This window comes from Musca vetustissima, unplaced genomic scaffold, assembly GCF_032173495.1.
Source record: "Musca vetustissima isolate MV318-11 ecotype Yass unplaced genomic scaffold, APGP_CSIRO_Mvet_v1 utg34185, whole genome shotgun sequence".
NCBI lineage: Eukaryota > Metazoa > Arthropoda > Insecta > Diptera > Muscidae > Musca > Musca vetustissima.
In genome coordinates this window covers 44776-111029 of record NW_026884228.1, presented here as the reverse complement: position 1 = coordinate 111029, position 66254 = coordinate 44776, and the positions used below count along the sequence as shown (strand labels likewise).

Genomic DNA, 66254 nt, shown 5'->3' with positions numbered 1-66254 from the left:
GCCTAATTGGATTTTTTGCTCCCTGGTGTGTTTGTTGTTATTGCCTAGGAATACCTTTTTGTTTGTTTGCTCATCTGCATTTTAGTTGTGCGCGAATATTTTACTGACCGGTAGTGTTTTTCTATGCGTGGAGGTTTACAAGAAATAAATTAGACAATTTGAATACTTTATTGCAAAAATATCATAAAGTGTATTGTTTATATTCATAATAATAGTTGTGAATCGTCGAAACGAGACTAATGAAAACTAGGTAGATTATTTGACATTTTAAGTGTCCAAAGAATATTCCTCTGAACGATCTACAAATTATTCCTGTGTCGTTTGTTTTGAGTTTGCGTGCATCGTCGTTTTTTTGCTACGAAGTATGGTGTTATGGAGAGGTTTTTTTCGAGAATGTTCGCATTTTTAAATGAAATAACAATGGTAAGTGCATTTCTTGGTATGGTTTTTATGTACAGTTTAGAATAGAATTCAACAGTCGTTAATATGTTAGGATTTAAACCAAATTACCAAAACACATAAATATTAAAACTTAACGTGAATATGCATCATCTAATTGGTATTTGGAAGCTTTTGTGCTCGTGTTGTAACTTACTCGCTGTAATTTTATATTTTACATTCTTATCTGCATTGGTCCATTTTTTTAGGGTAGTTCCATGTAGATATTGGTGTCCTCAATATTCAACAACTTTAAAGCTTTTAGGCACGATTTTCAACATTATCGGCTGAAATTTTATATTTGGGGTTATAACCATAGGTGGTCATGGGTAAATACCCATAACTGGGTATTTACTATATCGAATCGCAAATACAACATGTGACAACCCATTTCCCGGTTTCTGTTATCAAATCGTTTTAGAAATGGATAGTTTTATAATACTTTAAACACGTGGGTAAATACCCGAGTATTAACCCACATATTGGGTATAATTTATATAACTGACAAACAACTTGAACAGACTGCCAAAATTTTCGGTTCACATTCTTTTTATATCAAAACAAATACTGGTATGGAAAATGAGGTCCATGTTTTGATATAGCCCCCGATTTTAGGTAACTTTTGTCTATTAGCCAAATTGTACAAATTGGCTGTAATTTGGTACAGAGATTTCTAAATGGGTATCAAATATTTATTGACGTAGTGACCATGTTTTGATATAGATGTCATATAATCCACCTCCCGAGTTAAGGTAATTTTTGTCTATTAGCCATATTATACACATTTTTCGAGCGATTTAGCTTTTTTCTCTATTAGCCACATTATGCACATTTTTCGAGCGATTTAGCTTTTTAGGTTATCATAGGGTATCAAATATTCCTACAGATAATTATCAATAAAAATTTAAGTTTTGAGGTAGCTGCCATATAGCCGACACAGTTTATGTACTTTAAAGCCTTTCGCCGCATTTTCTCAGCTAAGCGGGTGCATTTTGGTATGAAGGTTTTTTGAAGGCTGAATGAAATGATCAATATAATTCCATGCTAGATGAAAATGATGAATATAGTTCCATATTTTCATATACATACATAGCTTCAACATAAGGATAGCCCACCCATTGTCAGTATTTTGAATGTTTTCTCTGCATTTTCTCATTGTAGTGACAGTAAATTTGCATATCGGGACAATGGAGGGTAAAACATATTTTTTCCGGAAATTTGTCTGTATGCCGAATTTTTGATATAACAGACAAAAAAGTCCGCTCTATTGTCTGTATTATTCGGGTTTTAAACAAACATGTGTCGAAGAATTTTGCTACCTCGTGTTTTGTTTTTGTCTCTGAGGGAGAAGAAATAAAAGACCACAACTCATACTCGAATTATAAACTCGATCCCACCTACATACATAAAATAATATAAGGGAATATTATCTAATGCGGTAATGTCTCCAACAGAGGGAGAATGAGTTGTTATGATTTCCGCCATAAATCTGCAACAGCTAATTATTAGGCAATGTTATTAGATCTCTTGCTCTCATATTGAGACAATTAGCTGTTGTTGTCGCTGCGATATACTGAAGAAACGTCAAGAATGCACCATATAAAAATAGCAAAATATTTTTTTACTGCCAAATGTCACCCTTCCAACGAGAATAAATCTGCAATTGTTTGATCGATACTTTACGAGAAAATAATGGATTTCTGTTTCCCCAAAGATAGTCCGCGCCATCTATTGATGGAAATGATTCGACACATTGTTTTTTAAGCCCAGCATACAAAGCGTATAACATATTTTCCTCCTCTGCGAAACTGGTGTCATATGAAAGCGTAAAATGTTCACTTATAATAACTGTATATATACTTTTGAATGTGTAATGATACAGAAATATTTCAAATGTATATTGATAGCCTCCATTATCCACTATCTTACAGTATATAAGAATGTTTGCCATGTTGCCATGTTTTCAGAAATTTACTGTTATCTGCGATTCTTCATAACGTTTGAATGCGATACAAATCAATCGTGTATTTTCAACATATGTTCTTTGTAATACCAGAGTTGCTACTAGGGATACATAGTCGAGCGCAAGAGTCGACTTTTAGACTTTTCGATTTTTGCCTTCGACTAAAAAGTCAACTTTTCGATCTCTCGATTCTGTCCAACTGGTTCAAAATCGATTTTCGAATTTTACCAACTAATGCAAAGTAGACTAAAAATTTGATTTTTATACCCTTCACCACAATGTGGTATAGGATATTATGTCTTCGTGCATATGTTTGTAACAGGCAAATAGAAACGAGATAGACACATGGTTCCTTTTAAGAATATGCATAGAATCACTTTCTGAGTGAGCTGTCCGTACATGTATTTTTGTGAACAAAGTACAGGTAGCATTTATGATCCGATTTCGATGAAATTTGGCACATGTCACTTGAAATTGGACGAAATCGTTTTAGATTTAGATATAGCTAATATATATAAATAGTGCACCAAACTCCCAATATTGGTCCGATTGAAGCAAAATTTTGCACAGAGTACTGAATTAGGTCCGAACTGATTATGCGAAATTTTGTTGGAATCGGTTCAGATTTAGATATAGCTCTTATATATAGTTTCGACCGATTTGAAGTAAATGGTATGCAAAATTCCCTATATATCTTCCGCTTTGCACGAAATTTGGCACGGTGTACTCAATTGAGTCTAGAATGATGTGTGAAAAATTTCTGGAAAATCGGTTCAAATTTAGATATAGCTCCCATATATAGTTTCGCTTAATTTTAGGTAAATGGTGCACCAAAGGCCCTGAAAATAATTCGATTTGCAAGAATTTTGGCATAGCGTACTGAATTGAGTCTAAAATGAATTGTGTAAAAGTTCTTGAAAATCGGTTCAGATTTGTATATAGATCTCATATATATTTTCGACCGATATAATGTAAATGGTATACCAAAGTCCCTATATATCTTTCGATTTGCACGAAATTTGGCATAGCATACTGGATTGAGTGTAGAATGTGTGTAAAATTTCTGGAAAATTGGTTCAGATTTTAATTAGGATCCAAAATATGGCCATTAGGAACAAAATCTGCTAAAATTAGTATAACCTAACCTGTGATAAGTTTCGTTGAAATCGGTTCATATTTGGATGTTTGTAATATTGACATGAAATTTTGCACAACGTACAAAATTGAACATTTTGAAATTTTTGATATTTGCTTTAAATCAATGATATGTTTATGGATTGATCTAAGTCGGTTCACATTTAGATAAAGGTCACATATTTAAGTTCATCGAATTTCATGTTAATGGCCCTTCTGTTAGGATGCATTCGTTTAATATACCCATAGTGTGAAAGGTATCATATAGTCGGCTCCGTCCGACTTTACTACTTTCCTTACTGGTTTTTATATGAGTTGGTGTCAACACGTATCAGAACATGCTTCAGTTTTTCAAAACGCCGCCGTCAGCGCCATGTATTGATGGGCATGGTTAAAATCGTGCATATTAGGTTTCCAAGCCCAAATTTTAAATCGTATAACTTCCCTATAAAACCGGTGTTGTATGAAAGCGTAAAGAGATCATTATAAAACATATGTAAACGAGGAAAATTAAGAAATACTTCAATACTAATTTTTATATTCAATAATTATAAAATGCAAGTTATTGGTAATTTCAAAAGAAAGTATACGATTATGCCATTCATATGACACCACCTTGCATATCGTAAAATCTTTACCGTCCTTAGATAATGTCCGAATATTATGTGTACTCCTTTTGGTACCTACCCAAAGCAGCACCCCTCCCGCCATTATTCCCCTTTAAGCTCCTAATCGAACCTCTATGAGTAAATAATTCTAAACCGTATATATTTTTCAGTTTGGATTTTTATATAGCTCTCATATATGGATATGACAATTGGACAATGCCCAGTACTTACCCAGTCTATACCGAATACAAATAAAACACAAAACAACAATTTGTTTTTAATACATAGAATTATTTTCTCCGTTATCTTTTTATTTCACATCATATTTCCGTTTGATAATATTATTTATTTATTTTTTATTTTGTTTTAAATTTTTAGTATGTATTTTATTTTATTATTACAATACATTTTTTTTATTTAAAATCATTTTTCCTCTCATGGTATTATGGCTAAGACTACGGAAATTCTTCAAATAGCATTTATATGAGACGATATTCGGAAAAATTCCATTTATCCATTATCATTCCAAAAATGTTAAATGCTTACATGTTTAAAATATTATGTGAATATTTTTTAGAGTTTATTATTACTATTTGGTATTTTTTATTTGGTTTTGTGTTTAAAGTAAATGACTATTATTTTAATATTGACTAGATTTTCTTCTGATGTGTGTTATTTTTTTTAATTTTTGTTATAAACGTAATTATGTTGTTGTTTATTTTAAAATTCGTTTTTTTGTTTTATATACAAATTAAAATATTAAAATTAGTGTTTGGGGTTTTTTGTTTCATTCTGTCATCCATTTCTTTTTCTTTGGCTACATTTAAATGACATTGAGTTTTTATTTATTGTTTTTTTAATTTTTTTTTTCTGGTATATATATTTTTACTATTTTTTGCCGTACATTAAATTTATTTAACAAAAATTATTAATTGCACATTCATTACAAAATCGGACAAAAATATTGCATTATTGCTATTTACAATTTAATTACAGAAATCGTATTGAGATTACAGGGAAAACTTATATGGGTCATATAATTGATTTTACAAATAGGCGCCCTCGGATGGGACAATGAGGACCCGATTAAAGATGTTTTTGTTATTATTTTCAGGAGGGAAGTCAGACACAAAGGGCCTACCAAAGCATTTAAAACCTTTTTCAAATAGTGTAATATAATTTACAGGGAAATACAGAGAGTGCCATATCAATACATAGACCCATAGCTTAGGGTGCTTTTCACCCTACTCTGTTAAAAGCAGATACTTTCAATTCTCAAATCGTTTTAAGGGGTTTAGTTCCTTTCCCCTTATATTTATTTGCAACTGTTTCCAATACCCTTCAGTTTTTTATACCCTCCACCATAGTATGGAGGGTATATTAATTTTGTCATTCCGTTTGTAACTCATCGAAATATGCATTTCCGACCCTATAAAGTATATATATTCTTGATTAGGGTAAAATTCTAAGACGATCTAGCCATGTCCGCCCGTCTGTTGTAATCACGCTATCTTCTGAAGGAATTGAGATAGGGTGCTGCAGGCAGGTCAAGTTCGAAGATGGGATATATCGGTCCACGTCTAGGCATATCTCCCATATAAGGGTACCCGCCAAATTTCGGTATTTTGGGGTTCTTGAGCGCGTTTTTCAGCCGAATTCAATACATTGGGTTCTTATTGGATACTAAATGTCTCCACAAAAAATTATAAGTATAGGTCCATATTTTCTGGTAGCCCCCATATAACGATACTTCCTAATTTTCATTATTTTGGGGGTTTTGGTCGTATTTTGCCGCCGAATTAGCTATAATTTAGTATTTTGAGCTCTTAATAGGTACCAAATCTCTCCAAAAAAATTATGAATATATGTCCATTTTTTCCGAACGCACCCATATATGGATACCACCAGTTTTCAGTATTTTGGGGTTCTTGAGCGCAGTTTTGAACCGAATTTGCTGCAATTTGGTATTTTGTAGTCGTATATGGTAACAAATCTCTCTACCAAAAATTATTAATATTCGCCCCCTTTTTGGGGTAGTCCCCATATAACCCCCTTTTTAAACCCTTCACCACACTGTGGTACAGGGTATTATGTCATTGTGCATATGTTTGTAACAGGCAAAACGAAACGCGATAGACACATGGTTCCTTTTGAGAATATGCATAGAATCACTTTTTAAGTCGATTTATGCATGTCCGTCCGTCTGTCTGTCTGTGCATGTTAAATTGTAAACAAAGTACAGGTCGCATTTATGATCCGAATTGGATGAAATTTTGTATATTTCACTTATTCGGCCCAAGGACGAACCCTATTGAAATTGGGAAAAATCAGTTCAGATTTGGATATAGCTCCCATATATATTTAAGCGATTTGATGTAAACGGTCCCTATATATCTTTCGATTTGCACGAAATTTGGTACAGCCTAATCAGTTAGGTCTAGAATTATGTCTGCCAAGTTTCGTGAAAATCGCTTCAGATTTAGATATAGCTCCCATATATAGTTTCGTCCGATTTCATCTAAATGGTGCACCAATGTCCCTATATATCCTTCGATTTGCACGAAATTTGGCATAACGTACTAAATTGAGCCTAGAGTGATGTCTGCCAAGTTTTGAGAAAATCTGTTCAGATTTAGATATACCTCCCATATATAGTTTCGTCCGATTTCATGTAAATTATGCCCCAAAGTCCCAATATATCTTTCGATTTGCACGAAATTCGGCATAACGTACTGAATTAAGCCTAGAGTGATGTCTGCCAAGTTTCGAGAAAATCGGTCCAGTTGTAGATATAGCTCCCATATATAGTTTCGTCCGATTTTATGTAAATGGCGCACCAAAGTCGCTATATATCTTTCGATTTGCACGAAATTTGGCATAACGTACTGAGTTGAGCGTAGAGTGATGTCTGCCTTGTTTCGTGAAAATCGGTCAAGATTTAGATATAGCTCCCATATATAGTTTCGTCCGATTTCATATAAATGGTGCACCAAAGTGCTTATATATCCTTCGATTTGCACCAAATTTGGCATAACGTACTGAAATGAGCCTAGAGAGATGTCTGCCAAGTTTCGAGAAAATCGGTTCAGATTTTTATATAGCTCCCATATATAGTTTCGTCCGATTTCATGTAAATGGTGCTCCAAAATCGCTATATATCTTTCGATTTGCACGAAATTTGGCATAACGTACTGAATTGAGCCTAGAGTGATGTCTGTCTTGTTCCGTGAAAATCGATTCAGATTTAGATATAGTTCCCTTATATTATAGATTGATTTTAAGTAATTGACGCACCAAGGAACCAATAGGATGATAGGAACAAAACGTTCTGAAATTACTATAACCTAACCTGTGACATGTTTGTTTGAAATCGCTTAATATTTGGATATAGCTTCCATATATTTTTCGCCCGATTTCAAGTAAATTGGGCATCAAACTCCTCATGTTAGTCAGATTGACATCAAATTTTGCACAACTTACAAAATTGAGTATATAATTACGTAGCTGCGTTTTCTAGATGTACAGACATGGCCCAACGGATGACCTATTTATATTTGTTTGAAGTCGATTTACATACTTTATGGATAGATCTAGGTAGATTCACATTTATATAAATATCACATATTTTATTTCATTCACTTTCATGTTAATTGTCCTGTATAATATACCCATAGTGGTGAAGGGTATCATATAGTCGGCCCCGTCCGACTTTACTACTTTCCTTACTGGTTTATATTAAAATAGTTATCTGATTTGTTCCGCGTTTTTAATTTGGTTCTAAGACTCTATTGTAATCATTTCACCTGCGGATGATAGCGAGATACAAAATTAGAACGTAAGGTTCGATAATCAACTATAGCCGCCTTTAGACCTAGCCCCTATGTGGAGTTTTCAGAATGAGTGGACCGATATTCCTCATCTTCGAATTTGAATTATCAATTAAAAAATTCTGAAATTTGTATTATGGTTTACATTATGGTTTACATTATCCGTTTTTAGACATGTCGGTATAGGTCCACTTTTTGGTACGTTCCCTATATATTCATTTCTAGTACCTGTCAGTATATCTATGGTGGAGGGTATCCAAAGTTCGGCCCGGCCGAACTTAACGCTTTCTCACTTGTTCAATATTAACTATTATCAGCAATTCAATAATATTATCTAGAAAAATAAAAAAAGGAATAATATAGAAATCTATATTTTTTGTGGTAGGAACTTAGATGCGCTCTATAAGTGAATTTGCCATTTTGTTGCTCGACTGATTATTTAGGAATTTAAAAACACTCAAATAACAATAATTTCTTGTCTTACGATAATATTACCAATAACTTTATAAAAAATGGGAATTATAATACAAAATAATGTTAACTAAAATTTTACAAGGATCATCTATCTGTTCATAGCTTATTTAAACAAAAAAAAAAAAAATATTTTACATATTTACACACACTCACGGCTACTCTCAACCATCCACCATCAACACCACCACACATTTCACAAAATATCGAACTCCTCCTCCTCCCCTATTGCCAGTGCTTGCTCTCTGTTGCCACACCTGTTGCCGCCTGATCCTCCACCGGATTCTCGTAACACTATAGCACAGCCGAGCCGCACCAAAGCACCTGACCTCAATATGGCCGCCAAACACTACCGTTATCACCAGGATTATGATGACCACGATGGGCAGCCAATGCTGTCAACTGGCGATTAGTATTGCCATCTTCGATGTTTCGCACCGAGGCGCCACAATTGCCAATCAAAGTCAAATCACCGGGATGTGTTACGCCACCGCCGGACATAATATTATGCTGCTGTCGCACACCCACATTGCTAATGTGATCCATGACACTTTGCAACTCGCCATGAACGGTGGAGTTGGGCGATGTGTGTGAGGGTAAGGAATGCGAATGGAAACCATGTGATTGATTTGCAGCGGTATATAATTGAGAATACAGGAGACTGGCTGGCAGAACGGGATAGAGAGAACCATTACAACCAGCACCGGCAGTACCACCATGCCCACCTCCCACACCCACACCCGATCCGGCTGAACCACCATAACCAGCCGGATTTTGACTTTGATTAACCAAATTGGTAAAATTGGGATTTGAACCGACCAATGAGTTATTGGCCGAGCCATTGGAATTGCTGTTTGCACCACCATTGGCGGTGGCATTACCATTTGCTCCACCCAAGTTGGGTGTATTCGTGGAGAGTAGATCTTCCTGTACCGGTGATTCGGCTTGCGATGAGTCGCTGAGACTACGTGGCCCATTTTGACTGGAGTGTACATTGTAATCGTTGTTTGTGTTATGATAACGTGGTACCAAAATGGAGTTGGCACCCGCTCCAGCTGCTCCATTTACCGTAGATGAGATGGCTGTTTGTCCCGTTGATCCCAGGAGACTGTGATGGGTCATTTGCCCCGTGGTCGAACCCACCAAACTGCTGAGATGTTGATCCAAATCGGATGCTGTTGAATCGGGGAGCACTGAAAATATAAAAAAAAATTAAATTATTTTGGTTCAGGGCGAAAAAATCCGAATCGAATCACAGGGGATTCTGACTTAACAGAGCTAAATCAATTATTTGGGTTGAAGGGCCCACACATTTTTTTCTTAAATTGTAATTTTTATTTTTTACCTATTAGAAGTATCTAAATAAATAATTTTAGTTCAGTTCAATACAATTCCAAATCGAATCACAGGGGATTCTGACTTAACAGAGCTAAAACAAGTATTTGGGTCAAGGGACCAGATGTTTTTGTTTTCAAATATTATTACTTACTGGGCACACAATCCCTATTAGAAGCACCGCTAAAATCTTGATTATTTGCCTGCTCATTCGATGAACACGAGAAACCCAATGCTGGATTATTGAACTGCGCCGATGTTGGTGTAGTGCACGATGACAATCCGCTACTGGCCAAATATGGTGAATATGCCGTGGCCGATCCATAGCCCCAATGTGTATTACTGGCACCTGAAAAATAAAAAAAATAAATTATCATAAATATAAAATAACCTTGAAACCCGATTTTGAAAAATGTAAAAATATTAACGAAAAATATATTAAGAAACCAGTAAGGAAAGTAATAAAGTCGGACGGGGCCGACTATATGATACCCTTCACCACTTTGGGTATATTCAACAGATGAATCCTAACAGACGTCGCATTTTTAAAGGTCCAGTAAAATTAAATTGGATCCATAAACATGTCATTCTGTAACCGATATTAATTTTTTCATTTCATAAATCGGACGAAAATGTATATGGGAGCTATATCGAAATATGAACCGATTTTCCCGAAACTTAACACACATCATTCTAGACCTAATTCAGTACGTTGTGCCAAATTTCGTGCAAATCGAGAGATATATAGGGACTTTGGTGAACCATTTACATTAAATCGGAAGAAAATATATATGGGAGCTATATTTAAATCTAAACCGATTTTCACGAAACTTAGCACACATCATTCTGGACCTAATTCAGTACTCCATGCCAAATTTCGTACAAATCGAGAGATATATAGGGACTTTGGTGCACCATTTACCTTAAATCGGACGAAAATATATATGGGAGCTATATCAAAATCTGAACCGATTTTCAGGAAATTTAACACATAGCATTCTATATCTAATTTAGTACACTATGCCAAATTTCGTGAAAATCGAAAGATAAAGAGGGACTTTGGTACATCATATACATATTCGACGGACCCAGAAAAAAAAAAAAAAATTTAGCGGTTGGCAATGTTAATCATTTAATTTGTTCCAAATAGATTTGTTTACATCAATTTTTGAATATATCTCTCAAATGGCCGCCTCTGGCGTTGATGACGTATTGTGCCCTTTTTGTTGCATTTTCCATAGTTTTTGCCAACATTTCGGCCGGAATAGCGGCTATTTCTTCACGAATGTTGTCCTTGAGCTCTTCTACGGTTCTTGACTTCAAATATCCCCACAAGAAGAAGTCAGGCGGCGTCAAATCGGGCGAACGCGGTGGCCAGTCCAAATCACCACTTTTCGACATCAAACGGCCCGGAAACAAATCGATTGTTATGCGACTTGTGTGCGGTGGAGCGCCGTCTTGTTGAAACCAGAACTGCCTCATACGCTTTCGACGAATAATTGGCATCACAAAATTGGTCATCATGTCGCGATAACGCTCCTGATTGATGGTAACAGCATGGCCATTTTCATTTTGGAAGAAAAACGGCCCAATGACCGTTTTCGCACTAACGCCGCACCAAACTGTGACATTTTCATCATGAAGAGGCACTTCTTGAATCTCCTGAGGATTTTCAGTGGCGTAAAAACGGCAATTTTGCTTATTTACGGTCCCATTCAATGTGAAATGGGCCTCATCGGACATGATAATTTTGTTCCAAAATTGCTCGTCATCTTCGGTCATTTCGATGACTCTTTGGGCCCATTCCAATCGACGAGGCTTGTCCGCAGGCATTTTTGGGATGTTCTTGGGGACCTCTCAACACTGGCTCGTACGGCAGCGATATTCTTGGCCGATCGCCTTGGTCGACTTTTATATGACCTCTTCGGATTACAAAGAGCTTAATGGTGTTCTTAGAAGGCGCACTTCTCACATTTTTAACATTTGTTCACATTTGCTTTAAAAGCTATTTCAACTATTTCAGAGCACTCGTGTGGCGTGTATTGGTTCATGGTAAAAATCTGCTTGGACTGACGCTTCAAACGCGGTATGTCATTAAGCGATGTTACATCTCTGTCAAAAGTTATAGCGTTGCCAGATGGTCCGTCGAATATGGGCAACCCTGTACATTAAATCGGACGAAAATATATATATGGGAGCTATATGTAAATCTGAACCGATTTTCACCAATTTCGATGGGTTTGGTCCTTGGGTCAAATAAATGAGTTGAGCCAAATTTCATCCAAATCGGATTATAAATGCGACATGCACAAATCGATTTAGAAAGTGATTCTATACATATTCTCAAAAGGAAAGGAACAAAAGGGTCCATCTCGATTTACGCCTTAGCTCACCTTAAAAAATATTTAAAAAAAAAACACCTCCACCTATTTAAAAACTCTTTCAACAATTATCCCCGATCCCAAATCCAAAAATCTGCAGTATATATTTTTGCATAATATTTTATTAGGCAAGCCAAGAGCTGCATGGTAAACTTTTAAATAAACAAATGATTTTTACGCTGTTTAAACAGCAAATCTAGCAACTAGGAAATTCTTTCCCCCACCCAGATTCCTACGAACAAATATGAACGGTGCCGGTCCCCATGAACAACAGACCAATTAGTTGTCGAACCAAATGCGATGTTTTTCTACAACATTTTGCAAAAAGGATAAAATTTGCCTAGAACACAATGCAGTCATCATAGTCATGGGCCAGAACAACATTTAAGCCATGTTTATTTTGCACAGATCACCAACAAAAATGCGTAGGAAAACAAATTTATTTTTTTCTGTTTGCTGGCCATACTTTGTAATGTTGATGATAATGGTAAGCTGTTTTGGGCAATGATTTTGTTTGCGACGAAGAAAGGGCAGCAGCCATAAGGCCTCTGTTGTTGTTATTGTTTTGTGTGTGTATGTGCGTGTGTTAGTGTTTGTCATGGTCCTTTCTGCATCCAATCAGTAGCCAAAAACCCGCATAATGGTTGTCATTCATTTACACTAAAATTACACAAAAATACAAATAAGCAGCCAAATGCACACACACACATGCATACACATGTATGTACGTAAGTACATACATACATCCATGCATTTACCATGTCCACCATATTGGCATAATTAGCAGCCCACATTTATTTTATTGACGACCAACGAACGGTCGGTCCAACATTATAAATACAACAATCAAAACACATACACGCACACACCAACACATATACATGCTAGGTATTTGTAAGTGTTTGTTATGGTTTCTATATTAGACGGGTTAGGGGTCACCGTCATTCATTTTAACGTTTCTAACTTTGTTATTGACTTTATGCAAATAATTCGTTCGCATAGGCCACCCCGACCTCCACCTCCTGCACATCGTCAAAATTTATTGGTAATTTGGTGGCGGTGTTGTTGTTGCAAAATATGCATTTAATAAATTAGATGGCGGCACGTTCATATAATTTTATTTTTATATGTTTATGATGCTAGCGTTACGAAGTTATTCATCCATTATGCGGACCATACTTATTATGTCGGTTGCTAACGATGGATGAATGGGTGGCTATTTTATTCAGGTTTAAAGTTTATAATTTTTGTAATTATTTTGAATTAGCAGAAATATGGAATATTGAATTTATGCAGACAAATTTTCAAATGATTTCCAATTCAAAGTGCTGAAAAGGCATCACAATAAATCTTGCTGTGTGAGCTGGGAGGGATATATGGATCGTTGTTCGATCGAAAGGGTGACATAGTTTTTGATACAAGTTTCTTTCTAAAATCACAAAATCTCAATTCTACAAACTTTCATAGAAATTAATAGCGATTTTATATTTCTATTCACGAAAAAGTGCAGGTATGTCACTTCGATTCGAATGTATTTCTTTGTAAGCAACTTTGTAACTTCTTGTGATTGCCAATCTTAAAGAAAAATCGTGGATTACAAAAAGTTATATCATTCTTGTGATTGCTCTAGAAAATTCAGAACCTCTGATAAAATTATGCTGAATTTACCTGTAGGGTTCTGTTATGGTAGCTACCCCTTAAAATTCAATTTAATGGGGGTAACGTGATTTGCGTAAAACTTTACATAACTATTTTCGAGTGCTTTAATGACATTGCTTTTAGATCCACACATTTCGTAGCCTCTACATTATAATTTTTAATCGAAGTACAGGTTGTGTTATGAACCAGCCTCTCGAAATCACTTGTAATACCACTAAGTTAACGATGTCGCGTGGCCCTGATGATACACGTCATTGGACGTTTCACATTACTTTTGTCCTCTACCAACGGAAGGGCAAATATTGATCACAAATATCGGACCAAGCCATTCGGCCAAATTTTGATTTGACATAACCAAGGTAAAAGACAAAAGGATGTAGAATAGGATGACAAACTCTAAAAACTACAAATTGAGACCAAATGTCACGTTGGTTATTCCGGAGCCTCCGGTTATTCAAAAGGCCAATTCTGTCCATGAAAAAATTATTGACAAAAATAAGGTCTGTAGTTGTCCTTGAAAAAAAACATGGCCTAAAGCTGTCCTCAAAAAATCCTTGAAAAATATTATGAACCAGTAAGGAAAGTAGTAAAGTCGGACGGGGCAGACTATATTATACCCTTCATCACTATGGGTATATTAACTGAAGGGTCATTAACATGAAATTAGATGAACTAAAATATGTGACCTAATTTTGTGTCAATCGGCTTCACTTTGAGTCTTTGGTTCACCATTTATTTAAAATCGGAAGAAAATATATATGGGAGCTATATTTAAATCTTACGTTGTGCAAAATTGTGTGGCAATCGGCCTAACATTGGTTTATAAAATCGGAAACTTTACACACATCATTCTAGACTCAATTCAGTATGCTATGCCAAATTTCGTGAAAATCGGACGATTTAAAGGGACTTTGGTGCACCATTTACTTTAAATCGGACGAAAATATGTATGGGAGCTATATCTAAATATCGACCGATTTTCAAGAAACTTTGCACACATCATTCTAGACTCAATTCAGTACCCTATTCCAAAATGCGTGCAAATCGAATGATATATAGGGAAATTGGCGCACTATTTACATAAAATCGAACGAAAATATATACGGGAGCTATATCTAAATCTGAACCGATTTTCACGAAACTTTGCACACATCATTCTAGATTCAATTGAGTACGTTATGCCGAATTTCGTGCAAATCAGAAGATTTATAGGTACTTTGGTACACATTTACATTAAATCGGCCGAAAATATATAGAAGAGCTATATCTCAATCTGAACCGATTTTCACGAAATTTAACACACATCATTCTAGACTAAATTCAGTACGATATGCCGAATTTCGTGCAAATCGAAAGATACATAGGGGATTTGGTGCACTATTTACATAAAATCTGGCAAAACTATATATGGGAGCTATATCTAAATCTGAACCGATTTTTTGAAACTTACCACATATCATTCTGGACCTAATTTAGTACCCTATGCCAAATTTCATGCAAATCGAAAGATATGTAGGGACTTTAGTGCCCCATTTACCTTAAATCGGACGAAATTTTATATAGGAGCTATATCTAAATCTGAATTGATCTTCTCGAATCTTGACATACATCATTCTAGACTCAATTCAGTATGCTATGCCAAATTTTGTGCAAATCGAATGATATATGGGGGCTTTGGTGCACCATTTACATAAAATCGTTAAAAACTATATATGGAAGCTATATCTAAATCTGAACCAATTTTCACGAAACTTAGCACACATGATTCTGGACATAATTCAGAACTCTATGCCGAATTTCATGCAAATTGAAAGATATATAGGGACTTTGGAGTCCCATTTACCTTAAACCGGACGGAACTATATACGGGAGCTATATCTAAATCTGAACCGATGTTCTTCAATTTCAATAGGGTTTGTTCTTGGGCCAAATATGTGACTTGTGCCAAATTTCATCCAAATCGGATCATAAATGCAACCTGTACTTTGTTTACAATTTAATATCTACAGACGGACGGACGTACGGACATGCATAAATCGACTCATAAAGTGATATTATGCATATTCTCAAAAGAAACCATGTGTCTATCTGGTTTCCTGTGGCTGTTACAAGCATATGCACAAAGACATAATACCCTATAACAGGGTATAGAAATTCAGGTCTACAGTTGTTCTTGAAAAAGTATTATTAAAACCAGTGAGTGGGACGGGGCCGACCATATGGAAAATATTTCGTGATATTTGCACTCTCTTGACCAATTAGAGATCAACAGCACCTCTTCCTTACACTGACATATTTTCCGAATATTCACAATGTTCATTACAGGCCTGCTAATTACCTATCGAGATTCCCTTCACCGTGGATTGTGTTGCGATGTTCGGCTTGTTGACTATAGATCGACTCCAAAAAAAATTAAGTTTTCGGTCCCCTTCATCCCAAATTTTTTATGTGAACATTACCGAAAATAATAGGCGTTGTCCTTGACTGTTACCTCTTGGAAAATTTTTAAGCGATGAGCGCTTTATTTCTGCCCTTCACCATGGGTTGTGTTGTGATGTTCGACTTTCAATTGTGGACTATAGATCAACTCGAAAAAAACACAAAAAAAAGGTTTTCGGTCCACTTCATCTCAAAATTGTAATCTGACCATCATCGAAAATAATAGGCGTTGTCCTTGGCGCTATATTTCCGTCCTCTAGTGTGGTAATGCGTTACTAAATAATATCTGAATATGTAAGCACCTGTAAATATTTAAGTGTAACTCCCACATCCGAGGGAGTTACACTTCTTGGCCTTATGCCCTTCACGTGTAAATATATACGCTATAGAATACAAATTTTGTCATTTTGCACACAAAAGTCAGGATCCATTTGACCCGCTAAATATTGACCGATCTTTATCAAAAACGTCATGCTTATTCTTTGGTCCGATCTCCTTCTACATGTAATAATTCCCGATGTTTGGGCCATAACTGGAGCGACCAGAAAATCAGACAAAAATAAGGTTTTTAGTCCATTTCATCCCCTAAATATCAACCGATCTTTACCAAAACAAAAGGGATCTTCATTGGCCAGAACCCATCCTAGTGAAGATTAGTCCATAGCTGTGGCCAGTATCGTGTTTACAAAATTATAATGGACAGACGGACGGACAGACACACATGTCTAGATCGACTTAGCTAGTCGAGATATGACGATCGGTACACATAAAGGTGGGTCTAAGACCAATATTTCGCGGCGTAACAAACTCTTGGGGCTTTAATACTCTGACAACATCGCTGTTTAGGGTATAAATATTCTTTAAAAATTCAGCTGTTTTTTTAAATACAGGTTAACAGTAGTCCTTGAAAAAAAATCCAGACCTAAAGAGTTCATGAAAAAATATTCTTTAAAAAATCAGTTCTAAAGTTGCTCTTAAAGAAATCCAGGCCTATTGCTGTCAGTGACAAAAAATTATTTAAAAAAATTATAAAAATAATTTTCTTTAAAAAATATCCCGTCATCCTAACGAGGTGTATTGAGTGTGATATTTGGTTCAGAATACTTATTTTTGAATATATATCATTACAAAAACACTGTATTCTACCTGGTGCATTTCCGACACGAATCTACATATATAAATATATTACATGCACAACAAATACTGTTGTTGCTGTTTCCGTTCATCGGCTGAATAAATATACAAATAGTCTGTACATTTTTATATATTTCCTAACATAATCATCAGCAGCAGCATAACAAACACGGCGGTCAGAGGACAGAAGCACAACACATACATACCCACATACAAAATGTATGTTATACAGGCACTGGCTGTCATCAGCATCATCATCAGACCAACAAGGAGGATTCAAGTTCATACAAAAATATGTACACATCCATAATAAATGAACGAATATTTCGAATATTTTTTTGCCTCGTTTTTATTTTACATACAAACTATGTAAGCAAGCATGCAACTCACACACACAGCCTCGCACATATATACAAATTAGGCTTAATTAATAGACCATTCGGAAATTATTAATTAGTTTTTATAGGCGCGTGGTACCAGTTTAAATGGTGAATATTGATTTTGTGGTGGCTTTATTAATGCTATTGGCTTAAACATTTTTCCTACCTCCTTTAAATTTGTGGCTTTGTGGATGTTACCAAACAAAAAGTGATGCCTAGACTTGTTTGTATATATTTGTGTGTGGGTAAGTGTGTGTGTGTACATTGTAAGGGGCTGGCTGGTGTGGAGACCAAATATTAGGAAAGGGTTTTTTGTTTATAATGTTTACTTTTTCCATGAATCGTTGTTGTATGCCATAGATTGTTAAATATTTGAATTTGTTGTTGTTGCTGTAAATGTCACATAGTATGTTGTAAATAAAATGGGTTTAATATGGTGTACCCTATGAAACTACAGATTGTAAGTTTTTTTCCACTAGAATTTAAATGCTGGGAAAAAGTTTAAAATATTGGGGAACTTTTTTGACTGGGGCCATGAGTGACAAATATAGAAGCAAGGTCCAAACAACTATCAATTATTAGGCTAAATTGCAAAATCATGAGGCGGGCTTGCAGAATACCTTCATTGCGTCGGAACCCATGTATGTGGACTATATGAAAACATGGAACCAGCTTTTCATGGAAACCTGAAAAAGACCCACGAAAAACACATCGACACATACCACCTATTTGTCGACTATAAAGCCGCATTCGAAAGCCCTATCCGTTCAGAGATGTTTAAAGCCGTTTGGCATTCCTGCAAAATTAATACGGCTATGCCGGATAACTTTAAGTGGCACAAGGTTAGCAGTTAAAGTCGGGAAGGACCTATGGGAGTCTTTCAATGCCGAACGAGGATTCAGACAAGGTGACAGTTTGTCGTGTGATCTTTTTAACATCCTGCTGGAAATGGTCATACGAGACACAAAGGTGAACAGAAATGGCACTCAGTACACCAAAAAATACATGTTACTCGCCTACGCCGATGACATCGATATAATGGGTCGAACATTGCGAGCGGTAACATCCACTGGCAGTAAACGGCGAGAAAACCAAGTTCATGGCATCAACGCGCAAGACGTCCAGTAGACTCGGACCAACTATAGAACTTGAGAACTACAGCTTCGAGGTAGTTAAAGATTTTATATGCCTTGGTACCGCCATAAATAAAAAGAATGACATCTTTTTTTTTGAAATTCGGAGAAGGATTGTGATGGCCAACAGATGCTACCATGGTCTAAGTAAGCAGTTTAGAAACAAGGCCAACTCCCGCCAGACCAAACTCACACTTTACAAGACGCTGCTACTACCCGTGATGTTATATGGGTACTTGCGCAAGCAGATGAGGCAGCTCTTGGGGTGTTTGAAAGAAAAATTCTCCGAAAGATCTACGGGCCGATCTGTGTCGACGGTGAATATCGGCGTCGAACAATTTATACGCGGACATCGATATAGTCAGTCGTATTGAGCTGCAGCGTCTACGGTGGCCAGGCCATGTTGTGCGAATGAATGAGAATGCCCCAGCCCAAAGCCTTTACATTTCTTCCGATTTGCACGAATTTTTACACAACGTACTGAATTGAGTCTTTAATGATGTGTGTTAAGTTTCGTGAAAATTGGTTCAGATTTAGATATAGCTCCCAAATATATTTTCGTCCGATTTAATATAAATAGTGTATCTAAGCCCCTATATATCTTTCGATTCGCACGAAATTTCGCAAAGCGTACTCAATCATGTCTAGAATGGTGTCTGCAAAGTTCCGTGAAAATCGGTTCAGGTTTAGATATAGCTTCCTTATATATTTTCGCCCGATTTAAGATAATTGGTATAGCAAAGTCCCTATACGTCTTCCGATGTGCACGAAATTTGGTACAGCATACTGAATTGAGTCTGGAATGATGTCTGCAAAGATTCGTGAAAATCGGTTCAGATTTGAATATACATTTTCGTCCGATTTAATGTAAATAGTGTACCAAAGCCCCTATATTTCATAGCGTACCGAATTTAGTCTAGAATGATGTTTGCAAAGTTTCGTGAAAATCGGTTCAGATTTGGATATAAATTTTTGTCAGATTTTTCGATTGGTAGAAATTTGGCATATCACTGGATTTGGTCTAGAATGATATATGTTAAGTTTCGGGGAAATCGGTTCAGATTTGAACATAGCTTCCATATATATTTTCGTCCGACTTAATATAAGTGGTACAATTCAGTCTTTTTATATCCTTCGATTTGCACGAACTTTGACATAACATTATGTTTTTTTGCATAGCGTCTATAATGATGTGCGCTAAGTTTCGTGAAAATCGGTTCAGATTTGAATATAGCTGCCATATATATTTCCGTCCGATTTAACTATCGTACTGAATTAAGTCTCGAAATGATGTGTGCTAAGTTTCGTGAAAATCGGTTCCAAGTTAGATGTAGCTTCGATATATATTTTCTTCCGATTTAATGTAAGTTGTGCGCCAAAAGTCCCCATATATCTTTAGATTTCTACGAAATTTGACACAGCGAACCGAATTGAGTTTTGAATGATGTGTGTTAAATTTCGTGAAAATAGGTTCAGATTTAGATATGGCAAATTGTGCACCAAACTCCTGATGTTTGTCCGATTGACACGAAATTTTGCACAACGTATCAAATTGAGACTAGAAAGACTTTATTTTGTTTTCTTGAAATTTGTGCAGATGCAGACATAGCATACATATATACTTCGAACGGGTGTCTGTCTTTCATGTCAATGTTCCTTCGAAAAGCCGACGTCTGTTAGGATACATACGTATGTAGAATATACCCATAGTGTTGAAGAGTATGACATAGTCGGTCCAGTCCGACTTTACTACTTCTCTTACTGCTTTAATATGTTCTCATGTATCGTTTTTATTTTCCATCTATAAAATTAATAAAATATTTGTTTTCAGCCGTTTGTCCACGATTGTAATTTACAATTGTGTTGTCAATATGTATCTGTCTCTATGTTTGTTTGTTCGTTTGTACGTGAGTAAGTTTTAGCCATAGCTAGTAGGGATTAATTAATGTAATTATGTACGTATATGTATATATCCGTGTGTTTATTTATCATATAATGTGCTGTTGTTGTTGGTTTTTTTTCTTTACCAAACATCCATCGGTATTCGCTTGTAGCCGGTAATTAAGTCATGCGGGTTTAGCTTAATAAAATATTTAAATAAATAATTTATAAATATCAATTTTGATTTTTCATTTTAAATATCGTGTGAATTAAAAGTCATTTGGGATAGGTTGAGGTGTGCGCTGAATACGATTGCAATATACATAAATACATAAATTGAATTTATGCAATAATATGTCCAAGTATAATCAAATTTGAATACAATTTGTATGAAATACTAAACCTAGTCACAAGGACAATTTTACATACCAATAAATTAGGTACAGCTATATTAAATTGAAACGACGAACTTTTCGGGGGCATTAAAAACCACCGTCACCGATTTGTTAGAACTTAATGCTCGCCAGAGCCTTGAAAATTGCAACATAGTGCCTCCTCATGACTTTAGAAAGAGTGAATATAATCATCATATGGTGAATATAACTACCCCACAAATGCGTGCCAAGAATAATATGAATGATCTAGAGATAGAGAGAGAAGTTCGGCATATAGAATATACAATTTAGTTGCAGCAATTGGCATGTATGTACTGTATCGACGTCTTGTTGGATGTAAACCAGGGACGTACGCAGGGGGCGGTCCGGGACACGAAACTCCCTTTCCAAAAATTAAGGACCAATGATCCCATCTGACCATAAACTACACCAAGGATTAACACATTGAGGGTGGATCGGTTTCTCAATAATAAATCATGGGTTTTCCGAGGCTCAGATATGACAGTTTTGCTTATTGACGTAGCCACCTACAACTATTTACATCTAGGTGGCTACATTATAAGCGAAGATGATTTCGATGAATTTCGGTATAATATTCTTATATTTTATAAACTCAAAGCTAAGATACGCTTTTATTTTTTATCGACAGGCATTTGAACTATGTAGTCTTAGTACCTAAGTCCTTAGGCAATATACGCTGTAATGACGTAGAATGTCCAATCCCAAACAATGGCGAATAGCTTACGTATCTTGGTTTTCCTTTACGCGTTGTCTACATCAGCAATATTATCAGCTGTTTTTGAGCAACATGTCCTTGTTTTATTCTATACATCACTTAATTGTTCCAACAGCTCGAACCGAACACATTATACAATTTTTTAAAAGGTCGTTGTGAGATTTATGCATGCTGTCTGATATGATCCGAGAATATTAACCCTTTCAGTGTTTTTGTCGAATATATTCGACATTTAAAATTACTCTCTTCCTTTGCAAATTTTCGGTTATCCTATGTACCGTTACAATTGATGTCTTTGTTTTTGCTGAAAGACAGACAAAACTGTCTGAGGGTTAAAATAAGAATTGTATTTTTTTTTTCTAAACTCTGTGCCTTCATACGATTTTAAGTACAAAATTTTAGATTTTTATTCCGACAAACATTTTTTTGACACTGAAAGGGTGTTAGAAAGAGTACATGTTTGGCTCTCGTATGAACTAGAATTATTGACTTCGCTCTAAAATTAACAAAATGGCAGATCTTTGAAAAAATATTTTTGGAAAATCGCCGATTTTTGACCAAGAACCAAGCTGAAAAATAAGGAAGATCTTCACTCACACTCACAGAGAAACGTGTAAAATTTGAAATCGATTGGGTTATTAGTTTTTGAGTTATCGTGCCCGCCATTCTCTAAAAAAATGTTTAGAGAAAAACGCGTTTAAAGTTTGAGAAGCCCTTTAGCCGTCACTTGATGCTGACACAATAAATCGGCTATATCTTCAAGAGTTCTTGAGATTTTCACTTGAAATTTTGTAGGAACATTCTTGAATTAGTGTTGATTCGAAGTAAATAAAAGAAATTGACCCTGAGAATGGGGGGGTCCCCTTAAGTGGAAAAATTGATTTAATAATTTCAAATAAAAGCCGGACCATTGTATGTAGGCTTCTGAATCCCGCAATAGCAGAGTTATATGGATCCTATGTCAGAACCTCAGCATCTTGTGTCCCGTGCACAAAAAAGGAGACGAGACGAAATGTACCAACTATTGAGGAATAAGTTTCCTTCCCTCCGCATATAAAGTGCTATCCAGCGTGCTCTGTGAACGACGGTCTATGACATTATTGGACCATACCAATGCGCCTTCAGGCCTAACAAAAACACTACAGACCAGATTTTCACACTACCCCAAGTTCTGGAAAAGACCCACGTCAAGCAACTAGACACATTCCACCTATTCGTCGACTTTAAATACCGTCTACAGTCCAATCCGCTCAGAGGTGTTTAAAACCAAGTCTGCGTTCGGAATTCCTGCAAAATTAATACGGCAATGCAGGATAAGATTGAGTGGCACAAGATCAGCAGTTAAAGTCGAAAAGGACCTCCCGGAGCCCTTCAATACGGAACGAGGATTCAGACAAGGTGACAGTTGGTTGTGTGACCTGTTTACCATCCTGCTGGAAAACGTCATACGAGATGCAAATGTGAACAGAAATGTCAATCTGTACACAAAACTGCATATGTTACTCGCCTACGCTGACGACATCGACATATTCTGTCTAACATTGCGAACGGTAACAGCCACCTTTAAACGAATTGAGAAGAAGTCTGCCAAAGTAGGGCTGGCAGTAAATGCGAGAAGACCAAGCTGATGGTATGAATGACCAAGACGTCCAGTAGGCTCGGGCCAAGAGTGGAACGTGAACGGACCAAGAGTTGAACCTAGAAGCTGTAGTTCTAGGTTGTCAAAGATTTTATATACCTCGGTACCGCCATAAATAAAACTAATGACATCAGTTTTGAAACTCGGAAAAGGATGTTACAAGGACAACTCTCGCCAAACCAAACTCACACTCTACAAGACGCTGATACTACCCGTGATGTTGTATGGATCTGAAGTATGGGTACTTGCGTAAGCAGATAAGGCAGCCCTTGGGGAGTTTGAAGGAAAGATTATCCCAAAAGTCTATGGGCCAAACCGAATGAACTATTCCCGGACATCAAAGAAGTCAGACGTATAGAGATGCAGCAATTACGGTGGCTAGGTTATGTTGTGAGAATGGATGAGGATGACCCAGGTTAAAAGGCAGATAAAAGCGAGCCAACATATGGTTCCCGCAGGAATGGAAGACCACGAATTCGAAAGAAAGATCAAGTGGAAGACAACATTTCGGAACAGGGCCTTTCAAAATCTTTTTTAAGTTCGGCTTATGGAACAACTGTTCTGTCACATGTCATCTAAGTATGTAAGTATGTCAAAACATTAATATGTTTCGCACATTTTAAAAAATATAGTCCTCACTTTCCCCAAATCTGGGATGTCAAATTACAGCCATTTCGGTGGAAAAAGGTAAGTTGGGATGGAAAATGCGTCGAAATTATATATTAAGAGAGAACACGGTTAAATCGATCAAAAATAAGAAAATAAGTAAGCAGAGTAGTATAGTCGGACGGGGCCGACCATATGATATCCTGCCACGAAACACTAACATTCTGCGGATTTACACTCCGTGCCAGGGCAATATTTTCGATATTTGCACCCTCTTAATCGATTAGAGATCAACAACTACTGTTTCTTACACTGGCATATTTCCGGAATATTTTTTACGGGTTGAACATTTACACCATAAGATGAACATTTTACACAGAAAGGTCTTGGTTGATTTGAACCGTGGAGCATTGATCAGATTCCATGTATTGTGATTTTCGGTTTATTATTGTGGCCTATAAAAACGACTTGAAAAAAGACACATAAAAATTATAATTTTGGTCTATTTCAACCTCTAAATAACATTTGATCATCTCTGAAAATTGAAGGCGTCGTCCTTGACAATAAACGGGACTTCGTGTAAAATTTCAAATCGATCAGCGCGAAATATTAGATTGGGGAAAAAGAATTCCATTATTTTTTATGAACTATCGGACTTTATTTAACATGCTTCGGAATGCCCGATTTAGATATTCCGTTTTGACAAACCGTTTTGTTGAATGATTTGTTGCCATATTACAGGTAACTTCATAATGCCTCTCTCATTGAAGTCCTGCTCTCTATTGGCAAAAAGCTCTAGTAGTCGATTTCCACAATCCTCCCTTTTTTATCACTAAAGAAATTTTGAATGCAAGAAAAAAATGATGATCGCTTGGTGCCAAGTCCGGACTGTATGGCGAATACATTAAAACTTCCCATATAATTGACTGTTACAGTATCGGAATGATTAACACCATTCACAATTTTAGCTGATTGACTTGCATTTTCACCGCTGTCAAAGAAAAACTGTAAACTGTACCGATTTTTTTCTTTGTTCACTCCCATTTTTACCCTTCCAACGAGCATAAATCTGAAATTGTTTGATCGATACTTTACGAGAAATCTAGCAATACAGCCATCTGCCGAAAAAATAGTGTATTTCTTTTTCCCCAACCTAATATTAAATAATGTACTATATAATAATTATTGTAGCTATTAAAAATAAAATTTAAATTTTTTGATAATAAAACCCTAAAATCTACCTACATACATATGTATGTATTCATATATCACTTATATTTTTTTATAATTATAAACTGTAATTCCCTTATCTGATGATGGTGACAATGATTATGAGGACGCCGATGATTATAACGATGCACCATATTTAATAAATTTATCTACCACTGATGTTTATGACGTTAATTTAATGACTTTTTGCCAGAAAAAAATACACACACACACACACGCGCATAACTTAATTTATTACTACCATGTTGCTGTTGTTGTTTGTGTTTTTGTGTTGCTCATTTTGGCGACATAAAAATATACATCAGAGGATGCAGCAGCATCAGCAACAGCAAAAATCATCTACAACAGTTCACAAACACAAATGCATAATTTTTTTTATTTTGTTGTTGCCAACAAATAAATATAAATAAATGCTTCCAAGTTATTTATGAATAAATTATTAACATAAATAATATATTGTTGATGGGGATGAGATATATTGAGTGAGGGCACTTGTTTTTTTAATTTATTCTAAGAAAATAACATTTATAATTTTTTTAAAAATAATTTTTTCTTTATCGACTACTATTGCATATTTTTTTAAAGCATCTGTAGGAAAAATTTTGCAATTTTATTTAAATTATTTTCATGTTTATATATAAATATAGTCCTTCACTTCTTTGTACAAAACTAATAAATACACTTTCAGAAACCTCAAAATCGTAAAAAAATAATAATAAAACCAGTAAGGAAAGTAGTAAAGTCGGACTGGGCCGACTATATGATACCCTTCACCACTGGGGATACATATGTAGAATATGTATCCTAACAGACGTCGCCTTTTCTAAGAAACATTGACATGAAATTGAACGAATTTAAATATGCGATCTTTATCTATAAGTAAACCGACTAACATAAATTCCAACACATACCATTTTGCAACCTATTCTAAATTTTGTAAATAGATTTAAATCTGAACCAATTACAAGAAAACTTGACACACGAAATGTTATTTGATGTAACAGTACATATGTACAACATTGTATATGGAAGAATGTGCCAATATTTGGGTCTTTAGTGCACAATTTAAATTAAATCGGTCGAAAGTATACATTGAAGCTATATCTAAATCTAAACCGATTTTCACGAAACTTAGCACGCATCATTTTGGACCTAATTCAGAAACCTATGCCAAATTTCGTGCAAATCGAAAGATATATAGGCACGTTGGAGTCCCATTTACCTTAAATCGGACGAAACTATATATGGGAGCTATATCTAAATCTGAACCGATTTTCTCGAAACATAGCACACATCATTCTGGACCTAATTCAGTACTCTATGCCGAATTTCGTGCATATCGAAAGATATATAGGGACTTTGGTGCACCATTTACATAAAATCGGACGAAACTATATATGGGAGCTATAACTAAAACTGGACCGATTTTCCCTAAACTTGGCACACACCATTCTGGACCTAATTCAGTAGGCTATACCAAATTTCGTGCAAATCGAAAGATATATATATGGACTTTGGAGCCCCATTTACCTTAAATCGGACGAAACTATATATGGGAGCTATATCTATATCTGACCCGATTTTCTCGAAACTTAGCACACATCATTCTGGACCTAATTCAGTACTCTATGCCGAATTTCGTGCATATCGAAAGATATATAGGGACTTTGGTACACCATTTATCTTAAATCGGATGAAATCATATATGGGAGCTATATCTAAACCTGAACCGATTTTTCCCATTTTCAATAGGGTTCGTCCTTGGGTCAATTAAGTGACCTGTGCCAAATTTCATCCAAATCGGATCATAAATGCGACCTGTATTTTGTTAACAAAAATACATGGACGGACGGACGGACAGAGGGACATGCATAAATCGACTCAGAAAGTGATTCTATGCATATTCTCAAAGGGAACCATGGGTCTATCTCGATTATTTTTGCCTGTTACAAACATATGCACTAAGACATAATACCCTGTACCGCACTGTGGTGAAGGGTATAATATACACACATAAATCGAAATAAATATGTCGCACCACACACTTACACACATCACTGAAATCTCCATCACCCAAACCTTATTAATTTTTTTCTCCAATAAAACTTTGAAAAAAAAATAAACAGGCAACAAAATAGCAAAAAAGTATCCCGCCACCTAAAAAAACCAACAAACTAATCGTTTTTGTGTGCGGATTTTATGCGGCTTTTTGAGGTTCGATTTGTGGTGTCTGACAGTGGTATTTGATATGGCATTTTTGTCCAGATTTAACTGCAGCTGCAGTGTTTTTTTTTATTATGCCCACATAAACTTAATGTATAAAAATATGGCTCTAAATTACACACATACACTTAGCCAGCATTTAAATCAATTTGTTAATAATAATAATATTAAAATATAAATAAAAATTAACAACAACAAAGAAAAAAACGATAGAAAATTACAATATTAAAGAGAAGCTTCTATGAAAGCCATCCATGCAATTAAATGTTATGAGATTTGTTTGGTTTATAAGTTTGTTTTTTTTTTCATAGCTAATATTAGTTAAGTTTTTTTTTTTTTTTTTTAATTTTAGTAAATATTGTTAATTATAAAATTGTAAAGAGCAGTTGTTGTTTTTTTTATAGAATATTTAATTTTGCTGTTTTTTTTTAGTATTGTTGTTGCTACTTACTTTGACAATTGCCAATTGGTGGCATACGAAAACCAGACAGTGGATCCGTCGAGAAATGAAACGGTCTTTGGCCAAAGGCAAAATGGAACTGTTGCTGTTGTCCTAAAATAGATAACACTGTGTTTTGAATGCTTTTTTTATTGGCTGTCCTTAACTAAGTTGCAATGAGTTGGAATTTGTGGGTGTGTGTGTTTGTATTAATGTGTTCTTTTATGTAAAGAAGATTTTGTTAATAATTTAATTTTTAATAATTCACAAGATTTTAATTCCCCGAAAAATCGATACAATATTTTTTTTTCGAATAGATCATTAAAATTTCTTACTGGATAGACGGCATTGAAAAATACAGCCCCTATATATAAGAGGGGTCAGCTAGTTTTGGTATTTTAAAGTCGTTCAATACCGAACGAGGATTCAGACAAGATGACCGTTTGTCGTGTGACCTCTTCAAAATTTTGCTGGAAAAGGTCATACGAGACCTTTGACACTCTGTACACGAACTACATAAAGGGTCGAACATTGCGAGCAGTAACAGTCACCTTTGAACGAATAGAGAAGGAGTTGGTTTAAGGGAACCATAAATCGGCTATATCATCAAGAGTTCTTGAGATGTTCACTTGAAATTTTGTAGGGACATTCTAGAATTAGAGTAGATTCGAATTAATAAAAATAATTTTGACACCGAAAATTGGGGGGGGGTCCCCTTCAGTGGGACACCGAAAATAGGGGGACCCTGCCAGTGGCACTGGCAGTAAATGACGAGAAGACCAAGCTGATGGTATCAACGCGCAAGACGTCCAGAAGACTCGGCCCAACTGTGGAACTTGAGAACTACAGCTTCGAGGTAGTTAAAGACTTTATATACCTCGGCACCGCCATAAATAAAACGAATGACATCAGTTTTGAAATCCGGAGAAGGATTGTGATGGTCAACAGATGCTAATATGGTCTGAGTAAGCAACTCAAAAGCAAAGCCAACTCTCGCCAGACCAAACTCACACTCTACAAGACGCTGATATTGCCCGTGTTGTTTTATGGATCTGAAGCATGGGTAATTGCGCAAGTAGATGAGGCAGCTCTTGGAGTGTTTGAGAGATAATCCCTCCCAAAGATCTAAGGACCGATATGCGTCGTCGGTGAATATCGCCGTCGAAAATACAATTTATTCTCAGTAATCGACATAGTCAGATGGACCAAGCTGCAGCGACTACGTTGGCTAGGCCATCTTGTGAGAATAGATGAGGATGCCCCAGCTCAAAAGGCATATAAAAGCGAGCCAAGTGATGGTTCACGCAGAAGGGGAAGGCAACATCTCGGAAAATGGTCTTTCAAATTGGATGAGATGCGCACAAGACCGAAGCGGCTCGGTTATTGGAAAAACCGTTCGGTCATAAGCCAGCTAATAAGATTTTCGATGCAGGCCCATATAAATGAATATCCAAAATTAAAAAATATAAAAATCAACAAAAAGACGTGTTTTATACCCTTAACCACACTGTGGTACAGGGTGTTATGTTTTTGTGCATATGTTTGTAACAGGCAAAAGGAAACGAGATAGACGCATGGTTCCTTTTGAGAATATGCATAGAATCACTTTCTGAGTCGATTTATGCATGTCCTTCAGTCCGTTTGTCTGACCATGTTAAAAAGTAAACAAAGTACAGGTCACATTTATGATCCGAATTGGAAGAAATTTGACACAGCTCATTTACTTGGCCCAAGGACGAACTCTATTGAAATTGGGAAAATCGGTTCAGATATAGCTCCTATATATATTTTCGTCTGATGTTATGTAAATGGTGTACTAAAATGTTATATATCCTTCGATTTGCACGAAATTTGGCACAGCGAAATGAATTATGTCTAGAACGATGTGTGTTAAGTTTCGTGAAAATCGGTTCAAATTTAGATATAGCTCCAATATATATTTTTTGGTCCAATTTTATGTAAATGGTGTATTTAAACCCCTATATATCTTTCGATTTGCACGAAATTTGGCACAGCATACTGAAATGAGTTTAGAATGATGTGTGCTAAGTTTCGTGAAAATCGGTTCAGATTTACATATAGCTCCCCTATATATTTTCGTCCGATTTAATGTAAATGGTGAACCAAAGTCCCTATATATCTCTCGATTTGCACGAAATTTGGCACAGTGTACTGAATTGAGTCTAGAATGATGTGTTTTAAGTTTCGTTAAAATCGGTTCAGATTCAGATATAGCTCCCATATATATTTTCGTCCGATTTTATGTAAATGGCACAACAAAGCACCTATGTATCGTTCGATTTACACGAAATTTGGCATCTGATACTGATTTTTGTCTAGAATGATGTGTGCTAAGTTTCGTGAAAATCGGTTCAGATTTAGATATAGCTCCCATATATAGTTTCGTCCGATTTAAGGTAAATGGCGTACCAAAGCCCCTATATATCCTACGATTTGCACGAAATTTGGCATAGCGAACTGAATTGTGTGTAGAATGATGTGTGCCAAGTTTCGACAAAATCGGTTCAGCTTCGAATATAGTTCCCATATATATTTTCGTACAAAAAAGTCCCTATATATCCTTCGATTTGCATGAAATTTAGCATAGCTTACTGAATCGAGTCTATAATGGTGTATGTTGAGTTTCGTGAAAATCAGTTCAAATTTAGATCTAGCTCCCATATATATTTTCGTCCGATTTTATGTAAATGGTGTACAAAAACCCCTATATTTTCTTTCGATTTGCATGAAGTTTGACAATTCGTTCTGAATTGTGTCAAATTGAGACTAGATTGACGTTATTGCGTTCTGTTGAAATTGGTGCAGATACAGACATAGCTTCCACATATAGATTAGGTTGGACTTTATTTAACATGCATCAGAATGTCCGATTTGGGCCAAATATGCACCGTTTTGTTGCCATTTTAAAGATAACTTCATAATGGCTCTCCTGCTCACTATTTTTGTCCCAAGATACCAATTGTTTTTATCATTAAAGAAATTTTGCAATTCAAGAAAAAAATGGATAGTCGCTTGGTGCCAAGTCCGGACTGTATGGCGAATGCATTAAAGTTCCCCAACCAAGCTCCCGAAGTTTCTGGCGAGTCATTGTAGATGTGTGTGGCCTTGCGTTGTCCTAGTGGAACACGACACCTGTCCTGTTGGCCAATTCAGGCCGTTTCTGGTTAGTTTGCTATCTTCAAAAGGTCCAGTTTTTGACAGTAGAGATCAGAATTTAGCGTTTGACCATATGGAAGCAACTCATAATAAGTAATCCCTTTCAGTCGCATCAAATGCATAGCAGAACCTTCCTAGCCGTTAGTCCTTATTTGGCCACCGTTTTGAGGTACTTCACCGCTCTTTGAACACAATATTTTCGCACAGTGTTATCGCATGTGATCCATTTCTCATCTCCAGTCACCATCCGTTTTAGAAATGGGTCTATCTCATTCCGTTTGGCCTAGGCTACGCAGTTGAAAATTCAATCCATCCTATTTTTTCTGTTAATTGGTGTGGCGCCCAAACATCGAGCTTCTTTATCAATCCAGCTTAGTGTAAATGGTTTAAAACAGTTTTATGGTCGATTTTTAGCTCCTGGGCTATGTTACGACTGCTAACATGCCGGTCAACTTCGATCATTTCTCCGATTTATACACATTTTGACGACCGGCCTAATGGACATCTTTTGAGTATTACTATTGCTTGTTGAGTATTACTATTACCACACAAGAGGGCGGAAGTGTCGTGCTGATCGCTTTGAAATTTTATATGAAGTTCCGTTTAGGGTCAAGGACGACGCCTATACATTTCGATAGTATTTAGGGGGTGCAATGAATCGAAAACTTTATTTTTGTCAGACTTTCTAGTTGCTGCAGAGGTCATTATTAAACGCAGAATATCACATATTTCACACAGTGAGGGGGATCTGACCAAAATACTTAGAACGAAATTTTAGATGATGATCGATCAATATTCCAACCAAAACCCAAGATGACCAAATTTGTTTTTTATGACGTAAATATTCACCTCTGGAAAACAAGATTTGGAAAATGAGTCAGGGTTAGAAAGTGGATGTGTTGAACTATAATTGGTCAAGAGGGTGGAAATAATAATATAGCGATATATTCCGCAGGCTCCGAATATGAACCGCAAAAAATTATATTTTCGTGATAGTTATTTAGGGTATAAATGGTCGGCCCAGTCTGACTATATTGCTCCGCTCACTTGTTTTACAATAATCCATTAAACTTTCTTCCTATATAGACGACACTCAAAAAGACAGCCCTCATATAAGAAGCGCCAGCTCAGTTTTGGTATTTTGAAGGTTTTTGGCCTCGAAGTGGCTGTAATTAGTCAAAGTAACTTATTTCAAGAATATGTTCCTGAAATGCCTCATGCAATTTCCCCCATTAATATTCATCTTGCCTAATTTAAACAATGTATTTCTATTTTGAAAGTTTTAGTCGAATTTCTCCATTGCAGAAGATTTTCGATACTGGCCCCATATAAATGAGTACCCAAAATATAAAAAAATAAAACAAACAAAAAAGAGTTTCGAGTAATCGATTTAAATTTATTTATTCATTATACCCTACACAACTATGTTGTCAGGGTATTATAGCTTTGTGCAGCCCCAAGAGTTTGTAACGCCGCGAAATATTGGCCCTAGACCCACCTTTAAGTGTACCAATCGTCATATCTCGATTAGCTGAGTGGATCTAGAAATATGTGTCCGTCCGTCCGTCCGCCCGTTCGTCCGTTTGTCCATTATATTTTGTAAACACGATACAGGCCACAGTTATGGGACAATCTTCACGTAATTTTGCATGTAGAATAGGTTCAGCCCAATAAAGACCCCTATTGGTGAAGATCGCTTAATATTTAGGGGATGAAATGTGCCACATACTTAATTTTTGTCGGTTTTTCTGGTAGCTCCAGAGGCCGCAATTATGGCCCAAACATAGCGAATTTTTACATGGAGAAGGTGCCAAGTCCGGACTGTATGGCGGGCCAAAGAATAAGCATGCCTGTTTTTATAAAGACCGGTCAGTATTTAGCGGGTCAAATGGACCCTGACTTTTGTGTGAAAAATTACAACATTTGTATTCTATGGCGTATATATTTACCCCTGGAGGACATAGACCGAGAAGATGATAATATATACAAGAGGAGTGGTTGACCTTTAAATTGATATCAATTATATTGTCGTATGTACTCGGATGTAGGAGTTACACGTAAATATTTACAGGTGCTTACGTATTCAGATATTATTTAATAAACCATTACCACACTAGAGGGCGAAATATAGCGCTGATCCCTTTGAAATGTTCAATGAGGTTCTAGTTATGGTCATGTACAACGCCTATAATTTTCGGTGATAATCAGATAATAATTTTGGGATGAAGTGGACCGAAAACTTATTTCTTGTGTTTTTTCGCGTCGATGCCTATAATAGGCCGAACATCACAACACAACCCACTGCGAAGGGAATCTGGACAATTAATTAGAAGGGCTGTACTGAAATGAGTTATATTCAGAAAATATGTCAGTGTAAGGAAGAGGTGCTGTTGACCTCTAATCGGGCTAGATTGAGCAAATATCACGAAATATTGCCCAGGCTCGTAATAAACATCCGCAGAAAGTTGGAGTTTCGAGGTAGTTGTGTAGGGTATCGCATGGTCGGCCCCGTCCGACTATACTGCTCCGCTCACTGGTTTTTCTAATGATTCGGTCTACAGTTTTTTCAGCTCTATTATCAAATATTCAGAAAATTCGTATTTCCGATCTAGAGAATGCCCATTTGAAAGTCCTAATATTAATATCGGTCCAATCCCTTTCATGTATACATTTTCAAAATTTTTAAAACTACATTTAACTACATCTACCTAACTCTTAATTATATATTTCGAAAACTTCATTACAACCAACACTGAATAGAAAACTTTTAAAATTAAAATAATAAAAAGAGAGCAATGGAAAAATAAAAAACCAGCAACAATAAGGACACAACTTAAACGAGATAAATCATTTTGTGGAAAGTCAAAGTAACAAAAATGAATAAAAAGACAATTGCATATCCAGCAAAGGACAATGGAGCACATTAGCAACAGTAGCCGAGTGGTGGTAGTGCTGGTGGTCGAGGAATCATCCTTGCAAAAGCCGAGTAGTCCTTTCATTAAAGAACAAAAAAAAAACAGTAATAAACCATCCTTTTTTTAGGAAAGTAAATAGTTTTATAGAAGACAAACGGTTTATGTATGTGTGTGTGTGTCTACATTCCACACACACACACACATTTGTGTAGAACTACCATTCAGAGTGTGTGTGTGTGGGTGTGCGTTTGCTCACAAGACAAGCTTAACATATGCAAAATGGAATATATTTGCATCTTTATAAATATTTCAAACTACAAAATGGACGTTTTGTCCTGCTCTCGTTTTTTTGCATTGTTAACTGTCCTCATTGTTGCTGTTGTCGTTATCGTACAACTTAGCCTGGCCACATTACCATTTGGGTGTGTGTGTGTATGCCTGTCCTTCGTCGTACATAGTTGTGGGTAAAGTAACCCCGTTTTTGTTTTTGCATCCGTTCGTTTGTCCATACGTCCGTCCATCCGTTTCATTTCATTTTACTCTAATGTTATTTAGCATTAATGAATATTCCTTTGAAAGATGAATTGTTTTCTATGTGAATAGCATTGACAACGTCAACGTGTGCTGCAGTAAATCTTGGTTGCTGTTGGTAGTTGGAGCAACATCAACCAAAACTCCACATAGACAAACAAAATGTATAGAAAAGGGAAATAAAAGTTTTGTTTGTCTTTTTAGAGTCATAAACTATCTTTAGATTTGTAAATTGCGAGATGTGAAGATAGAAGAGGTGAGGTATTATTTTTTTTTTTGTTGGGGATGCAGTTGTAAGACTGTCTAAGTTGTATGTACAGTGGAATAATAGGTCTTACATGTTGGCTCAAATTTACTTTTTTGGTTTATCTCAGAAAATTATGAACATTCAACTGCATGTAGCCGATACGATTTTAATTACAATGGTATTATGGTTCTGGAAGCAAGTACATGCTAGGGAAGGTATGGAGTTTCAAAATACTCCGAAAACTCCACATTTTTACTAACACAAATTTGGGACACCAATCTTCTTATGATGCCTTGGACTAGACATATGGTAAAACAGAACCATCCGAGCCGAGCAATATAAATAAACCATATTGAAACCCGTATTTTAGAACGGTGCCGATCATATGATACCCTACACAACTACCAATGCACTTCAAAATGTCTGCGAAAAAGTGTCACTATAAAATCGGCTCTCTTATATAGAAGTTCATCACATTCAGGTCTAGATCATCTAACAAGCAGACAAATGTAATCTTTTCGTCCAATTGATCTCCGATTTTGGCCCGAATCGGATCTACATTTCGTGGCAGTTGCTTCATAACTAAAATAACAATTTTTACTTTTCATCTACAAGAATCCAGAATTTCAAATTCCAGTCTTTATTTAGGGGCTCTATCAAAAAAAGGTACCACTATATATCATTTTCAATAGAATCAATATTTTAACAGACCAAAGGGCATATATAAGTCGGCCTAGAATTATATTCTGTTTAAGAATATATAAACTGTATGAGGCCTCGAATAATATAAACTCCATCTCCATGGAAGATGTTAAAAAAAGTAGACGCATATTCGAAAATTTAGAACCTCATTTAACTTCTGAAATAATATTATTTTATTCAGGAACAAACATCGGTGAAAATTTCAACATTATCATTGAGTTGTCCCTAAAGCAAATGATTTAAAAATTGTTTTTTTTTTAATATTAGCTGTTCTAAATTTTCCGACGGCTACATACTGTATTAACTCCTAAATATCATACTTAATCCATTTATTTATATTATGATTTGTTTCCCATGACAAGACCTGACAATCTTAACCTTTTTGGTATACCCCGATTTTATAACCCTTGTTCGTAATGCCGAATTTGACAATAGTTCCTTGGAAATGCAAATTTATTCCCCACGAACTCTATGTTTGGTAGTCCCAACAATTGCCTTGATAATATAATAATTTGACTGTCCCCTCCGGCCCACTGTCCATCACATTAAATTATGCATGAGTGTATGTATTTTTTCTCTTTTTATCTCACCAACAAATGAATCTAATGAATTGTGCATTTTATTTAAATATTTCCAAGTTGAACAGCAGCAGAAAAATTAAATCTCGTTCTCTTGTCTATAGTTTAAGGATTTATGAGATTTTCGCAACTACCCTGTACTCCTCATGTATTTATTAACAAAGTCGTCTGTTTTGTAAGACTTCATTTCATTATAGATTGTGTGTGTGTCTGTGTTCATTATGCAATGAATGAAAAATGGTATACATGTGAATTTGACAATACTTACTGGTTTTGGATCGTGGTTCTCGGGGTCCATCGACTGTAACTTTTATGGCCTTATTGTATGTGGCAATGTGTGGCGGATTTGTTGAAACGGTTATGGTTAGAGTGAAACTTTTCCCTGGAATAAAGACAATGAGAATTTATGAGTTAAAGGGAAATGGAAAATATATTTAATATAAAGTCGGACTGGGCCGACTATATGATATCCTTTACCACTTCGGGTATATTCTACATATGTATATTAACAGACGTTGCCTTTTCGAAGGAATACTAATTTCAGTACGCTGTGTCAATCAATTTATATTAAATAGGGAGAAAATATATATCGGAGCTATATCTAAATCTGAACCGATTTTCACGATACTTGGCACACTCCATTATCTACCTTTTTCAGTACCCTATGCCAAATTTCGTGTAAATCGAGAGATATATAGGGACGAAAGCATAAATGGGAGCTTTATCTAAATCTCAACCGATTTTCACGAAACTTAATGCACGTCATTCAAGACTCAATTCAGTACTCACATACAAAATTTCGTGCAAATCGAAATCGAAACTTAACGCACGTCATTCAAGACTCAATACAGTACACTATGCAAAATTTCGTTCAAATCGAAAGTTATATAGGGACTTTGGTGCAAAATATATGTGGGAGCTATATCTATATCTGGACCGATTTTCACAAAACTTTGCCCACATCATTCTCGACATCATTCACTATGCCGAATTTCATGCAAATCGAAGGATATATAGGGACTTTGGTGCACTATTTACCTTAAATCGGACGAAAATATATATGGGAGCTATATCTAAATCAGAACCGATTTTCTCGAAACTTGGCACACATCATTCTGCACATAATTCAGTACTCTATGCCGAATTTCATGAAAATCGAAAGATATATAGGTACTTTGGTGCCCCAATTACCTTAAACCGGACGAAAGTATATATGAGAGCTATATCGAAATCTGAACCGATTTTCTCGAAACTTAATGTACGGCATACAAGATTCAATTCAGTACACTATACAAAATTTCGTGCAAATCGAATCTTATATAGGGACTTCGAGGCACCATTTACATAAAATCGGAAGAAACTATATACGGGAGCTATATCGAAATCTGAACCGATGTTCACCAAACTTAGCACACATAATTCTGGACCCAATTCAATATCTTATGCCAAATTTCGTGCAAATCGAAAGATATATAGGGACTTTGGTGCACCATTTACATAAAATCGGACGAAATTATATATGAGAGCTATATCTAAATCTGAACCGATTTTCACAAAACTTTGCACACATCATTCTCGACATCATTCAGTACTCTATGCCGAATTTCATGAAAATCGAAAGATATATAGGGACTTTGGTGCCCCAATTACCTTAAACCGGACGAAAGTATATATGGGAGCAATATCTAAATCTGAACCGATTTTCTCGAAACTTAATGTACGTCATTCAAGACTCAATTCAGTAGACTATACAAAATTTCGTGCAAATCGAATATTATATAGGGACTTCGACATTTACATTGTTATATAATATTCGAACATCTAACATTTTCACGAAACAGCACATAATTCTGGACCCAATTCAGTATCCTATGCCAAATTTCGTGCCAATCGAATGATATATAGCGACATTGGTGCCCCATTTACCTTAAATCGGACGAAAATATAAATGAGAGCTATATCTAAATTTGACCCGATTTTCTTCAATTTCAATAGGGGTTCGTCCTTGGGCCAAATAAGTGACTTGTGTCGAATTTCATTAATATCGGATCATAAATGCGACCTGTACTTTGTTTACAATTTAGCATCTACTGCATAAATCGACTCAGAAAGTTCATCTATGTATATCAAACATATGCACAAAACCATAATACCCAGTACCACAATGTGGCAATTTTAGAAGCACCAACATAGGCGTGGATTTTAAAAAATATTTTTTAGAACCACCAACATAGGCGTACACTTTAAAAAAGCTCCCAAAATTAAAAAAAAATATTCTTCTCAAAATTCTCGAAAATATTCTAAATGAAGTTTAATTTTCGATGCCCTTAAAAAATTTCCGAATTTGTGTCTATTTGATTTTTTGAGTACCCATCTGGTTTGTTTGTGTACTTTGATTGGGGGCTGGGGTGGCCGAAACAAACCGCATCTGAACGCGTTTATTCAAATAAAGCAATTTTTCTTGTCGGCCTCTGATAGTCGTTGTCCAAATGCCACCATTAACCGCCAATGTTCGTTCGTTACGTTACGTTATAACGGCCAACAAACAAAGACCCATGGCGGGTTGTTTGCGAAATTGCATCGGTATTTGTGATACAAAAGCTGATGACGATGCTGATAAGGATACCAAAGCTGCCTTTGGCCAAAAATGAAATGGAATGGACTTTGTTTGTAGTTTATTTGCAGTATTACAAGCATTTATTTGGTAGTATCTGCCGAGGAGTTGCACACAATGTGCAAAAAAACATTCAGGGGCCACATAACGTTCTATGGGTTGATGTGTGTGTTTTGCTCTACAATTGTTTGTTTGTTATACAACATGACCATGGACCATCTTTTTTGGGTGTGTGTGTTTGGTTGTTAGAATATCCGTTCACCAAATCAATTCAATTGTTCAACATTTTGTTGATTTCAGTGTTTCAAATCCGCATCTCTGGGGAGGCTAAGGGGACAACATTCAAACCGAGAAAAACTACATCTATTCCATCCACACACACCATCATCCCGCATCTGATATGCGTTTTTGTTTTTGAATAACCGGGAATCAAATTCAGTTTAGTTTTACCAAAAACAAAACTCCTCCTCCTCTTTCTCCTCCAAGCGAACGACGAACAAATTGAATCTAACGAAAAAAATCACTGGTTATCTATTACATTTGGATCTGATGACTCTGGGGGCAAACTAGCGTGTAGGTTAGAGAATTGGAGGCTGGTTTTAACTATTATCAGCACTAAGGCCACAAACATTTTTGTGCACCATTTAGTGTGGTGGGTTTGGTGTCTCTTTTTTTTGTTGGGCTACGATATATTTTCTTTGAATTTAAGTGTGCGGGTGGGGTTATTGGACCAGCCGGGGAGTAGTTATTTTGGGGTAGTATGTGTGGACTTGGAATTAACGTGTATTTTATTTCCATTGTCGGTATTCTTTATGATGTCACATTGTGTGCACATGTGCTCTGCAATACGAATATGTGATTTATATCTCCCATGCCTTGAGATATTGAAAATGAATATGGGCGATATGTGGGAGAAATTAAGGTATAGACGAATTGGAAATTTATGGCACTAGAAAAGGAGACTTTAAATTATCCAGGACCCTGAAATTACAGAAAAGCGGACGGGATCTTTCTATGGGGACTATGTCATGAAATGGACTTATCAAATATTCTGTGAAAATTTTTAAAAACTCAGAATGCCAACCTCAGTTGGGAAAGCTGCCCCAGACCATCAATATATCTAAATTAGACGTGGGATGGGCTCATTTATTTGGCCCAAGAACGAAAAATTGTTTCAGATTTAGATATAGCTCCCATATATATTTTCGTAAGAATGGTGCACCAAAGTCCCTATATACCTTTCGAGTTGCAAAATTCGGCATAACTTACTGAATTGATCCTAGAGAGATGTCTGCCAAGTTTTGTATTGAGTCTGGAATGATGTGGGCTGAGTTTCGTAAAAATCGGTTCAGATCACCTCATGTTTATCAGATTGACATGCAATTTTGCACAACGTACACAATTGAGCATTGTGGTGAAGGGTATCATATAGTCGACCCCATCCGACTTTACTACTTTCCTTACTGGTTAAAATAATTTTTTGAGTCATTTCATTTTTAAAATTATTTTTTGAGGCATTTATTTGGGAATGGATATTTTAAAAAAATACAGGAGTGAAATTTTGAAAATTATTTTTTGAGGCATTAATATAGGCGTGGACTTTTTAGGATCATTTTTTGAGGCCGTAATCAAGGTTGGATTTTTAAAAATCATTTTTTTGAGCTTTTTAAAAATATTTTGTGAGGCATTTATATGGGTGTGGCCTTTTTAAAAATATTTTTTTTCGGCATTCTACAAATTTTTAGAAATGCCAACAAAGTCGTGATTCCTTTCAAAAATATTTCTAGAGAATTACGCATAGGAGTATTTTAGAAAAAAAAAAATATTTTGAGGAGTTGTTCCTCTGCATGTCATTCCTGATATATCTCTGCCTTTAAAAATATCCCTTCCGAACGTCATGTTTCAATTCTAACGAAGAAGATGCCATTTTCATTTGTCTCCTTCTATTTCCTTCATCCTAAGATATTTTCTTTTGATAAAAAGAAAAAAACACACACACACAAGTGGCTGGAAAAGTTCTTCCCCAACAGTAAATATTTAAACGGTGGTTAGACAAGAGACTACAAGAAAAGATTTATCGCTTTGGAGTTCAACCCTTTTTCTTTGCCAGAGGAAGAAAAAGTTTTTTTTTTATTTTGTGAAATTTAATTAACTCATTTAACGCTAACAAATACGTGTTTAACGTTCATGTGTGATTTTGGTGTCACAAACACATTCCCAAACAAAAGAGTTTTAATTAAAATAAAATTACCGTGGAAATTTAGTCTGTTTGTTGTTTTTTTTTCTTCTGTTAACAGATAATTAAGGACATACACAAAGGAGTATTTGTTATTTATTTATATTTGTTGAAAAAGGAAATAAATCACATGTGAAATTAACGATGGAAGTAAATAATTTTATACCAAGCAATGTAAATATGTAAGCAAGAGTCTGATTCGAAATCTTAAATCTTTTAAAATAAATATGTTACTAATGACTATTATGAGCTTTTAACCTTGTTCAAAGGTTTTTCGAATTTTAGGCCGGCTTTAGTTAATTTCTGTACTGTATTCCGACAATAGTGCTTCTCGACGAACAAACAAAAAATTGTTTTGCGAATAGTGTCTTCTATTTTTTTCACCTCCTCTATGATAATTTATTTGACATTATAGAATATCAACCAGTAAGGAAAGTAGTAAAGTCGGACTGGGCCGACTATATGATACCCTTCACCATTTTGGGTACATTCTAAATATGTATCCTAACAGACATCGCGTTTTTGTTATATATCTATATCTGAACCGATTTCAGTACGTTGTGTCAATCGGCCTAGCTATGGATCTTTTCACGAAGCTTAGCAACATCATTCTAGACTTAATTCAGTACCCTATTCCAAAATTCGTGCACATTGAAAGATATATGGGGACTTTGGTGCACCAATTACATAAAATCGGAAGAAAATATATATGAGAGCTATATCTAAATCTGAACCGATTTTCATGAAACTTAGCACACATTATTATAGACGCCATTTAGTACGCTATGACAAATTTCCTGTAAATCGAAAGATATATAGGGACTTTGCTAAACCATTTACCTTAAATCGGACGAAGATATATATGGGAGCTATATCTAAATCTGAACCGATTTCCACGAAACTTAACACACATCATTCTAGACCTTAATCATTACGCTATGCCAAATTTCGTGCAAATCGAAAGATATATAGGGACTTTGGTACACCATTTACATAAAATCGGACGAAAATATATGGGGGCTATATATTAATCTGGACCGATTAAAACGTAACACCCATCCCTCTAGACCTAATTCAGTAAAATATACCAAATTTCGTGCAAATCGAATGATATGTAGGGACTTTGGTACACCATTTACCTTAAAACGGACGAAGATATATATGGGAGCTATATCTAAATCTATACCGATTTTCACGAAACTTAACACACATCATTCTAGACTTAATCCACTACGCTATGCCAAATTTCGTGCAAATCGAAAGATATATAGGAATATTGCTACACCATTTACTTTAAATCGGACGAAGATAGATAGGAGCTACATATATATCTGAACCGGTTTTCAGGAAACTTAAGACACATCATTCTATATCTTATTCATTACGCTGTGCCAAATTTCGTGCAAATTAAAAGATATATAGGCACTTTGGTGCACCATTTATCTTAAATCGAACGAAAATATATATGGGAGCTATGTTCTAATTTCAATAGGGTTCGTCCTTGGGCCAAACAAATGAGCTGTGCCAAATTTCATTCAATTCGGATCATAAATGCGACCTGTACTTTGTTTACGATTTAACATGGACAGACAGACGGAGAGACGGACGGATAACCATAAATCGTCTTAAAAAGTGATTCTATACATATTCTCAAAAGGAACCATGTATCTATCTCGTTTCCTTTTGCCTGTTACAAACATATGCACAAAGACATAATACCCTGTACCACAGAGTGGTGAAGGATATAAAAATAAATTAATTATACCCTACACAACTATGTTGTCAGGGTATTATAGAGTTTGTAACTCCGCGAAATATTGGTCCTAGACCTACCTTTAAGTATACCGATCGTCATATCTCGACTAGCTGAGTCGATCTAGACATGTTTGTTCGTCCGTCCGTCTGTCTATTATAATTTGTTAACACGATACAGACCACAGATGGGTTCTGACCAATGAAGACCCCTATTGCTTTTGGTAACGATCGGTTAATATTTAGGGGATGAAATAGACCAAAAACTTTATTTTTGTCTGACTTTCGGGTCGCTCCAGAGGCCGCAATTATGGCCCAAACATCGCGAATTTTTACATGGAAAAGGGAATTGGGCCAAAGATAAGTCTTGATAAAGAGCGGTCAATATTTAGCGGGTCAAATGGACCTTTACTTTTGTGTGAAAAATGACAAAGTTTGTATTCTAAAGCGTATATATAACCCTGAAGGACTTAGACTGAAGAAGTTGATAGTGTATCCAAAAGGAGTGGTTGACCTTTTGATTGGTATATTTTTATACCCTTCACCACACTGTGGTACAGGGTATTATGTCTTTGTGCATATCCTTTTGAGAATATGCATAGAATCACTTTTTAAGTCAATGTACAGGTCGCATTTATTATCCGAATTGGATGAAATTTGGCATACGTCACTTATTTGGCCCTAGGACGAACCCTATTGAAATTGGGAAAAATCGGTTCAGATGTAGATATAGCTCCCATATATTTTTTCGTCCGATTTAAGGTAAATGGTGCACCAAAGTACGAAATTTGACACAGAGTACTGAATTAGGTCCAGAATGATGTGTGTTAAGTTTCGTGAAAATCGGTTCAGATTTAGATATAGCTCTCCTATATAGCTTTGTCCGATTTTATGTAAATAGTGCTCTAAAGTCCTTATATATCTTTCGATTTCGAAATTTTGCATAGTGTACTAAATTGAGTCTAGTATGACGTGTGCCAAGTTTCAAGAAAATCGGTTCAGATTTATGTATAGTTCCCATATATATTTAAGGTAAATGCGGCTTCCAAGTCCCTATATATCTTTCGATTTGCACGAAATTTGGAATATAGTACTGAATTAGGTCCAGGACGATGTGCGCCAAGTTTCGAGAAAATCGGGTCAGATTTATATAATGCTCCCATATATATTTTCGACCGATCTAAATTAAATTGGGGCTTCCAAGTCCCTATATATCTTTCGATTTGCACGAAATTTGACATAGGGTACAGAATTAGGTCCGGAATGATGTGTGTTAAGTTTCGTGAAAATCGGTTCAGATTTAGTTATAGCTCTCATATATAGATTTGTCCGATTTTATGTAAATTGTGCTCTAAAATCCTTATATATCTTTCGATTGGCACGAAATTTGGTACAGCGTAATGAATTAGGTCTAGAATGATGTGTGTTAAGTTTCCTGAAAATCGGTTCAGATTTAGATATAGCTCCCATATATATTTTCGTCCGATTTAAGGTGAATGGGGCAACAAAGTTCCTATATATCTTTCGATTTGCACGAACTTTGGAATATAGTACTGAATAAGATCAAGAACGAAGTGTGCCAAGCTCTCATATATAGATTTGTCCGATTTTATGTAAATGGTGCTCTAAAATCCTTATATATCTTTCGATTGGCACGAAATTTGGTACAGCGTAATGAATTAGGTCTAGAATGATGTGTGTTAAGTTTCCTGAAAATCGGTTCAGATTTAGATATAGCTCCCATATATATTTTCGTCCGATTTAAGGTGAATGGGGCACCAAAGTACCTATATATCTTTCGATTTGCACGAAATTTGGCATGGCGTACTGAGTTAAGTCTAGAATTATGTGTGCTAAGTTTCGTGGAAATTGGTTTAGATTTAGATATAGCTCCTATATATTTTTTCTTTCGAAAAAGAAATGAAGTTAATATAAATTTATCTCTGGTTAATATAAATTAATCTCTGGCAAGTCTCGTTGAAATCGGTCAGATTTAGATATAGGATCAGATATTTATCCAAATAATCAACGGGTGTCAATGTCTGACCAAATGAAAAATGTAGTACAGGTTGCAGAATGACATGTTTACGGATCCAATTTCATTTTACTGGTCCTTCAAAAATGCGACGTCTGTTAGAATTCATCTGTTGAATATACCCAAAGTGGTGAAGGGTATTTCCTTTCTGGTTTTAAAATAAATATGTTGCCACGACTTTTAACTTTTTATTTGGTCAAAGGATATTCGGATTTTTTTCCGGCTTTCTGATTGAATATTTTCCAATCAGATCCCCAATTAGCTCCTGGGTGCGTATGATCATCATAACTTATTTGTCACAACAAACATACGCCTACATGCACGAATACCTATAATTAAATATATTATTTTCGCCAAAAAGTTAGAATATTTTTTTAAAGAAATTTGTAACAAAATTGTTATAGTAGAGTAGTCGCTAATCCATTTACTGAACTTTCACGATCTTCTGTAAATAAAACCAAAAAATAACCAACAAAATTCCCTTTACACGCCAGTATTCCAGTTTCTGCTTAATAAAATGTCTGTTTTTTAACAGTTTATATTTAATTTCGTTCACATAAAGGCCAAGAAAAAGTTTTGTGTTTTTTGGTCAACACTTAATGAACTTTTGTGATAAGCGGGAAAGTATTTTTTATTTGTTGGACGGCAACAAAAAACCAACGTCAAAAAGGAGCAAATGGTAAAAAACAAATTGTTGCCGAGTAATTTTTGTTGTTTTATGTCTGTCAAGCGGAAGGCAAGAAAGAAACAAAAGTGTAAATTGCTGCGTGTTATTTTGTTGTTCACAAAACTCACTCACACACACACTCACTCATTCGTACATACGTTCAACAACACAGCAATTGATGTGGCCTTTTTGGCCTCAGAAGATGGGCGAGAAAAAAACAATCCTCTTTGCTCTAAAAAACTGTTGGTAACTTGGCTTTGTACAAGAATGGGCATTGTTTTCTATGGTCAAGGATAGCATTTTTTTGGAGCAAAAAGGAAAAAAACACACACACTCATACAATATTTTGTTGTTGTTGTCGGTGTTGATGATGGTCTGCATTGGTACAACGGAATGTTGCTGCTGCCGCTCCAACCAAATTGCTGTTGTTTTGTATTGTTAAATTGAAGGGATTTCCAAAATGCCAGCGTGTGCAACAGAATGAGAAATGAAAGACTGAAATCTGTCATACCTTCCCGCCACTATTCAAGATAAAACTTTTTAAGTGGTAGTGTTGTGTTTTTTTAAACGCAACACAATACAACACAAATTAAAAGTTCGCTCTTCTTTTTAGCAATTACATGGCATTTTTTTGTTTGTAGAGTAATATAGAAAATTAAGTTGCTAAAGTGGATTTGAGTCGTTTTTTGTAGCTAATAGAGTTTTTTGTTGTACATAAATGGATAGGCTATTGTTTAAGTTGGGAATATATAGAAATAGTTTTTGGCACTTTGTTAGAAAGGAGTATGGGTTGTAAAACGTGTATAGTGTGATGTTCAATTTGATAAAAGAAAAATCATTTAGTAAGTTTTTATATCCCCCCGCCGTACTGTTTCAAAATTTATAATGCCTCGGTTGGAAAATGTGACTGCAGCCTTCAAATCCAATTACTGATCGAGTTATTATTACAGGAGCTACAACCAAATATCTAGGAGGATTATCTCATAATTTTACAAATTTTGTGATTTAGGAATCCTGAATGTTATTTAGGTATATAATATTTCCGCATTTTTCTGTTATGTTGGTGCATATGCCTGTGAAATATGTTGTAGTATTGGATTGTCAAGTTGTTGTTGTATTTGACATATAAAATAACCCAAATGCACAATTATGGTATAACCGATTTAAGGTATGCCGAGAATATGAACGAAATAAGAAACAAGTTTGGTGAAATATGATTATTTCGTTCACTGTTTACTTCGATCGCAATGGCGTCGTGCATCAATAACACTACTCTCAAGTTCATAGGCCAATAGGGTATTGTTACTTTTAAGTTGTGCAACGTTTGCGCAAAGAAATTCGCACAGAATTGTAAAAAAATCACTCATCGATACTTGTTCGCAAATTTTTGGTAAACAACGTATCTCAAGCAACGTGTTCACCGGACCTGGGCTCCTCTGACTTTTTTCCTCTTCCCGCTAGTGAAGAAACTGATGAAAGGAAACCTTTTTTCTACGATTGAGGATATAGAAGAAAATCGAAAATGGAATTGTTAGAAGTATTGCTAGAATTAAAAAATACCCCACATAGGCATATTATATCTAAGGAGGCTACCATAAAGGTAGCCTTTATCAGTAACTAATAAATAAATAAACGATTAAATTTTTTGATAAGATCTCTTGTAAATGTTCCACACCATTTTAGGTACGGTCGACGTTTTGGCATAGCTACACGCTTCAACTGCACATTCAAATTATGGAATTTCTTTACAAAAATTTAAAAATCTTGCAGTCACACTTCGCAAATCTTAACCCTTTCAGTGTCAAAATTTTTTTTTTCGGAATAAAAATCTAAAATTTTTTACTTAAAATCATATGAAGGCACAGAGTTTAGAAAAAAAGCTATTCTTATTTTAACCCTCGGACAGTTTTGTCTATCTTTCAGCAAAAACATAGATATCAATTGTAACGGTACATAGGATAACGGAAAAATTGCAAAGGAAGAGAGTAATTTTAAATGTCGAATATATTCGACAAAAACACTGAAAGGGTTAAGCAATTTTTGGTCTTCATAAGGTATCTCGTTGAACCGTAATTGGCGTTAAAAATTCCAACTGTTAGGACACGTTTGTGATGTATCCCAATAAAAATCAAAAGCTTTATTACAGCGAATTGAGTACTATAGTACGTTTACATTGTACCGCAGTTCCTTAACCGAGTGGGTTTAAATTGTCAATTCCATTGCATGTATGTCAAATAAATCCACAAAAAAAAATGTTAATCTGGGAAAAAGTTATAATGTTAATGCTGTTTAAGTGTGGAGTGCACATTAAATTTGTCATTCCGTTTGCAACATTTCGAAAAAGTATATATATTGTCGATCGGCATAAAATTCTATGTCGCAAGTGCGTCTGTCCGTCTTTTGAAATCACGACAGAGATCGCAATATCTAAGTTAGAGTCTTGAATTTTCGCATACATTGCTAATATTCCTAGAGTGTTTGGTATTGCTAATAAGATATATTGGTCGACCTTTTGGTGTAGCCCCCATATACCGGTATCGCCCAATATTCGGTACATTGGGGATTTTGAACACGTTTTCCACCTAATTGGCTATAATTTGGTATTTCGGGTTCTCATTGCATAGCACATCTCTATACTATAAATTATTAACATTGACCCAATTTTCAGGGTAGCTCCCCATATACCGGTACCCCCAATATTCAGTATTTTTGGGACTTCGGACACGGTTTTTCACAGAATTAGCTGTAATTTGGTATTTTGGGTTCTCATTGAATAACACATATCTGTACCAAAAATTATTTATATCGACCCAAGTTTCAGGGTAGCCCCCATATACGCTATCCCCAATATTACTCATTTTTAGGATTCTGAACACGTTTTTCCACCGAATTAGATGTAATGAGGTATTTTTTGTTATCATTTTTGTTTTGTTATCATTGCATATTATCAATATTGTCCTATGTTTCAGGGTAGCCCCCATATAATGGCACACCCCAATATTCAGTATGACACGTTTTTTCACAGAATTAGTTGTAATTTGGTATTTTGACCTAAGTTTCGGGGTAGCCCCATTTAACGCTATCCCCATTATTCCTCATTTTTTAGGATTTTGTACATGTTTTCCAACCGAATTGGTATTTTAGGTTCTCATTGCAGAGCACATCCCCGTACTAAGCATTATTAATATTGACCCAAGTTTAAGGGTAGCCCCCATATAACGGCACCCTTCAATATTCGGTATTTTAGGGATTTTGGACACGTTTTACAACCAACTTGGCTGTAATTTTGTATTACTATTCTATAGAACATTTCAGTACTAAAAGCTTTTAACATTAAACACATAGCCCCCACAATGTGGTCCTTCCAATATGGGAATTTTTGACACGGGTTCCAATCAAATTGGCTGTAATTTGGTATTCTGTGTTCTCATAACGGTATCACCACATCCCCGGACTAAAAGTTATTAATATTGACCAATGTCGGTATTTTTGGACAAGCCTTTCAACCGAATTGGGTGTAATTTGGTATTTTGTATTATCATTGGCTGACATATCTCACTACCAAAAACATACCAATATTGATCTCCGTTTTATTTTAGCCCCATATAACGGTAGCTCCACTATAAGACATATTGAGAATATTAATCACCTTTTTCTAACGTAAAATTCCGAAAAAGTTCTAGATCCTATCACAACATGAGTTTTCGCCTAGAAGCTCCCATTAATTTTTGATATTTTGATTGTCATCCTCATGGTGGGGGTATAGAATACAGACTCTACAATGCTATAAATTGTAGATTGGATTGGTAGTATTTTTATTATAAAAAAGTAATTCCCAATTCCTCACTCCTTCGAGCAAAAAAACAATTTAACCACAACATGATGGGGGGACATTAAAAATATAAAAAACTGCGTGCCACCTTATATGGAAACGATTTTAAGCTTCTTCCAGTTTATATGGAACGGTACCTTGTATAAATACCATCCCATATAAACTACAAAGGCTGCAATTCGATGTTCGGATATTCTGTGGAAAACCCATTTCATTACAGAACACGTCCAACATATATCGATGTATTTTCCAATTTGTAATTTTCATGTCCTCGTTTTTAGAGAAGTTCAAAATCCTTCCGGGTTCATGTTTTGACTTAGCCTCCATTTTAAGGTACCTGACAGTTTGTTTATCTATCAAAATGGCCTCATATTCAATATTTTAACTTTCCAGAATACAACCAAGGGAAAATTTGTCACCGAATGAGAACTAAAAATATAAAATTTGGAGCATATCAAAATATGAACTCATATTGAATATTTTCTTTAAACCCGTTTTTCACCTTACAGAATCCCAACCAAGGAAAAAGTGCCTCAAAGTGGGAATCAAACATATAAAATTTGACCAAATTTGGTTCAAACCGACGGACATAGCTTAATATTTATTTTAATGGCAATTTTGGTATGCACTATTTCTTAAGGTGGAGGGTCTACATATCAAGTGGAAATGTAAGACTTTTCAACATTTTTTTAAAATCAGTCACAAAACAATTTAGAAAAGCAGGAAGATCTTCACCGATTGTATGCATTATAGTTTATACAAGAGCTATGTTTGTCTCGAGTAAAGTGCTAAAATTTGGAAACGGTTGTTCAGTAAACGTAAAAGCGCTGTTTTACAATTTCAAAAGCCCTTGATTAGTTTTCGAAACTATAACTAAAATTGATAAAATAATAATAAATAAAGGGTGGGACCCCCTTAAGTTGTTTCGCACCGCACCAGCACCGTCGCTTCTGTAATTATTTGATTTATCGACATGCCAGACATTTGATCAACTATCGTCATGCCTGAGAATAACATCGAACATAGGTATGTAAAGCAATATAATAGAAGAATCATATTTCGAACGAAAAACATAAATTCTTATAGTAGTAATAAACATGTAATGGCTTTCTGACATGTCACAACAACTCAATGACATGGTCTCGTCTTCTTAGAACTATAATAAAATATATATTTGTTTTACAAATTACCCGATTTGTTGACATTAGTAATGGCGTTAAATGACGTTGTCAAGACAAAAAAACTGACTACATTATGGTGGTTAACCTCGTTCTGGTAACATTTAATGGCCATATTTAACGATTACTATTTCTAAACATGAAACCTAATTTTTAGGAATAAAACAATAACACGTGGCGTATGATGAACACATAAATTAATACTCTAACACTTATACGACAAGGTACGAGAGGTACATTTATTCATAACAAACATTAATAAATATGAAATTTTGTCTACTCACCTCTACCACTTCGCCCCACAAAACGTAAATCGTTAAATTTGGCAACTTGATTTTTCATTACCGCCGTTGAATTTCTCAGCTCTGCACAGTAGTTTTCATCGTTACCCGCTCGCACCGTCACCATTGTCCCATCCATAATATCGCCCAGTGATACAACTTTAAACGCCACCGGCAGTGTCTTATTCGAACGCCAGTGGGGCGGTAACACTGTACACACAAACAATGGACTACTGGTACGAATCAATTCACCCGGATGTTCGGTAAGAAAATCACCCAAAGTACGTTCGGCCAAGATATCCGAAGTCATTTTTGTATAGGCCTCATTGAGCAGCTGGGCTGCTGTGGGCGGAGTATTTTGTTCTGTCGAATTGTTGTTGCCATTGGAACTGTTGTTGTTGTTATTGGCATTTGAATTATTCGAACTGTTATTGTTGTTATTCTGTGTATTCGAATTGTTGTTGTTGTTATTGTTGGCCGTATTGGAGGCGGCCGTGTTATTGGCATTGTTGGCCCCACCTCCATTTGTTGTCGTTGTCAGATGCATTTTTGCCTCAAAGTTGTTCACTTTGTGGTTGGTATGCACGGTTGCTGCTGCCGTTGTTGCCGACGTCGGGCACGAATAGTGCTGGGCACTATGCTGGTGTTGTTGGTGGTGGTGGTGGTGGTGTTGGGAGGTTGGTTGGCCGTAATTGGCGGCAACAACTTGTTTGAAACGCACAATTTTTGTAGAGTTTTCTTGCAACGTGTTCAAAAAGAGAGATTGGGATACAATGTTTTTTTTTATTTATTTAATTTGAAGATTTATGTCGATTCGGTGCTCTGCGTGTTTCGTGGCGACTTAGAAAAAAGTCATCTGAAAAAAAACAAGAAAAATAATTATATTAAATATAAAATAAGTATTTTATTTAAATAATATTTTGAGAATATGCATTTTTAAGCAACACAATGAATATAAAAGTAACGTTCTTCGTTCGATACATATATTGTATCTGAAGGTTCTTCCGAAGGACTGTGAAAAATACCCTCTTACCAAAATGACCCCCATTAATCGTTCATGTTATGCTGATCCTTTAAACCTTTATATGAAAAACCACTCTACACAATATATTGGTTCTGCTGATGGTACTTGAAAAAATCCATGCTTATCGATATGATGGTTCTTGAAAAATTTGGTTTATTAATAGGACAAATATTGAAGTTGCGGTTCTTGAAAAAATATTTTTTAACTCCACACTTATTAAAAAATCCATGGTTATTTATCTGATGGCACTTGAAAAAGATTCATTACAAACATCCACGCTTATTGATCTGATGGACCTTGAAAAAATATTCTTTAAAACAATCCACGCTTATCGATCTGATGTGCTTTGAAAAATTATTCTTTAAAAAAATATTTCTTCTTTTTTGAAAAAAAAAATTCGTTAAAAGCCACTCTTATCAAAGAACGTCTTAGAAAAAATATTCTTTAAAGAATCCACGCCTATCATCCTGATGGTAGTTGACAAAAAATTGAAAAATATTCCCTTAAAAAATCCACGCTTATTGATCTGATGGTCCTTGAAAAATATTCCCTTAAAAAATCCACGCTTATTGATCTGATGGTCCTTGAAAAATATTCCCTTAAAAAATCCACGCTTATTGATCTGATGGTCCTTGAAAAAAATATCCCTTAAAAATCCACGCTTATTGATCTGATGGTCCTTGAAAAATATTATTGATCTGATGGTCCTTGAATAATATTCCTTTAAAAATCCACGTCTTGTATGGGTTGATGGTCCTTGAAAAATATTCCTTTAAAAAAATCCACGCTTTTTGATCTGATGGTCCTTGAAAAATATTCCCTTAAAAAATCCACGCTTATTGATCTGATGGTCCTTGAAAAATATTCGCTTAAAAAATCTGATGGCCGTTGAAAAAAATTCTTTAACAAAACCAAGCCTATTAAACTGATGGTATTTGAAAAAAATTCTTTAAAAAAATCCACGTCTATCAATCTGATGGTCGTTGAAAAAAATTCTTTAAAAAATCCAAGCCTATCAATCTGAAGGTCGTAGAAAAAAATTCTTTAATGAATCCAGATTTCTCTGCCTTCCCTCAATTATTATTCCCTCTAAATTCGAAATGTGAATAACAAAACTCATGACGAAAATTAAAAACTTTTTGGCCACATTTGTTGGTTTGATTTTTGGCCAACAAATGGCCAAAAGGCTATTCGAAAAAAACACACACATTCAATTTCAATAAAAAGAAAAAAATAGAACATCTGCAAACAGAATGACATAGAACGCTTAAAAATATTTTGTTGTTGGTTTGTTTGTTCGCCATAAACCGCCAAAAACAAAAAATTGGAATGGTATCTGTCTGACTCTAAAACAATGTGTGGGTGCATGTGTGAGTTTTTTTAATTTTTTCGTGGCTATGGTATGCTGGCCCCAAAATAACATCAAAATACCACAAGATATTAAATGCTTCTTTTGGAATTAAACCCCAATTTAAGGCAACACAGATATCTGGTGTCTATTTTTGTGGAGGTGATGTCCTGCTTTCTTTTTTTTATTCCATTCATCTAAGCCCTGTTAAAAGTGTTGGTAATACTTTATTACTGTTCGACAGTTCGACAACGGTGACTAGGGTCCGTAGAGCAGTAAGAGGAAGAGATTGGCAACTGAAAATGTCAATTATGAAAAACGACACATAACGGCCGCCAAAATCCTGGCGATGATACGCGACAAAAACAAAAACCATGAACAAAAAACGCGGTTTGTCACCTTTTGATTTGATGTCAGAGTGTTTAAGAGCTCTATACCTCAAACTGTTACCTTTATTTATCATTCCCGTAGTCGATTTTGTTTCGGTGGGTTTTTATGCCCCGAACATCACCAGGGAACTTAACAACCTGGGGTCAGGTCATTGTGAACTCTGTGACTTTGTTAAATCAAAATTGATGGTTTCGTGACTTCCGACATTGTTCGAATTGATGTAAATTTGTGTTGTAACAGTCACAGGCAGCCATCCAGCCAGGCAGCAGAAGAAGAAGACAAACTGCCAACACTAGTGTGGCAGTGTTAAATGGCTCTTCTTTTGCCACGGAAGTGGTATCAATTTACTAGAGTTGACATTTTTGCATGTTTTTCTTTGTCCTTTGCTTTGGAGAGCAAAAAAAAAGAACGAAGTCGCCAGGAGGTATGGGCTACAAAGGGGAAACCGTATACTGTAAGAGGACAACCATTATTCTAACTGCGGGATGTTTGTATTTTTTTCCTCCAGTTTAGCGTTTCACCGTTGTAGTGAAGTTTTAATTGGAGTTTGGACCTTAGAAAGGATTTTTTTCCCGCTACCATAAACGTAAAACATACCACATGTGTTGTTAATATCAGTTTGCCTGGGGTTTTTTCTTGCCAAACGACTGGCGAAAATTGGTTACATAAAAACCGTTTAATAACTGGTTTAATAACCGTAAGTCTGGACAAAGTAAAAGAATTTCAAATATTATTAAAATGTTTGACCCTTATTTATATTCCAAAATGAAATTGAGAGAGATTGGCTGAAGTTGGGGAATGTGGAAGGATGTGAAATAAAAACAGGAATAGGTAAATCTATATTTAAATTTACACTTATATTTTTAAAGGTTATTTTTTCAGCGACCATCAGATCGATAGACGTGGATTTTTTAAAGATTTTTTCTTCAACGATCATCAGACAGATAGGCGTGGATTTTTTAAAGATTTTTTCTTCAACGATCATCAGACAGATAAAGATAAAGAATTTTTTTCAAAGACCATCAATTTAATAGGCGTGGATTTTTTACAAAGACCATCAATTTAATAGGCGTGGATTTTTTAAAGAATTTTTTTCAAAGACCATCAATTTAATAGGCGTGGATTTTTTACAAAGACCATCAATTTAATAGGCGTGGATTTTTTAAAGAATTTTTTTCAAAGACCATCAATTTAATAGGCGTGGATTTTTTAAAGAATTTTTTTCAAAGACCATCAATTTAATAGGCGTGGATTTTTTACAAAGACAATCAATTTAATAGGCGTGGATTTTTTAAAGAATTTTTTTCAAAGACCATCAATTTAATAGGCTTGGATTTTTTACAAAGACCATCAATTTAATAGGCGTGGATTTTTTAAAGAATTTTTTTCAAAGACCATCAATTTAATAGGCGTGGATTTTTTAAAGAATTTTTTTCAAAGACCATCAATTTAATAGGCGTGGATTTTTTAAAGAATTTTTTTCAAAGACCATCAATTTAATAGGCGTGGATTTTTTAAAGAATTTTTTTCAAAGACCATCAATTTAATAGGCGTGGATTTTTTACAAAGACCATCAATTTAATAGGCGTGGATTTTTTAAAGAATTTTTTTCAAAGACCATCAATTTAATAGGCGTGGATTTTTTACAAAGACCATCAATTTAATAGGCGTGGATTTTTTAAAGAATTTTTTTCAAAGACCATCAATTTAATAGGCTTGGATTTTTTAAAGAATTTTTTTCAAAGACCATCAATTTAATAGGCGTGGATTTTTTAAAGAATTTTTTTCAAAGACCATCAATTTAATAGGCGTGGATTTTTTACAAAGACCATCAATTTAATAGGCGTGGATTTTTTAAAGAATTTTTTTCAAAGACCATCAATTTAATAGGCTTGGATTTTTTACAAAGACCATCAATTTAATAGGCGTGGATTTTTTAAAGAATTTTTTTTCAAAGACCATCAATTTAATAGGCGTGGATTTTTTAAAGAATTTTTTTCAAAGACCATCAATTTAATAGGCGTGGATTTTTTAAAGAATTTTTTTCAAAGACCATCAATTTAATAGGCGTGGATTTTTTAAAGAATTTTTTTCAAAGACCATCAATTTAATAGGCGTGGATTTTTTAAAGAATTTTTTTCAAAGACCATCAATTTAATAGGCGTGGATTTTTTAAAGAATTTTTTTCAAAGACCATCAATTTAATAGGCGTGGATATTTTAAAGATTTTTTTTCAAAGACCATCCATTTAATAGGCGTGGATTTTTTAAAGAATTTTTTTCAAAGACCATCAATTTAATAGGCGTGGATATTTTAAAGATTTTTTTTCAAAGACCATCCATTTAATAGGCGTGGATTTTTTAAAGAATTTTTTTCAAAGACCATCAGTTTAAAAGGGATTTTTTCAAAGACCATCAGTTTAAAAGGGATTTTTTCAAAGACCATCAAATCGATAGGTGTGGATTTTTTTAATTTTCAAAGACCATAGGTGTGGATTTTCTTAATTTTCAAGGACCATCAGTTTAATAGGCGTGGATTTTTAGGATTTTTAAAGGACCATAAGATCGATAGGCGTGGATTTTTAAGATTTGTTCTGAGACCATCAGATCGATAGGCGTGGATTTTTAAAATTTGTTCAGAGACCATCAGATCGATAGGCGTGGATTTTTAGGATTTTTCAAGGACAATCAGATCGACAGGCGTGGACTTTTAGGATTTTTCAAGGACCATCAGGTCGATAGGTGTGGTGTTTTTATAGAATTGGTTAAGGAATATTTTTTATGAAAAGTTAAGTCATTCTTCTGCCCCTCAGTCTCCGATGGACTCCAAAATTCAGCTCTTCTTTTATAGAAGAGCTGAATTTTGGAGTCCTTTGGGACTGAACTCATCAATCAAATATTGCTAGCTTCGGCTCTACAAAACACCCAGTGCCTTCAGTTCGTCCATTAGAACAATAAAGATTTTCTTTGGGCCTTGTAGCGAAGAATATTTCTTCCACAACCATCTTGACATGAATTTTTTAAAGAATATTTTTTCAATGATTATCTGATTGGGTTGTAAAGTCTCCCTTCTGTTCCTGTATAAATCTCCCATCCACTAGCTTATAGAGACACCTAAGTTCAGTCTCCAAAGGATTTCAAAATGCAACTCCTCTATACAAAAGTTCGGAACTAAGCTAGTCTATGAAATACAGCAAACTTCGGCACTACTTCCCCTCTATGAAATAGCTCATGGCTTCAGTTCGTCCATGAAAGCTCGTTTATGAGAGATACTCTCTTACCACTTGTGTATAGAAAAGACTCCTAAATTCAGTTCGTCTATATAGGTTATATGAAAGACTTCCGGCTTCAGCTGATCTATGAAATATTCCTTCACTTCACTTCGTATTTGAAAGATCTCAGCTCGAAAAAAAATCCGTTTCCTCTTGTCAGTAAGAAAGATTCCCTATCTCCTCTTCCTCTATGAAAAACCCCCTGATTTCAGGTCGTATATAAATCATCTCTTCTTATAACACATATAAATATGTCATCTTTTATTTCCTTGTATTTGTTCCTATCTTCGCGTCCTCTTCTTTATACAGAACCATATATCAAATTTAATTAACTTGTACAAATGATATAACTTTTCTTCTTCTGCTACTGGTTTCCGAAATATCCACTTAAATTATCAACAACAAACGAGCCTTGATTAATGTATATCGGATATAGGCCACAATTATGTGTTTAAGCCAAACAAAGATTTTTGGGACATCATTTTCCCAAATAAAAAAAGAACAACACACATCCTAGCACATAAATATATCCTGGTTAAGGACAACAATGATCTTCGTCGTAAAACCTGACAAGTCTGTACACACAAATGTGGTTGGCAACAGGATGAGCCAGACACCAGACAAACAAAACAACAGCAAATACAAGAAAAAACGAAACATATTTTTGGGTAACCAAACAATGTCCCAATGCAAAGCAAAAAAATGGAAGCCTTCCGAAATCCTGTAGGCACTTCTACAAGGAGACAAAATGTGCACTTTGTTGCATCGTTGCAATCTCACAAATTACGACCATTTAAAGTCATCTGCCTGATGTTGTTTTCTTGTTTTTAGGCAAAAAGATTTAAGGCAGCCATGGCTGGGAGCCTAGTGCCTGGCTTCTTTGGCTACTGCAAGCCTATCACTAGCTTATTGTCGGGTAGGAAATTTTGCAAGAAGGAAATAACCCTGCTGCCTTGATACAAACCTCAATTGCCATATTAAGTTTGGTAATTTGGTAGCTGTACTTCTCGGGCTCATGACCATTAAATGCATTTCTGTGCATTGAAACCGGACATGCATCCAGGCCTTAATGTGAATTTCTTGACTGGAATGTTGTTCGTAAAGATGTTTTTCTCTTGTATTTGACTTTGTTGTCAACATGCCGGAAATGCAACTGGAAGGCAGCCTAGGATGCGGGTGTGTGGCTCGATAGCCTAAAAGGATTGTTGTTTTGCTGGTGACAGAGGTGGCTTTGGTTTTTGCGGTAATAACCTTGATGGTAACTGTATTATGGACAACACAATCTCACATGACTAGACTAGAGGTTGGTCGGCCGGTCAGCTAGTCATCCTGGCATAGCTGTTGCATAGATCCCCAACAACGTGTGGCCTATTAGAAATTGCATATCTTGGCCGTTTGCAATTGTCCGGGAATTGTTGTAGCACCTCTTCATTTGTTGGCCGGTCGGCCGTATTTACATTCCGCACAAAGCCAAATGATTGTTTTTCATTTCTTTTTGGCCACCAACTAGTGGGTGGGGGGAACCACGCAGAATGAGTGGATGGAAATTCGTTTGCCAAAATCAACTGGAACTTTTGGTCAATTCGAGGTTTTCGGCCTGTCACTTGTTGTAGCCGTCGTCAACATCGCCACCGTCGTCATCGTCATGTTCCACAATCACCTAGCAGCATGTCTTTGGTTTTGTCAAACAGACGAGCTATTGCTGTTTTGCCCTCTGCATCCATAGTGGTCGCGTCTAGATGCCGCATTTAAGCTGCATTGTGGTAACATTGACAAACACTTTATGGTCTTTGGGGTAGTGGGGGTGGTGCGTTCACAAGGGTCCATGGGTGGCATGCGTGTAGTCAAGAGGCCTAAAGATGTCAGCACACAACTACACACACAGAAAAAAACACAACATCACCACTGAGAACTGCAAAGTCCCGTAGTATGTTGGCCAGTGATCACTTAACCCCAAGAGAAATGACAGCACTAGGCAAGAGTGTGTATGGGTGTGCGTTTGTGTGTGTGTGTGCGTGAGGGTGTTCCTCTGTGGTATGGCTTGTCAGCTGCAATAATGTTTGGATTTTGAGTTACATCCTTGGCATTTTTCATTTCTCAGCATTGTCCAGAACATTGACCAAGAATGACGTACTCTTCTAGGGGCACACAATTAAGATTTTTAGAATTTAATTGTTTTTTGTTTTTGCCCATTTCCCAGACCAATGAAGTTGACCAGCAATGACTGTGGATTGGGGTTGAGCTTCTTTGGCGTGCGTGTGTGTGTGTAGAAATACAATTACCATATGGTAACGTATGATAATAGTGGCTACCACTTGGAAGAGTAAATGCACAGGAGATGCATAATACAAACCTATAGATCTGAGGGAAGGAAAAACTATCTTTAAAAAATCCACGCTTAGACCTGTGATGGTCCTTGAAAAAATATCTTTAAAAAATCCACGCTTAGACCTGTGATGGTCCTTGACAAAAAATATTCGTTAAAAAATCCACGCCTTATTCTGTGATGGTCGTTGGTCGTTCGTTACAAAATCTACGCTTACCTCTGAGATGGTCCTTGAAAAATATCTTTAAAAAATTCAAGCTTAAATCTCTGATGGTCCTTGAAAAAATAATACTTAAAAAATCTATGCCTATCTTTCTGATGACACTTGAAAAAATATTCTTGAATAAAATCCACTTGTATAGATATGAGGGATCTTGAAAAATCCAAAATCCACGCTTAATTTTGTGATGGTCCTTGAAAAAATCTACGTCTATCTTTCTGATGACACTTGAAAAATCTTCTTTTAAAATATCCAAGCATTATCTCTAAAAACCACGATTAGGGTTGGAAGGACCAAGAAAAAATGTCCTTTCAAAATCCACACTTATCGATCGAATGGTCTTGAACAAAATACTTTAAAAATCCACCCCTACGGTTTAGATGGTCCTTGTAAAAATATCCTTTCATATCCACCCCTATGTCATAGCTGTTTCTTATTAAAAAAACCACGCTTCTCCATCTGAGCGTCCTTGGAACAAATATTCTTTTACATATCAACACCTATAGCTCAAAAGGTCCTGAAAATATATTTTCTAAAAATCTAGGCCCATGGCTTTGAAATCCTCTCTGGCTTCAGCTCGTTTATGAAATACTCCACAAGCTTCACCGCTTCTCTGAAGGAATCTCTGAGCTGCAGCTTGCCTATGTAAGACAACTTAAGATTCAGCTTATCTTTGATGGAGTCTCTGAGCTTCAGCTTATCTATAAAAGACTCCCTGAGATTTAAATCGTCTTTATGAAATCCTAGAGTTTCAGCTTGGCATCGTAAAACTTCCGGAAAATATTCTTTTACATATCAACACCTATAGCTCAAAAGGTCCTGAAAATATATTTTCTAAAAATCTAGGCCCATGGCTTAATCCTCTCTGGCTTCAGCTCGTTTATAAAATACACCATAAGCTTCACCGCTTCTCTGAAGGAATCTCTGAACTGCAGCTTGTCTATGTAGGGCAGCCTGGGCTTCAGCTTATCTATGATGGAGTCTCTGAGCCTCAGCTTATCTCTGATGGAGTCTCTGAGCTTCAGCTTATCTATACAAGACTCCCTGGGATTTAAATCGTCTTTATGAAATCCTAGAGTTTCAGCTTGGCATCGTAAAACTTCCGGAGCTTTACCTCATCTCTGAAAGAATCTTTGAGCTTCAGTTAGTCTCCCTGAGCATCAGATCTTCTATAGAGGTCTTATTAATTAGGCTCGTATAGAAAAGGCTCCTTGGTTTCAGCACCATAGAAGCTTCCCTGGCTTCAGATCGTCTATGGAAATCTCCCTGACTTCTGTTCGTCTATAGAAGGCACCCTGAGTTTCATCTCGTCAATAAAAGATTCTCTCCAGTTCGACCCCCCTGTTTCCACATTTTTTAACTTTTATTTTATAATTTTCCCACTTACTTTCCTTTCCTCTAACCACTGTCCCTGTCCAACCCAATGCAGTTTCTGCATTTGGAAAAAATTCTAAAGAAAAATTCAATTTATCTTTCCTCAAACTCCGACAATCCCGTCTGACAACTTTGAGTGTTTGATTATCATGGACTTGAAAGTGAAGAGATGCATTACTGTTGCATTTGTTTCCTGTTTTTTGGGGGTTATGTCTTCCATCTCGGAAAAGGATGGTTGTTAATGCACAGAGGCATACATATGTGGCAATTCTATTACTCCTAACGTTCTTGGTGTTATTTTTGTTCGTCATCCAGTTGGAGATGCATGCATTGAACTGCAGTATGCTGTGTGAGAAAAAGGAACTGAATGATTTAACCGAATGAATCCTAAAGTGGCATAATAACATTGCAGGAGTGTTGAAAATTCCACAGAGGCTTTTCTTGCTTACGGATTTCCTAGTTTGTGTTTTTTTCTCCCTATGTGGAAACTTTGTTTGTTGAAAGGCCAAGATAAATCACTTTTGGAACAAGTGACTGGCTGAGTGAGTGAGTGAATGAATGAATGTATGAATAAAGTAGTTAGCCCATGGTATTGACCATATTTTGGTTTAAGCCATTTGTAGGCCCATGGCAAACATAACAAGTCAAACAAATGTGTGTGTGTGCGTGTGTAGTTTCGAATGCACACACACAAACAAAAAGAGTTTATTTGTGGTTGTTTTTGTGGAACAAATGATTAAAATTGTTTTGGGAAAATTTAAGTGTTGATTAGGGTTTTTTATTCCCTCAGTTCTTCGGACTAAGTGCATTTTGGACAAATGCCTATAACACATCGACACTCAAACACACATACATACATAAAAACGGCATTACATGGTTTTTGTTTTTCACCAGAATTGTTGTCGGCATTTGTAGCTGGCATCTGTGTGAATTTGAAAAATTACCATTTAAGAATGTTTGGTTTCAAATAGACCAAATTGATTTAATCAGTTTAAGTTTTGTCCTGGCAGAGTCCTGGGAAATAAATCGGAGTAATTTTAAAGGGAAATTTCATTAACATTTGATTTATGAACAGTAGTAGGTTGATAAATTAATTTGATTGTTTTTTTGGAACCTATGGATAATGTAAAGAAGTGGTACAAGAAGACATAGATGCGGGGGGAGTAGGGTATCAACTGATTTGGATCAAATTGATTGACTTGTTTTGATAGTTTTATTGGGCGAAACAACGTACTGTGGAACATATCGAGAACTAATACATAAATATATCGAGAACTAATACATAAATATATCGAGAACTAATACATCTTAAGGAGATATATTAACGTTTCTTCGAAAATTTTAACACATGTTAATACTTAAAAAGAATTTTTTTAAATGGATGTTTGAAAAACTATTTTTTTAAAAAATCCTTCATCATGAACCTTTGAAAAGACGGCATTTAAAAGGCTATGTCTATGGCTCAGATTGTTCTTGAAAACTATTCTTTAAAAAAATCACCCAGATGGTCCTTAGAAATATTAAAAATAAATCCATGCAGGATCATCTGAGTGGTCCTTTAAAAATATTTTTAAAAATCCCCGACTCAGACGGTCTTTTAAAAAATAATCTTTAAAAAATCCTGGTTGGCCTTTTAAAAAATAATCTTTTGAAACTCAAGGCGTATGGCTCAGATGGTCCTTTAAAAAATCTACGCCTATAGTTCTGATGATCTTTTATTTTTTTGTGGCTTCCACTTGGAAGAGTAAATGCACATGAGCTGCAAAATCCAAACCTATATATCTGAGGGTTCTCGAATTATTATTTTTGAAAAAATCCACGATTTTAGGTCTGAGGTTTTTTTTTGAAAAAAAATATCTAAAATGGTCTAAGCTTATTCATCTAGTGATTTCTAAATAAATATAAAACTGAAGGTTCTTAAAAATTATTGTTAAAAAGTCCAAGCTTGTTCATCTTGGTTCTTAAATAAATATTCAGAGATCTAAGGGTTCTAAAAAATATTCTTGAAACAAATCCACGCCAATGACTCTGATGGTCCTTTAAATATCCACGCCAATGACTCTGATGGTCCTTTAAAAATCTACTCAATGACTCCGATGGTCCTTTAAAAAATCTACGCCAATGGCTCTGATGGTCCCTTAATCTACGCCAATGGCTCTGATGGTCCTTTAATCTACGCCAATGGCTCTGATGGTCCTTTAATCTACGCCAATGTCTCTGATGGTCCTTTAATTTACGCCTATGACTCTGTTGGTCCTTTAATTTACGCCAATGGCTCTGATGGTCCTTTAATCTACGCCAAGGGCTCTGATGTCCTTCAATCTACGCCAAGGGCTCTGATGTCCTTCAATCTACGCCAATGAATCTGATGGTCCTTTAATTTACGCCAATGACTCTGATGGTCCTTTAATTTACGCACATTGCACTGATGGTCGTTTAATCAACGACTATGGCTCTAATGGTCCTTCAAAAATACTACCGCAATGACCCTGATGGTCTTCAAAACATCTACGCCGATGACTATGATGGTCATTTAAAAAATCTACGCCAATGACTCTGATGGTCCTTTGAAAAGTCTACGCCAATGGCTCTGATTGTCCTTTAATCTACACCAATGGGTCTGATGGTCCTTTAATCTACACCAAGGGCTCTGATGGTCCTTTAATCTACCCCAATGACTCCGATTGTCCTTTAATCTACGCTAATGATTCTGATGGTCCTTTAATTTACGCCAATGACTCAGATGGTCTTTTAATCTACGCCAAAGACTCTGATGGTCCTTTAAAAAATCTACGCCAATGGCTCTGATGGCTCTTTAATCTACGCCAATGACTGATGGTCCTTTAATCTACGCTTATGGCTCGGATGGTCCTTTAAAAAATCGACTCCAATAGCTCTAATGGTCCTTTAATCTATGCCAATGGATCTAATGTCCCTTAAACAAATCTACGGCTATGGTTCTGGCGGTCCTTTAAAAAAGTCCACGCCTATGGTTCTGATGTTCCTTTAAAAAATCTACGAATATGGTTCTGATGGTCCTTTAACAAATCTACGTTTGTGGTTCTGGTGGTCCTTTAAAAAATCAATGACCATGGCTCTGATTGTCCTTTAACAAATCCACACTCATGGCTCTGATGATGTTTAAAAATCCACGCCTATAATGGTCCTTAAGAAGTGCTTTTAATGGTACAGATCATCCTTCAAAAAAATATATATTTTTTTTAAGTTGAAATTAAAAAAATATTTTTAAAAACTCCGAGATAGTCCTGGAAAAAATATTCTTTAAGAAAGATTTTTAAAATCTCCATGACTATGACTCCGATGATCCTTTAAAAATATTCTTTAAAAAGTCCACGACGCTCATTCATTTGGTTCTTTAGAAAAATCCATTCCTTTGGCTCTGATAGTAATTAAAAAAAATATTATTTTAAAATTCTGAGGCTATGACTCAGATAGCCCTTGAAAATGTATTCATTAAAAAAATCCAAGGCTTTGGCTCAGATAGTGATGGACAAAATATTCTTTTAAAATTCCGAGGCTATTGCTCAGATGGTTCTTGAAAAATACACTCCAAAAATACACGCCTATAGCTCTTTTAGTTGAAAAATATTATTTAAAAAAACCTGTTTTCCATGGTTTCAGCTTGTTATCTCTATCTCTCTGGGTTTAATACAACTCAGTCTATGTAAGACTCCCCTTATTCGTATTTCTTCTTACAGTAATATTTCGAGAAATAACAAAATCTTCTTCGAGTATAAATTTCAAAAATTTCAGAACCAGTGAAACAAATATGCTCTTGCTATATTCCGTTTCTAAACACACACGAAAGGCCCTCATCATTTTATTCGCATTATATTTTCCAATTCAAATAAAGCATTTCATATTGTTGACTTCCCACTCACCCTTTTTAGTATTTCCATCTCATTCTTCCGCTTCAGTGTAATAAAACAAATTTTTAATTGAATTTCTGACATTCCATCAGCAACAATAACAAACAATATGCTGCTGCATAACAAGTTTACCTAAAATAGACAACTCTTTTTAATGGCAATTCAGCGACCACCCAGGAGACCACCCATTTAGTTCATCACGATAACTTTTCGATCATCCCTTTCGGCAGGGATTTTCATGTAATAAAAAATTGTAATTAAATGATGATGTTTTATATTAAAGGAATGTAAACAAACAAAAACAAAAAAACTATGCCGATTAAACGATCGTTGATGTTGATCAACATAATTCGGTCTCAATTTGTTTACACTGTTTAATTGTGTCGTCATTAGGTCGCACGCGTATGCGCCTTAAATCCTTTGATATGTTGAACAACATATTTCTTTAATATGTACGTGTGGGTGTTTGTCTGTCTGCCGTTGAGTCTATCTGTTCATCATATGTTTGCCTTGGGTGATCAACGATGTTGATGCTTCTGCATAATGATGAATGGGTGAATGTGTGTGACTGTTTTTATGACTTTATTATGAAGTTTTATGACTTTTTGAATGTTTAAATAAGAAAATATGTTTTTTTTTTAATATTAGGACATTGTTTAGCCATATCCATATGCGGCAAATGTTTGGTTTGATGTTTTAATATTATAATGTTGTTGAGTAGTGTATTTTCGAATTAATTATATGTAGGGAATTCAAAAGATTACATTAAGTGAAAAAGTGAGCGAAGTTATGTTTACCGAAAATCGAGAAATTTATTGTTATATAGTTTATATTAACCATGATTGAAGGGCAGCTTTAAATGGAGTGACTGAGGAAATATTTGCCATTACGTATGTTCGCTTTTCAGGGACTTGTGATTTTTTTATATTGATAAAGAAAATCCATTAATAAACCTAACTATAATAAGAGCCTATATAAATATATCTATAAACCGCAGATTCAATTAAAATTAAATTTCAATCAAAATTCAATTAAATGGGATTAAATAGGTTTATATATGAAACTTTTCATTTAGTTTCAAACACCAGGAGACCCGTACAGTACATATATTCTTAATCAGCATTTATGTTAAAATCACGATCGTGCTCGCTAAATTTAAGATGGAGCTTCGAAATTTTGAATGTATCCTGTTTTTTATAAAACAAATAACGATAATTAGACATCTTTATATGGGCCTACCGCACTTGTTTCGGTATTTTGAAGGGTATAACCGCATTTTTCAAACAACGAGACTGTTACGAGTTCCTGGAGGATGAAAAACATCGTTGCAGACGGTTTTCAATATATACTTTTCACAGAATATGTTAACAGGTCCAGCTCCATCCACTGATTGCCTGTAATTTGGTAATTAATTTCCTCAAGCATGGCAGAAAATTGAATAGAATATAGTACCTATATAAAGGTATCGAGTGATTTATGTTCTTGAATGCACAACGGATGTTGAAGGGTATAAAAATGTCGGCCCGGGTTTTTTATTATACCCTACACAGCTATCTTGGCAGGGTATTTTAGCTCTGTGTGGACCCAAGAATTTGTAATGTCGCGAAATATTGGT

At 35.5% G+C, this 66254-nt stretch overlaps 1 protein-coding gene across 2 annotated transcripts; it reads right to left on the bottom strand.

Moving 5' to 3' along the window:
• Positions 1-8714: 8714 nt before the first annotated feature.
• On the bottom strand, positions 8715-51343 carry LOC133331234 (runt-related transcription factor 3). Of its 2 annotated transcripts, none has more exons than XM_061539637.1 (5): positions 50800-51343; positions 36470-36583; positions 28064-28180; positions 9931-10125; positions 8715-9634 (listed from the first exon to the last, which is right to left on the bottom strand). In XM_061539637.1, exons 1-5 carry the CDS (start codon positions 51341-51343, stop codon positions 8772-8774), a joined length of 1833 nt encoding a protein of 610 aa, XP_061395621.1. In that variant the 3' UTR covers positions 8715-8771. The 2 variants fall into 2 exon arrangements, with proteins under 2 accessions (XP_061395621.1, XP_061395620.1); XM_061539636.1 differs by having other exon boundaries at positions 28064-28165.
• Between the last annotated feature and the right edge of the window lie 14911 nt (positions 51344-66254).

Coding starts and splice junctions, on each gene's coding strand:
- LOC133331234 (XM_061539637.1), bottom strand. CDS start 51,343: ATGCATCTGACAACGACAACAAATGGAGGTGGGGCCAACAATGCCAAT. Junction 36,584..50,799: donor TGTGGGGCGAAGTGGTAGAG/GTGAGTAGACAA, acceptor TCTTTATTCCAG/GGAAAAGTTTCACTCTAACC. Junction 9,635..9,930: donor TAATAGGGATTGTGTGCCCA/GTAAGTAATAAT, acceptor TTATATTTTCAG/TGCTCCCCGATTCAACAGCA.